Genomic DNA, 72,089 nt, shown 5'->3' on the forward strand with positions numbered 1-72,089 from the left:
CCATAGTTTGTGCCCTGAGGAAACAGAACTAAGAAAGTCTGCATCACAACAATTTTACAATAAAGTCAGTACTCCATTGCTGATACTGAAATCAGGTGCTGATATCACCCAACAGAAATTAAGCACTATCTGTATGTTGATGATATTGAGGGCTGCAGTTTGACTTCATTTTGTAAACTGATAATGAATTTATTGTTTACGTTCAAAGTAAAGTTGATTTTTATCTATTTGTCTATCCTGCTTAAAGAGTACACTAAAGATATTTTACTTTTTCCTTGAAATATATACGATAGCTCTTGATACACAACCCTTTCTGTAGGCTTTCTACAGAAGTTTCAAACTGCAGATTTTTTTTGCCTTGTTTGCTATAACCTTGACAAGGTGACCTGCTTAGTCGATGAAGGTAAGACTGCCGATGTGGTAGAGCCTTTGACATGATCCCCCACAACATCCTCGCAGAGAAGCTTACTGCCCACAGTTTGGATGGGCATACACTCCGCTGGGTGAAACACTGGCTGGATGGCTGGGCCCAGAGATTTGTGGTCAATGGAGTTAAATCCAGTAGGCAGCCGTTAACGAGCAGAGTCCTCCAGGGCTTGGTACTGGGGTTGCTTCTATTTAACATCTTTACTAACAATCTTGATGAGGGGATTGAGTGCAACCTCAGTAAGTTTGCTGACAACACCAAGCGGGGAGGGAAGTGTTGATCTGTCAGAGGGGAGAAAGGCACTACTGAGGGACATGGATAGACTGGATCAATGGGACAAGGCAAACTGTATGAGTTTCAATAGGCCAAGAGTTGGGTCCTGCATTTTGGTCACAACAACCCCAGACAATCCTTCAGGCTTGGGGAGGAGTGACTGGAAAGCTGCCTGATGGAAAGGGACCTTGGTGCACTGATGGACAGTCAGCTGAATATGAGCCAGCAGTGTGCCCAGGTGGCCAAGAAGGCCAACGGCATCCTGGCTTGTATCAGGAATGGTGTGGTGAGCAGGACTAGGGAAGTCATCCTGCCCCTGTACGTGGCACTGGTGAGCACTGTGTTCAGTTTTGGGCACCTCAGTACAGAAAGGACATTGAAGTGCTGGAGCAGGTCCAAGGAAAGGCAATAAGGCTTGCAAAGGGCTTGGAGAATATGCCCTATGAGGAGAGACAGAAGGAACCAGGGCTGTTTCTTCTGGAGAAGAGGAAGCTGAGGAAAGACCTTATTGCTCTCTTCCAATATCTGAAATGTGAATGCAGAAAGAGCATTCACTGGTGAGAGCTGACAGGACAAGGGAGAATGGCCTCAAGGTGTGAGGGGAGGTTTAGTTTGGATATGAGGAAAACCTTCTTTACAGAAAAGGTTGTTAAGCACTGGAATAGGCTCCCCAGGGAGGTGGTTGAGTCACCATCTCTGAATGTGTTTAAAACCTGTTTGGATGTGGTACTCAGGGACATCATTTAGCAGAGAGTTGTTAGATTTAGGGTAGTATGGTTAGGTTTTGATTTGTCTTGATGGACTTTAAGGTCTTTTCCAACTGGAGCAATTCTAAGATTCTACTCTGAAATACTAGGTAATTATATTTGGAGTGTCTATAGGTCTGGCTATTTTTGCGACTGAGATTGGAAAGAAAAATTAGAATTTGAATGGCATACTCATTCACCAGGAGAATTAAAAGAAGGAAACTTAAAAAATCCTGCAGGGTCAGTACAAAGGTATTTTGCGAGAGAAATTATCAAAAGGGTTATAGGGAGTACGCTGGTTTATAACATGGCTGACTGTAGAGATAAAAAAAAATGTACAGCAATATTTTAATATATCTGACTGGGAGCCATTTTTTTTTTAAACAAATATTAGTATATTGTATTTATAATGCACTTCTCTGAGAAGAAAGTCAACATCAGTAACAGCAGAGCCTGTTTCATAAATGGTTTGTTCTTGAGGAAACATCACAGTCACTCCCAAATTATTACCCAAAAAGAAGTCTTTGAAGCCATGATACTGTGAGTTGCTAAGACGTGTGTAGACAACAGAGGTGACAGCCTCACTTTTCAGACACAGCAGAGCCTTCTGCAGTAAAGTTTCTCCATAACACATTTTCAATATTCCGTTGTATATGAGAAATATGCTTTACTGGAACTGGACCACCCTCTGATCCCTGCGTAAACAACATTTACTTTGCCTTTTGTAGGCTTGAATCAAAAACAAGATAAACCAAACAAACAACACCAAAAACACCTAGATCTGTGCAAATGACTTCTTTATAATGCCAAGAGTAAAACCCCATAATCTTACATATGCCAAAGAGATCTCCAAGATCTAGTTCGATGAGTACATTTGCCAGTCACTAAATCAGACTGTCCAGGAACCCATCAAGCCTGGCCTGGAACGTCTCCAGGACTTAAGATCCACAACTTTTTTGGGCAACTTGTTCCAATGCCTCACCATCCTCTGCGTGAAGAATTTCTTCCTAACATCTAAATCTTCCCTCTCAGTTTAAATTCCACTCCCTCTTGTTCTATCATTGTCCATGTAAAAAGTCATACCCTCTACTGCTTGTAAGCTCCTTTCAAGTACTGGAAGGCTGCAATGAGATGTCCCTCCCCATTTAACTTCTCCAAGTTAAACAATCCCAACTCTCTCAGCCTTCCTCATAGAAGAAGTGCTCTAGTCCTCAGATAATCTTCACTGTCCTCTTCTGGATCCACTCCAGCAGCTCTGTGTCCTTCTTGTTCTGGAAGCCCCAGGCAGTACTCCAAATGGGGAATTACAAGAGCAGTGTAGACGGTGACAGCTTCTCCCTCTACCTGCTGACCTTCTTTTGATGCATCCCATGGCTTTCCAGGCTGCAAGAGCACACAGCTTATTCATATTCAGCATTTTGTTCTTCAGGGTCCCCAGGTCCTTCTTGGCAGAACTACTCTCAAGTAGATCTTCTTCCAGACTGTATTCATCCCTATAATTTTGCCAACCCCAGTTCAACACCTTGCAGTTGACTTTGTTAAATATTATTATGTTTTCATGTGCTCAGTTTTCAAGTCTGCCCAGATCCCTCCCGATGGCATCTCTTCCTTCTATTGTATTGACTGCACCATTCATATTTGTGCGATTTACAAACTTGGTGAGGTTATACTCAGTCTTATAGCCTAAATCATTGATAAAGATATTGAAAAGCTCCAATCTTAATGAACACCTGGAAGACACCACACTACTCATGACTGGCCTCCACTCAAATGTAGAGCCACTGACAACAACACTCTGGCTGTGACCATCCATTTAATTCTTCATCTGCTGAAGATTTCACCCTTCAGATCGATCATATCTCTTTAATTTAGAGGTAAGGATGTGGTGTGGGACTATGTCATAGGCCTTGTGCAAGTCTAGGTAGATGCTGTCACTCCATCATAGAAGGCTGCCAGATCAGTCAAGCACAAACCCTTGGTGAAGCTGTGCCGGCTGTCTCAGATCACCTCCTCATCTCACATGTACCTTCGCATCTACTCCAGAAGGATTCACTCCATGATCTTCCCAGGCACAGAAGTGAGGCACACTGGCCTGTAGTTCCCTGGATTTTCCTTTCTCAAAAATGGGAGTGATGTTTCCCTTTTTCCAGTCATGTGACAGCCATGACTTCTCAAACACAGTGGAGAGAGGCCTGGGAACCACAGCAGCCAGCTTATTCAGGACCTTCAACGAGCATAGTGCAAGTCTGTGGGGCTGGACATGTTCAGCCTCATGAAATAGTCTCAGATTTGTTCCTCTCTTACACTGGGAGGGATTTTGCTGCCCCAGTCCCTGCTTGGATGCTCGGGGACATACGATGCTTGGGCAGCCTGACAGGCAGCAAGGCAAAGAACTCATTAAGCACCTTACCTTCTCCACATATGAGGAGGCTGGTTTCTCCTTTTAATTTCTCAGATGTTGTACACTCTGTCCTTTGCCTGTCACCTGTGTACCTAATGTACAATTTTGACCAATGTACCTAAAGAAGTCCTTTTTGTTGTTTTTTACATCCCTTGCCAAGCTTTATTTTACCTACACCTTGGCTTTCCTGATCCCATCCCTGCATATCCTACAGCATCACTGTGTTCCTCCTAGGCCATCCATTCCTGCTTCCACTGGTTGTATTTTTCTTTCTTTTCCCTTAACCTTACCAGCACGTCCTTGCTCAGCCATACTGGTTTCCTGCCTTCACTGCCTGATTTCTTAATTTTGTGCCTTATTATCTTCCAACAATTCTTTAAACAGCCTGAAGTTCATTCATCTGAGTTCCAGTGTCCTAACTCCACTCTTTGCTAGGCCCACATTCCTCGAGATCACAAACTCAGCCAGGGCACAGTCACCCAGGCTGCCTCCAATCTTAACATCTTTAACCATCTCCTCCACATTTGTAATGCTATAATGGGATGATAAAGCACAGTGGCACTATCTTTGGCTACAGCAAATGAGAATGGGCCCAAGTGCAGCAGCCAGAGATGCAGAAATTTTAAAAAAAGGGCTGCTTACCTTTGGAAGATCTCAGGTAGGCAAGGACCTCTGGCAAAAGACACTCTCACCTCCACTGCCAGCCCCCAAATGAGGTCTGGGAAGGGGTGAATCCTGGCTCCACTCCTTCCAGTCTCTCAAGTGTACTGTTTGCACCTGAGCTCCCCTGGGTTGGCTCTGCCTTCCAACCAAGTGCTCAATCACTGTTTCAGGCCATGACTTAGCATTTCTGCTACAACACTGGTGAGCACCATGTCCAGCAATGCTTCATCTCTTGTTGAGGTGTCCAATATCTTAATAAGAAAGTTACCACTGATAGATTCCAGGAGTCTCCTGGATCACTTGCAGCTCACCTTGTCATTTTTCCAGCAGATATCCAGGTAGTTGAGATTCCCCATTGGGATAAGAGCCTGTCAATGCAACATGTCTTTTAACTGAAGCAACAAGGCCTCTTTGGCAGTCTCCCTTTCATCAGGTAGCCTCTATTAGACCCTGGCCACCAACTGTCTTTTGATTCTTCCTTCTCTGATTTTATCCCACAGACTCTCAGTCTGTTCCTGACTGTTCCTCAGAGGCAGCTTGTCACAGTCTATTCACTTCTTAACACAGAGGACAACTCCCCTGCAAATCATTCCACCGCGTTTTTGTGATAGCAAGATCATAGTTTTCCAAGTGCACCATTGTTTCTAACTCCTCTTACTTACTTCCTATGCTTCGTGAATTGGCACAGGGGTACTTCATCTGGACTTTCAGATGCACTGCCTTCCTAGAGGAGCTCTCCCAGGAAACTCTGGTACAAATCTAAGGTTTTTCCTCACTGCTATCTGAAGTGGTAGTGTTCCCTGGTTCTTGTTTGTCACTCAGCAGTTCACCCCTTCCCTCAGCAGCTGTAGTTTAAAACTCTGGTGTTAAGACCAGCCTGCTACCTACTACATTTTTGCCCGCTTTGGTCACTTGCATCCTGTCCCATGTCAACATTCCAGAATTGTTGAAGGTGCATCTGAGAGAGGTAGGCTGGGGTGGGGTAAGTTGGAGATGTAATGGCCCACAGAAGAGGAGAATCAGATCCATTCAAAATATACATGCAAGAACACTGTTGTTTATGCTTGTCCTACTTAAAGTCCTAAAGCATTAAAACTACTAATACATCATTAAAAGGTACTAGATCTTCTCAATTTTTAATCCTTACCTACATGTATCTGTGCCCCTTAATCCTTTACTTAATCCTTAATCTTTCTTAATCAGTAATAAAGTGAAGAAGATGGACAGCATTTTCCCCCCTATCTTCTCCTGCCCATTCTATGGCAGCATTTAACTGTGAAAAAAATAGATAATACAATTATTTTTTATAATTACTTGTTGTAATGTAATTTCAATATAAAAATTATAAACATGGCAGGCTATCCTGCTTGATATTAATGCATAAAGTACTAACTGTAAAGCTGACAAGATTTCTTCATAAATTGACTTTCTATTGGCTGTTCAGTTTTTTATAGTTATGGCCTGACAAAAGAAATCCATTGAACAACAGAGGTAAAGCCAACAACTAGCAGGTAAGCAGGAGTAAATGTTACTAGCTGACTTCGTTTTTTTTTAATTTCACCACAGTACTACATTCATTTAAAAACCTAAAGTCTTCTTCCAAAAGTAGATCTGTGTCATGAACTTGGAATTAGACTGTTTAAAGACTGAGGCTTCTACTGAGCATCAGTGTAGATGTACTAGTGTTGTTCAGGGAGAAAACATAAGATGCGTGATAACATTTCTTTTTCCTGGGACAATGATCTTTAACAAAATTAGTCAAAGCTACTAAGGAAGATGAAAAATGAAATCATAACATAAAAGGCATAAACCAACTGAAATGCCTAGATTTACCCAGAGAGATAGAAGATGTAAGAACTGATGGTTGGATTATACGTGTTTTTATCACCAGTCAATGAGATAGCAGTGAGGAGGAAAAGATTCATAAGTGTCATGTAAAAGGACTATTAAAACTCCTATCAAAACTCCTTCTAGCACCCCTTAGGTGATAAAACACAGAAAGAGGGTAGATTATCAAGGAGGCCATTTATTTTACCCAGTAGCTCGTAGAGCTGCCTAGGAGTTGAAGGGAAGCTTCTTGCACTCAGCTGCTCAGCACATTACAGAGTTCAGGTCCATAGAATGCCTGACAAGATACAGTATTTCCCTGAAATGGCTTGGTGCAGTGAGGCATCATGTTACCCTTTACTACTATAGATCATGCAATCTCACTGTAAACTTGGGCATCTGGGTAGCAAAACATTATTGCTTCACTTCATGCATTTGTAGCAGGAAAAGATAGTCGTATTTTAAAACATCTCTACGTTTTATGTGTGATAAAATGTGAACTTTGTTAACGGCAGCATCTAACTACACTGAAGTGACCCATGACTCCGAACTGCCAGTAAGTTTCCATGAAGAAACGTGTTTTTCCTTGAGAAGCTAGGCTCAGTTTTCTTCTGTATACAGATAATTTTGGGGTGGATGTTCACATGATAAAATCCAGCGTGGAGACCCTCATGTTGTTGAACAGAAGAGAGAACACAGCATTTTCCTGAAGACAAAGATAAAATCTCCATGTTGAGATTCTGTTAATTAAGGGTTAATGTCAACTTGGAAATGCTTTCTTTTCACGCTATCTATTCAGGGATGGTAGGAATTTATAAGACTTTTGATTTATTCCTGTTCTCCTGTATACCAATAAGTGATTCATTCTGTTTTAGTTAAACACAATTGTTTCAAATATAACTTTTAAAACAGATCTAATGTCTGGCCATAGACAATGAAGGCTAATGAAACTTCAGCACTGGGAGGAAGCAGAGAAAGGTGAAGCTAGCTAAATTCACACTCTGCAGTCTGCACAGGCTTGGTATAGAATGGCAATAAGCACCAGGAAAGCCAGAAAGCATCTGGCACTGTAAATCAATGAAAAGAATAACAAAGAAGCTGGTTCCAGCTCTAGGGAAAGTCTTGCAGTCTCACAGCTGTCACTAAACACTATATGTCACTATGAGCCACATCCCAGGAATCCAGTGCTTGTGGTGTGTCCATCTAAAGGAGAGTCAGGAACTCTTGCTCATATTTCATTAGTTTCTATACTTCTGGTATGCTTTTCTGTTGAATGCTTTGGATTTAATGTGAGAGGCAGAAACTGGCTTTCAAACATAACCAGCCCAGAGGCTGCTGCAAAATACAGAAGAGATTCAGAGGTTCAGAGGCCTGTTCCATCCATATCCTACACGAAGATCACAGAGAGCCAGGTTTCCTACCTGAGGTGTCTAGCTAGATTATTATTATAGCAAATCAGGAGAATCCAGCCTCCTTCTTCGGCTGCGAGAATAGCGATTAACTGCTGTACTCAGTGCTCATAAGCTGGTGTGTGACAGGCTATCCTGAATACATTCACAAGATAAGGTAACTTTATAGAGATTTTGCTGCCACCTCTCTCTTTCTGCACAGTAATTCAAGCAACAGTTAGGTACCCACCTAATCAGCAGAACACTTCTCAAATTGAGCAACTGGGCATCCTGAAGTGAGCAGGGACACTCGTCTTTTTTTTTTTTTTTTCTTTTCTTTTGAGGGGTAGGGAACAAGCAGTTGGTGAGAGTTGAGGAGGAGCTGCTAATGTTTTGGAAGCTGCTACTCATCAACAGATAGCTGGATGTGATAAGTTAAAAAAAATGCTACAGAGCACAAAAGGTTTACTCGGGAAACCAAGCACAAATATGTTGTTAAAGTTACCTGTTGTTTTCTTAGGCATGGTATTAAAATGCTCAATTTATGCTTTAGCAAACAGAGAACTCTGACAAAACATACCATAATTATCCCACATGACACGTAGTTTATTATAACAATATAATTTAATTTAAAAGTCATGAGATGGCTATTCAGACCCCATAAAGAATGGGAGCAGTTTAGCTGTGAGTCAAATTTTGCAATACTGAAGAGCCATGATTATCCCATGCAAATTTACACTTATTTATGTATTATAGCTTAATTTCTCTGTAGTCCCAACAAACAATAATTACAAAATAGGAACATCAGAATGAAAATGCATCATAATAAAATAGAAAAAAAATAGCATATATCCAGAAATTTAAGAATTGTAATTATGTGATGAATTAAAATTTGATACAAATGGTCAACATTTCTTGTTCCTATAAGGTGTTTGTATATTTTCAATCTAACAAGAAAGCCAGTTTTTCTAGCCAGTAATTATAATTTTCTGTTTCAATTCTAAATATTCACTGGAAATGTCTTAGCTTTAAATGTGAAGAGTTCAACACTCCTTTTTCCCATCCACCATCTGAAAACATTACAAATATGTCAACATTCTCAACAAACTTCAGATAAGCTAGCAAACATAATGATTTTTTGTTGTCCCCAACCCAATGAGAAATGAAGAGGAGGAAGAGCTGAATAAAAATAACTCACATATAGAAGTGGGTAGCTGGACACTGCTCAATGATAAATGTTGAAGGATGTATCCAATATATTAAGCTGAGCATCATCTTAAAATTTAATAGTGGTTTTCTACTAAAAGCTCCTCTCAGGAAATTCTAATTCTTGGTCATTTATATGCTTGTATTTCAGTGTAGAATATTCAGTGAGTTAAAACTGATAGAGTTATGCAGGTCTCTGAAGATAGTTTTAATACACATGGCAATAAAAGCCTGAATTATTTCCAGCACAGTGCATAATTCATGTTTTTAAATGAAAACAATGATTTGCTATCTTTATTCAAAGTACTCTCTATCCTTTTCTTGATGTTGACCATAATGAGACATCAGTGGATGCCAGGGTCAAATTCAGAAAGATGTAAGATGTAAGAAAATGACAAGGAACTCAAGCAGAGGTTTTCTTAAAGGATCTACATGATGACTCTGCTATAAAGGCAGCCTTTGTGAAATCTCAAGTCTACTGCCAACTCTTTGTAGATTTAGTTTAGCTGGAACAGGCTGCCCAGGGAGGTTGTCTCCTTCTCTGGAGATATTCAAGACCCGCCTGGACGCCTACCTGTGCGACCTGGTGTAGGGATCCTGCTTTGGCAGGGGGGTTGGACTCGATGATCGCTGGAGGTCCCTTCCAACCCCTACAATTCTGTGATTCTGTGATTCTGTGATTTGGAAAATATTCAGTGCTAAATTATAATTTGCAAAATCCCATTCTTACATTGTGTTTAAGTGCAATTAATGGTATAAAGATCTAATTTTCTCTTGGATGAAGTAAATCAGATTCTTAATTTAGTTTTTGAGTAGAAACTGAAAATTTCAAATGAACATTGAGACATGATCTGCTGCAAAAAGATATCTTACTCAATGAATAATATTAAAAGCAGGTGCAAGCACAGGAAACGTAACATGGAAGCATTGTCATGGTTGCTCTAGCTAGCGATCTGTGACCTTCATTTGCACTCCAGACCTTGTATTTACATTCACTGAAAAACCATTTACTCTTTACTTGCCTTCTGTTATATCTATAAAAGACAGTGAACTTAAATATGATTACTATAAATTGCACATATACTTCATATTTTATCTTTACATTTAGATTTACTTTTGACTTTATTGGATAACATTTAACTCACTAGGAAACAAATCCATTTTCGTTTGTGCTTTAAAAAGCTTCTTCTTTAATGCCTTATGATTCCTGGTGTCTTATTTATATTCGGGCATTAACTTGTATTTGTAAAAATGTGAATGTATTTATTCTAATGTAATGCAGTTCTGGCAATGCTGATTGATCCCTTGATGTGGTAATTTGAAAGTCCAGTCTCAGGTTATTTACCTTCTTGACCATGTTCTTCTTTTGTCCTACTAACAGATTTTCAGCAGATGTACATTATCCCATACTCCCTATTTCCAGGTTGGTGCTTGCTTGTTTGTTTGTATGTTTATTTTTCTGGAATACACAAACATAAGCACTCATTTTACATTGTTCATACACTCAGGACCACTGAATGTAGAAGTGGTGATTTGATGAATATTATTTGTTATTACACAACATATAGAATTTGATCTCTAAACTCAAGCTTTTTGCCCTCAGAGGATCAAATATTTGTAGTAGGCTTTGACTCTTGAATGATTACTGTTTTTCTATTATCTTCATCATCTTTGCTAAGTGTTATAATTTGGGTTCTACATTTTAACATCGAGTATTACAACAGGACAAAGTGATTCCTCCTCTCAGAGTGTAAATTAACTCAGGCATGACTGGCCACACATTTTCTTTCCATTAGCAGCTTTCTTAATATCATTAGTGATTTTAACAGCCAGCTTAGCTTCACTGTTAGACTGGTGCTGTCATTGTGATGCAGTGACATAGCTATTACTGTTTTTCTTGTGTAACTGAGTGGAAAGGGTAAGTATATTTCTAATATGTTTATTACACAAGTGAAAAAAAGTACCTTCAGATTAGCAACAGCATATGGCAAACATATGAAACAAGCTCAATACATTCAAGTCAATCTCTGTTTTTCTTCTTTGCCTCAGAACAATACAATCTGCAATTTCTACCGTTCAGCACAATACTATAGTAGCAAATTCAGTATTCACCTTCCCATGAGAAAAAATACAATTCACTTATTGACAAAATAAATAGCATAAATTTGTTACAGATATACTATGTCCCTCTGCCTGAAGAGACACAGTGTGCAATACAAAACTTATTCAAGCACTTCACTGCTTTTTATGAAGGTATTTAGGTGTGCATTTATCTCCCATGAAATGAGCAGAAAATAGTCTGTAGGAAAGTAGAAGCTAGCAGTGAAGCTCCTTCTTTCGTACTTTATACCACAAAACAAAATCCAAAAAACAAACAAGTAAATAAAGCTGTATATAGTCTTGTTCTTTGCATTACATTTTTCACATGAATTAGAGAAGCCTTCCAAGTCATATTTAGTCAACAGACAGAAAATTCTCATTTTCTGGTTGCAGATTTCTAGATTCCCTTCCCTTCCCTTCCCTTCCCTTCCCTTCCCTTCCCTTCCCTTCCCTTCCCTTCCCTTCCCTTCCCTTCCCTTCCCTTCCCTTCCCTTCCCTTCCCTTCCCTTCCCTTCCCTTCCCTTCCCTTCCCTTCCCTTCCCTTCCTTTTTTCTTTATTATAAATTACTACAAGAATCTTTCAGACAAAAAGTATCTCCTGTTCTCAGATCATGGAAAAAGTATAAGTTTTCCCAGAAATTGTTGGAGGTGTCCAACTAGTCTACAGCCTTTTCATCAGCTTGTTGTCACTGCCAGGTTGACAGCCTGAACAGATTGCAAACACATTCTTCCTAGCCCTGGAGATTAGAAATTAGTGCACAATCTGATCTGGCTGACATTTAGTGTGTTTCTATTTTTCTGTATGACTTTTTCTTGAGTAAAAGTACACCTTCCTCTGCTTATATATTTTATATGCTGCACAATTTCAAGACAAAGAAATCCGCTTTGTACTTTTTTTTTTTTTTTTTAATTCATATAAGCTGATAGCGTTTCAGGCTACTAGTAGTAGAGTGCTTTCTACTAGGTTATGGTCACTTTCTATTTGAAGGGTATATGTGCTTACTTTTAAGTAAATCTAGCAGTGTGAAAGTTAAATAAAAACCTTCTTTTTCACCTTGAATATATTCCCCTCCCACCCCCCTCCCCCCCCCCCCGGTGATTGCGTAAAGTGATTGTTTTGATCTGATTGTTTTGATCAAAGTGATCTTTGTACCCAGGACTGGTGTCTAAATGAAAGAAATGATATTTTCCTTACCAAGTAGAAACTGCTAGTATCTTTCATTGAAATCAGTATAGACAACATAGTTCTTCAGGCATTTGTCCCATTCCCAGTAGGGAAGTTATATATTCCTCTTTGTTCATATAATACAACAATAACAAAAACAAAAAGTAAATGTTGACAGTAGAGCTGATTATTGAAAGATGTCATCATCTAACCATGTTTATGCTGGAGTTTTTTTCAGTATTTACCTTAAAAATTCATGCATTTTAAGATAGCTAACAGATACTTTGCAACATATCAGCTTCACAATCATAATAATGCCTAGAATCGTTAACAATAGCCAGTGTGCAGTCTTTAGAGTACTTAGCATAGTCTGTAGGAATCTACATACAAATGTTGCCTAATATTAATGACATTTTAACATATATTGTAATGAATATACAAATTTTAAAAGACCAGTGAGGATATGAGTGAAACATGTCATTATTCCTGCCATACCATTTCCACGTTCTTTCTTCAGAATCTCATAAATCAGACCATCAATTCATGTTACTCTTGCTCATATTTTTTTTTTAACATTGTGGTGACATTCTTCCTAGCAAGAAGGATATCATATAGCATCCTCAGCCATCTTTGTACCCAGGATTGGTGCCTAAGTGAAAGGAATGATATTTTCCTTACCAAGTAGAAACTGTTCGTATCTTTCGTAGAAATCGGTATGGACAATGGGTAGTTCTCCTACTTCAGGCATTTGGAAGTAAAGTGTCTTCAGTTTTTCAACTGGTCACCAAGCTACTGACCAAACTTATGCCTCTGTGACTCTCTCTCCACCTGCCTCCTTGCTTACTCTTTCTCTCCCTCTCTGTTTTTGTGGGGTTTATATACAAACAAGTCTGCAACCTTGATGAAGGGTCTGCAACATCTGTGCTACGACAAAAAAATGAGAGGAATGGAACTGCTCAGCCTGGAGAGGAGAAGGTTTGTGAGAAATCTTACCAATGAATAGAAATTTGGGAAGGAAAGTTACACAAAGGATGGAACTAGGTTCATTTCAGTGGTTTCCAGAGCCAGCATAAGAGGCTGTGGAACACAAACTGGTACACAGAATTTCCCTTTGAGCATGAGAAATGCTTCTCTATTGGAAGAGTGATGGAGAATTGGCACAGGCTGCCCAGTGAGGTCTCCTTCTTGAGAATCTCCAAAAGTCTCCTGGATGTAGTCCTGGGCATCCTGCTGTGGATGTCTCTGCTGGAGCAGAGGCTGGGCCAGATGGGCACAGAGTTCCCCACCAAACTCAGCCATTCTCTAATATTGTGTGTGATACCATATGGATCATCTCTCTTAAGGCTGGAGTTAATAAGCTTTTGAATCTATTCTCTCCAACTGAAAGTGCTTGTATTTCCAGTGATATTCCTTATTCTTCCCACATACTTTTTCACAGCTATTCTGTTTAAAGGCTGTACAATGGCTATAAGATAATGTCATCATATGCTCCACCATTTGTATGAAAAGAACTTGAAGTTGCAAAGGCCAAATATCTGTGTACCCTTGTACCGTTAGTAGCCCTTTACAAATTTCTTAAATACCACATTTGTATCTAACCAACACCTGAATTTTATGAAACATTTACTTTCACTCTTTTGAATAACATTTATGCCATAAACATTAAAATTTTTGTCTTCTGAGTTACTGATCTCCCTTCTTTATTGATTTAGGACCTTCTCTTCATTTTTCTTGGCTGCAGGCTTTGGAGGAATACTTTTCTTGAGAGAAGTATTGAATACAATGCCATCTGTAGGATTTTTTCACCATAGTGAATACAGGTCTTCATCTACAATCTAGTTTTATCTTCTGTCCTATGTTTGTGTATTTCCTTTTCCTGCAATTCAAGTGTTGTTTGTTTGGTATTTTTTCTACTTCCATGTTTGTTTGGTGTGTTTTTTGTGTTCTTTCTGGAGGGTTATCTCTGTCATCTCAGCAGTAATCATTAGTTTTAAAAGCTTTTTTAGATTCTGGAAAAACTACTGTAGCCTGAGTGCTCACAGTCAGATTTCTGCACTCAGTTTTCTGGCCGGTTACTCTGTATGTCATTCTGTGTAGTCTGGCAATGTAAACCAGTGGATTATTTCTCTAGACTCTTCATTACACCATCTTTCTGAAGCCTTGAAACATCTACAAAAAAATCTACATGTCAAAACATTGCTAGAAACTGTAGTAACCATTATGATTCTTCATTAATAAAATGATGATGCCCCATTTAAATTTTCATTATTTTTTTTTAATTCCTTACTGCTATTTATTTAGTTTGGCATGAAAAAGAAATTATAATTAATTTCTAATTTGTCTTTATTTCATATACATCTGGTTAGAAGCAGGATTTTGACAGGTTGCTCACAAGTTATTATTTGTTTTTACAGAAATTTTTGTTGCTGTTTAAATTTCATGAGTTGTCAGAAGCCAGCTATATTTGGCTCCCTGACCAGTGCATAGAAAAAGTGAGTTTAAAAGTCCACTATGTTCCTCTTTGATGACTCTGCTGTACAAAAGAATTTCTGACTATTAATAAGCTTTTCTCCTTCTTACCTAGCAAAGTTATTCATGGAATATGGAACATCGTAGAAGATGAGTTTGTCTATTGACACATTCGATCTCCAGCCCCTCTCAGTTTTGTCACTTCATACTTTCTACCTTTCTCTCTTTTCCTGACAAATGGGGTTGGGATTTGAAACAGCAACATGTAGTAAGCAGTGCTTGAGTTACAAGACTGCTGGGCTGTGAGGAGTGCTGTGTGCTCCAGAAAGTGATGATACCAGCAATCTGGAGCTATGCATGTACAGGCAGGCAGATGAGGTCACAGTCCCATGTTACTCACAGTATGCCTGCGAGCACACCAAATGTGCTCTCACACTCGAGGTGTGAGCATCTGTTAAAACCAATTCACACTGTTGCAGCCAGGCAGCAGCATCAGAAGGCAGGCAGTAACTAGTTATGTCTGAGGTAGCAGTTTCCTGAAGAGCCTCTCTGCTGATTCCAACTGTGAGTGCTGCTCCTTCTGTTCCTCTCCATTTCAGATCAAGTTCAGACTCATTATCCTAAAATGATCAGCATTCTGTGCTACAAGGACGGTGATGGATAGGAGAGGTGGATGCCAACTTCTGCACCTCTCTGCCCTGGGAGGGGACACACAGAGGTACTGTTCTCAGTCAGGGGGTAGAAGGCAAGAAGCTGAGGTTGTCGTGTACCAGCCCAGGCTAGTGTTTGAAGGCATGAGTGGTCTTATGTCAGTGGCTAAAATAACTTTTCCAGCACTCCTGTAGAGGTAATGAGGGGCATTCATGCAGATCACTATTTGTCCTCATTTTGGCTTAAATAGGGTTAATTTTAAAAAAATTTTATTTCTATTTTTTAATTTTTCCCCTATGAGAGAGCTGGGGCTCTTCAGCCTAGAGAAGAGAAGTCTCTGGGGGAACTTATAGTGGCCTTCCAGTTCCTGAGGGGGACCTACAACAAAACTGGGGAGGAACTTTTACAAGGGCGGGTAACAGCAGGACAAGGGGAAATGATTTTAAACTGGAAGAGGGTAGGTTTAGACTAGGTATTAAGAAGAAATTCATCACTGTGAGAGTGGTGAGACACTGGAACAAGTTGCCCAGCAAGGCTGTGAATGCCCTCTCTCTGGAAGTATTGAAGGCTAGGCTGGATGGGGCTTTGAGCAGCCTGGTGTAGAGAAGGTGTTCCTGCCTACAGCAGCAGAGTTGGAGGTAGATAATCTTAAAGGTCACTTTCAATCCATACCATCCTATAATTCTGATATGATTCTATGAATCACCTGTGTTTTGGATTTAGAATGAGGTTAACACTGATAACACACCAGTGTTTTAGCTGTTGCTGATCAGAGCAAATTCTTATTTTCCTTGTGCTGCCCTGCCAGCAAGGAGCTGGAGAGAACAAGAAGCTGGGAGGAGACAGAACCAGGACAGCTGACCTAGACAGGCCAAAGGGATGTCCCATATCACGTGGTGTCATGCAAATACTCTAAAACTGAGGAGACCTGGATAGGTGAAGAGCAGAAACTACCACTGACTGGGGCACCTGGGCACTGGTAAGTGGATGGTGAAAAACTACATTAGTAAATAATAATAATAATAATAATAATTTCCTTTTCTTTTTTATCATGCCATCTTTATCCCAACCCATGAATTCTACTCTCTTCACTCTGAAATGACAGAAATGAGGAGGTCAGCCATGTACAGGCCCAGTTCCCACAGCGACCTGTGTAATGTCAGCTTTATGCTACTTGAGTGTTCTCTAACATATGGGCTTTAAACTTTGAAAATGTCTCAATACAAGTGCATTGTGGTCAGATAGACATGTCTTGAAAATGTATTGAAATAATTTTCAGTATTTCAGTTAAAATAATGTTTGAATGACACTTTAACATCATCTCATTTTCACTGATCTTAAAAGATCACAAAGTTTTCTCCTACATCCTTTGGTCAGCTGAAGATCCCAACAACAGAATTAAACTTTATGCTCTTTTTCTCAGCTTTGATATATGTCTCATTTGTCTTTGTGTGTGGTGAGTTCCCAGGGCTGAAAATAAGCATGACAAGAGACTGAGAATTTGATTATATAAGGGTTGGTATTGCCCACAAGGAACGGGGGGTAACTTCAGAGTATAAGAGCAAAAATATGGACAGAATGTTAAGTTTCCACTATTTTCTTGAACACTTTCAAAGATGGCGACTCTACCTTCTTTTAGCCTTTCTGTCCTCGTGGGCACACTGCTGGCTCATGTTTGGCCTCACACTGACCAACATCCCCAGGTGTATTTCTTCCACACTGTCTTCCAGCCACTCTGCCCCAAGCCTATAGTGGTGCCTGGGGTTGTTTTGGCCAAAGTATAGGACCCAAAACTTGGTCTTGTTGAACTTCATCTTAGTAGTCTCAGCCCAGTAATCCAGCCTGTCCAGATTCCCCAGAAGAGCGTTCCTATCCCCAGTCAGATCAGCACTTTCTTTCTACTTGGTGTCATCTGCAAGCTTGCTGGGGACACGCTCAATTCCCTCATCCAGGTCATCAATAAGGATATGAAACAGGACAGGTCCCAGTACCAAGCCCTGAGAAACTCCACTTGTGATCGGTTGTCAGCTGAATTTACCTCCATGCACCACCATTTTCTTGGCCCAGCCTTCTAGATAGTTCTTTACCTAGCAAAGAGGATACCCATCCAAGCCAAGGACTGCCAGCTTCCCCAAGAGAATACTGTGGGAAACAGCTTTGCTGAACTCTAGGTAGAGTATGTTAACAGACTTTCCTCATCCACTAGGCTGGTCACTTGATCACAGAAGGAGATCGGGTTGGTCAAGTTCTCTCAGCATCCTTGGTGGATCCCATCTGGCCCCATGAACTTGTGACAGGTCCGTTTGTCCAGGTGAAGAAGCAGGCTCTGTCTTCACCTGAGTTGTGTGGGGGTTATTCTGTTTCTCTTCCCAAGCATCCAGGTCAGGAGGTAGAGTATCCCAAGGATAACTGATCTGACTTGTAAAGACAGATGTAAAGAAGGCACTGAGAGTCTCAGCCTTTTCCTTATCCTCAGTGGACAGTTCTCTGCCATATGGAGTAAAGGCTGGAGATTCTCCTTACCTCACCTCTTACTTTTAATACATTTGTAAAAAAGTTTTTTTGTTCTTTTGTAGTACAGTGGCTAGGTTGAATTCAGGCTGTGTTTGCCTTCCTAAATTTCTCTCTGCGTATCCTAACAACTTCTTTGTACTCTCCCTGAGTTGCCCATCACTTTTACAACTATTACACAGACATACTATTACAAAATGCTTATATGCTCTCCCTCTTAGAACACAAAGGTATTTGGATGTAAGGTCTAACTGCAACTCAAGTATTTCCAGGCCATATTTGTCTGTATGAAATAGAATAGTAGTATGAAATAAAATAGTAGATTTTGTAGTAAATATATTTCTAGTGGAGGAAAATACCATGATGGTAATCCCTTGTCACAGCTGGTAGGGCCTGTTGCATGCATTAATTGATGGAATCCTGATGACTGAGCAAGGAAAGGATATATATTTATCTCTGTGCAATTTAAACACTAGACCAGTGGTGTCTGCTGACAAGGGAACAGACAGACTAATTTTACCTAAGCAATCACCACAGTTCCCCACTCTGTGGCTGATCTTGCTGCGCGTGTGACAATCGCATCTTCAGACATGAGACACAAATTGGGGTCCCACAGATTGCAAGAGGCCATGAGGCTCATTGAGTAGAAGAGATATTTCTGACAGTGTGGCAGGAGTATCAGGGGCTACACTAGTTTTTTTCTCAGCAAGAACTCAGTCTCACACAGAAGAGTTATCGTACTAGAAGCTTTTAATGAGCCTTTTATCCCGAGCTGGCTCTAGTTGGATGATTATTACATCTTTTAGGCTGCAAATAAAAAATAATAAAATGTATTTTGTCAGAAAATATAGGTTGATATATTCTATTCCGTTCTGGCAAAACATAAAAACCGCATCTAGGCAAAATGTGAAAAAAGGGTAGGCCTAATGAAGTCATAAAGTCCAGCTACAGGATATTTACTCTTCTTCACAGCTTAAAAGCATGAAAAGCAAATCTATGAAATGTCTCTAGGAAAGCCATCAATCCCTCAGAATATTATTTATTTATTTATTTTATCTTGCGGAATATATATTTCACTTCTGATTCTTCTCCTTAATTGCAGTATATATTGTAGATATTCTCAAGCAAGTATATCCATGTACACAGAATGAGCTAAATTCTGAAACTCTTAAGTAGGCAAATTTTAAATCATTCTTACAACTGACTGATTTCTTTTAGCTGGCTGGTAACCCTGCAGCATCTATCTCTTCTCATGTGACAAGATACCACAAACTCAGTCTAGTGCTTCTTAATTAAAGATGTTAAATTACTGCCATGCTTTCCTTGTCTGGTCGAGTCATTTGAACATGATGGAGGAATTAGCTTACTGAAATATCAGAAAGAGCAAGCAATATAATATGTGAATTCCTAAAAATATATGAGTAGAGATTTCACATTTGTTTTGGCTGTATTATCAGAATTTTATATTCAAGAACCAACTACATCCCTCATTAGCAGATTTCTAGGTTTTACTACACAGTAAAACCATCTTCACTCATACATAAGTATCTAATTCTCTAATGAGTTCTATATAGCTAGTTACATGATTTCCCAGCAGACCTTAATGAGGTGCTAATAGCCAAGAGATTATCTCTTCCAGCCATTCACATAGCAAAGGGCAAACAGTAGATGCACATGTGCCATGTAATAGGGTAGATGCATAGTTTTAAAAAGGATCATGATTATGAAAGAGGGAAATCCAGAGGGTTTCACAACCTGTCATGGATAAAGAGATATTGAAAGTGATAGTCAGACATATTGCAAAAGAATTTCTGTTTACCACTTTACTAATTATTTTCTCATATCTGGAGCTGAGAGTTTCTGTGCTGGCTGCAAAAAAGAAAAAAACAGAACTTAAGGTCTGTCTAATATGTGTCCCTGTGTCTTAGCTGTAACACTGGACAGCATCCTTCAAAGATACATGGCTTTAGAAGGTGCCTTAGGCTCTAGACAGAGACTGCTAAGCCATGGGTGATTCTGCTGAGGATCTGATGAGAGCTGCACCATGACAATTTTAAGAAGAAACATAAATTACTTCAATTTACTCTGAAACATTGTCCTGTTAACTACAGTGGTTCAGGAACATCTGCACAAACACCTCAGAAATCTGCCTGTAGAAAGAAGTGGAGACAATGGCTTCTCAGTAGAACCATGATAAGCCAGTCCTGTTTGAGAGTCAGAGCCATGAGAGAGCTCATTTTCTCCCCTCCTGATATTACCACAGTAACATAGTACATGTGAGGGGAATGCATATTACCCTATATTAAATTACTAAGTAGATAAATTGCATCAATTAACCTGAGTTATTATTTTCTATTTCATTAGAAATGTGTATTTTTATTATTGAGAGTGTCTGGTACATATCTATATAATGATTACAAGGGGCACAATTATTCTTTCATGCAATATTAACCATAACTGATATATCATAGAAATGCAGAGTTGATAGGAAGTCATAGTATAGTTTAGACAGGAGATTATGTCTAAGTTAATATATATAAAAAAATTCTCCAATATTCTGAAAGGTTCGGTGATGTTTAAACTTTAAAAATCAAACACAGATTAGAACGTATTAATGCCAGCCTGTTATTAATCAAAATTACCTGGTTCTGTCCCAAAAGGAGAAGCTGGAATATTTGTACTTATACAAAGCTGAAGGAATCACACATTTCTAAAAGCATCTCCACATTTAATGTAGTGGAATTAGCAAGTGCTGCTTCTGGCCTTTTTAAATCCCTTAATTCATTTGATTATCTCCCCTTGTACCTTGAGGACATTCTCTGCTGTTAAAATTAGAAACTGGAGTGCTCTGAGAAGAGGAGCCAATACCTTGCAACTGCATCTTGAAGGGATTGTGTGTTTGCTTATTTCGTGAAACATAATTTAGTTCTAAGCAATGCTTCATGCACTTTAGCTAATGGTTTTCACGAGTTCTAAATGACCTCTCTACATCTTCCGTGGCTTGTCCTTGTAGCCTCAAGGGGACAACGCTACACATCAGGGAAGAAACAGTTCAGAAAATTGTTCTGTTTCATCTGGTGTTTATTAAGTTTCTGAACACATATGAGAATAGCAAGGTATTTTTGCCCCAGATTGCACTGACCTTTGTGTTATATAGTTAGACCAACACAGATCCTGTGAAGGAGAGTACAGATCACGTGAGCAGTGTTAATAGACTGGGCTGAATGGCAGCAATGGCAAAGTAATGAACTGCATACATCATGCGCTCTGATGCCAGTTTCTTTTATTTCCATGAAGCTGCTTAATGAGATTTTTCATGCATAAAATTAATTTTTGCCCTATTCTATCAGCTTCCAGCACTAAAGGATTTACTTACAATTTTGTCAGATTTTATTTATATTTGCAATAAAAGGAACCAGAATCATAATGAATGCTTTCATTGATAAAGACAGGAAACACAAAAGAACTAAGGGAAACACAGAGACCACTTTCAGTTACATTTAGAAAGTGCTCATGAGATGCTACTCAAAGAATACATGGAAGTCCATCCAGACAGAGAAGTCATATTTCAAAGATAGAGATTTTGAATGCTGTCCAGTCATCCATGTCAAGATAAAACCAAAGCTATTAACAGCTAGCTCCATTCATTGCAGGCAAAAAATCACCTTTGTCAATCCCTTTAAAGTTTATGCTGCTCTCCTTAACACATGATAGGTGACTGCCTTGGGCAGTCAGGCCAGTTATTCACATATGCTGCCCCTTTCCTTCTGAAGAAGGAATTCAAAAGAATCTATCACTGTGCACCATCATTTTTGCAGGAAAACAGTGAAGACAACCGGAGAAGGAGCAGGATGTTGTGTTCTTTTCAATAATACATATAATGCATAAATAATTGTTTTTAGCCCTGGTAATATTTATAGTCAGAAAAATATTTTTTCTTTGCTAATCAAATTTGCATGAATTATTAGTGGTTAAAAAAAAAAAAAAAAAAAAGGAAGGAAGAAAACTAAACTACAGTTTTCATAATGAGTGTGCTATAGTTTGAGAGTCTCCATTTACAATGTCAGATGATACTTGTCAACAGTTTACGGGCTGGTTTGGCCTGGTTCCATGACTAGTGGGGCAGAGAGATTTCATGAATCCGCGCCTCTGGAAAAGGGAAACAAGGGACCTCAAGATAATTAAATACAGTGGCAACGATCTGAGGAGAAACAAACTAATTCACTAAATACGGTATTGGAATGCAAGATAATGCACTATAATAAAATATAATTAAAATTGAAGCTAATAAAACAAATATAATGAGAAAGAGTGTCTGAAAGGTGGATAGACCCCACCATAATGCTGAGGTGAGGTGCGCAGTCTGGTTGAGCAGAAGAGATGAGAGCCTGACGAAGAAGAGCACATCAGGTGACTTTGCCAGGGGTTATATCTCCTCTCTGACTGCAAAGCCCCCTGGGGTATGTAGTTCCTCTTCTCTTCCAGACAGGTGCCCAGAACTGGAGCATTAACACCTTAACTCCCAGTGCACTACATGATGTTATGATGTGGAATACTGATAACCAAAAATCATAAACCATGACAGTACTGATGGCAGATGATCAGGGGACTGCAGCACCTCCCCTACGAAGACAGGCTAAGGGAGCTGGGCTTGTTCAGCCTGGAGAAAAGAAGGCTACGGGGTGACCTCACTGCAACCTTTCAGTACCTAAAGGGAGCCTACAAACAGGGTAGATAACAGCAGGACAAGGGAAATGATTTTAAGTTGAGGGAGGGAAGATTTAGGTTGGAAGATCTTTACAGAGAGAGTGGTGAAGTGTTGGAACAGGCTGCCCAGAGAGGTTGTGGATCCCCTGTCCCTGGAAGTGTTCAAGACCAGGTTGGATGGGGCCGTGGGCAGCCTGGTCTAGCATTAAATGAGGAGGTTGGTGGCCCTGCATGTGGCAGGGGGTTGGAGATTCATGATCCTTGAGGTCCCTTCCAACCCAGGCCATTCTGTGATTCTGTGATTCTATGATTCTGTGCACAGGCTACAAACCAGAATGGCTTAATCAGAGGGCACAGCAGAAAAAGGGTAGTGTGCCCCTTCATACAATTAACATCTTTCCCCAGTAGGGCAGACATATCCATGCTAGTTTTATCAAAATAGCAGAAGTAACAGTAGCAGAGCTAAAGAAACAACACTGGCTTCAGACAGTTTTGTGAAAGGTAATGACCATGGGGCAGGAAATTCAGCTGTGTGTGGCAGCCTTACCAGTTTTCCCAGGCTTTGGCCAGGGAGGACATACTGGATACCCATTTAGTGATAGTTGTAACATTACACAGTTTCCTCTCCCATCCTCACAACTCTGTCTTGTGGAAGTTACTGTTAGGGAAAACAAAATGAAAGAAATTCATTAGGTATTCTTCCAAATTAGGGCACCAAATGACTTTGATCAAATAAATTAATCTTCATTTATTTCAGGCACAGGAAAAACACCCGCTTTGGTTGCAAGCCAGATGTCATAACTAGAAAGTTTATTTTAGGATCATTGGATACAATCTGAGGTGCTCAAGATGAAGCATAGGATGATAGGTTTGTTTTTTTTCCCCTTCCCCCTGCTAGTTGACATTTTAATATAATCACTGGAGGCAGTTTGTGAAAATGTGAACATATAAAACAATCTGAATGCTTTGAATTAGGTACAAAGAGTGGAGGAAGAGCAAGATCAAATTCCACCTGCCTGGCAAGTATAGGTAGTGCAATGGCACATACACAATATTGATGATCCTTCTGCTCACTCCTTTTTGTGGCCATATGTGTGATCACAAAAACCAGGGGACACTGACTATTGCTCATCCTTTTACTTTTGCCTGGGACTCATCAAATATCTGCAGCTTTATTTCTGCTTCTCTCACTAGAAGGAAGCAGATACATTTCTGAATAAATTCACTCAGAGCTGAAACAAACTAATACACAAGAGCATGCAAAACACCTGCTTTAAAAGGCTCATTTAGAGAAAATTACAGCAAATTATTTCAAAAAAGTATGAGATGATTTAAATGAATGAGATTTTCTGCCCTTATCTTTATAGCTAGAATGGAAACAATAAAAATAAACATTCTCCCAAGAATCCTATTTCTGTGCAAACATGTTCAACAGACAATCCTCATGAAACTGAATTACTTGGTAAACACATCTCCAGATTCACACTGAATGGTGATGTTTATAAAATGAATCATTAGGATCTTGAAGAATTCTGATGGGCTCCCCTGCTGGTCTTAATGGTTATATGCACACGAAGAGCAAGACAGATCAAATAATACTGAATTAGGTCAATGATGTAAAAATCTAATGACTACAAACAAATAAAATGATGCTGATACTATATAAAAGTTATCCTGTTAAGAATCAGAAAGAAATAAGTATTCCAAACACCTACTGGACATGATCCTGTAATTACAAATTTCCTAAGACAAGTAATTCCAATTTTTCCTCTAGACACATTTCCTTAGGAAAAAAAAAAAAAAGTTTGAAGTAGTATTTTTCTCTAAGTAATCCACCCTGAATTTCTGCTTCAATCACCTTCAACCTTCCAGAGGGATAGCTAGGTAATAAGTATTAACCCACTTTGCAGTCAAGACAAAACAGAACTCAACTGAAGATCACTATCCTCTGTCCCACTGAATAGGAAATCACATACATACATGACAGTACAGTGTAAAGTTTATTCTTTGACATTACTGAATCTACTCTCCCTAACAGTGAGCCACACTTTGGTAAACCGGACTCTGATCAATATAAATCAAAACCACCTCTCAGTGACAAATATGCCATCAAATAAATTACGTTCAATGAAATGACTTCAGTGTCACAAAGAGGCTGATGTGATTTGCAGTGAGCATAAAGGAAAACCATGAAAACAGATAACATCACAATAAAAATATTTCCAGCTTTGCACTGAGCATTTATTGTGTGATTGTAAAACCCTTTGATAAAACTTCATTATCAAGAACATCAAAATAGGAATGTGAGGTTTCTGAATATTGTTGTGAATATTGTACAAAGACAGTGATATCCGTCAGCATGAAAAGTGTCAGACATAGATCAGACAGATTATAAATAAGTAGGCTGTTCTGAAAGGTATGGTTCCCAATTATTTCCATATAAACTACGATAGATACAATGAGCACAATAAGACTATTTGATGGAGCAAATTCTTAGCTCCAAAGCACAATTTTTCAACACATGTTGCTATTCAGCATGCAGTAACAAATCTTACTTATTCATAACTTATGAACTGGAGGGAAAGAGACACTGAGCTAAGAATTTGGGGCATACAGATGTAAAATTTGATATAATCTCATTGTGCTTGGACTGTGTCCAAGCCAAACAGAATACACACAGCATGAAACATCAAGATATAAACTGCTTAAAAAAGCTGTTAACATAGGATGCATGGTAAACATCTGAGAGTATCATGCAGGCACAAGTCCAGCTATACAACGTTTGTCCACCACTTGCATGAAGAGAATACTTTGTTGTCAATATTAAAACCTTAGAGAAGGTAGGAAATTGCTTTCTGAAAAGGTTAATAAGATAATAGATTGTTCCAGAGAATCAGAGAGTTTCTGTTGATCAACTTCAAAGTCATTTGAAATGCAGAAAGATAACAAAGCTAGGAGTTGGGGTTCTTTTCTGTGTGTTTGTGCAAATATCTGGAAAAATTCTAGATACACTGGAACCAGTTGTAAAAGCAATTTGGGCATTTAGTATCCATTGGCATGAACATACACTGACACAGGCCTGACTACAGAGAACAGATCAAGTCACAGAAACACATTCATTTAATGAACTTTCTATAGCTAAAGATGACTAATACTAAAAGTTATTTGGAAATGGCCATATTTCTGAAATTGAACTATTTTATATACATCTAGGTTAAATTTCGACAGAAAGATCAATATTTCCTATGCATAGACAGAAACTTCAGCTCAACAATAGCTATTTCTATCTGCATAATGGCTGTATGAAATAAACACACTATATTTTGAGCTTTTATTGCATGCCTAAAAACATGAAGTTATGATTTTTACTTGCATAAAACCAAAATCTCACTGTTTCCCTAGACAGGAACAGAAAAATTTCTTTCAAAGTATGCACATTATAATGTTGCTGTACCATCTCTCCTATTCTTAGGAAGACTAACTATAATGATGCTGTATTTTCATAGCCAAGGACTGCACTAATTTAGAAATGTAAGATGTAAGAAACGCATGAACTAACAATGAAGAACCTATTTTAATACCTAAAGCCTCATTACCTTGACAAAATGTATACGGCAACATTATTATGATTGAGATAGGATTTTAATAGTACATTTTGAAGCAGAACTGAAACATTCTATGATTCTATTCCTGAAGACGACTAAAGACCAAGATAGATTTAAGCATTTTGTAACGAACAAATTTTGTTATATATTGCACCAAACAATGTAGATTCTACTACATGAAAATTCAATACCATTTTTATTATGCTGGTCCTTTGATTTATTGACTGAATCTTATGAAGAAATCAACAGACAGGTAAATAGTGTGAGGACAGTCAATAATCCTAGAAGAGGGGAAAGATAAGAGAGGGCTCCAAAAGTGATAAATCTTGAAAAAAACTTTAAGAGTGAGTACATTGCATTTCTTTTGTACTATCACAATCATTCATCTAAATAATAAAATAAGGGAAACAGAGGATGATTAATCACTGTGTTCAATAATCTATAAGGTTTTAAAATAGAAGTAAATTTATCACAGTAACACTGAAGGGAGTGAGGGAAAAATTTGGTTTATCATAGAATCATAGAATGGCTTAGCTTAGAGAGGACCCTAAGGATCATCCATTTCCAACACCCTGCCATGGGCAGTTACCAGCTACTAGATCAGGCTGCTCAGGGCCCCATCCAACCAGGCCTTAAATGCTTCCAGAGATGGGGCACCCACAGCTTACCTGAGCACCTTGTTCCAGAACTCACCATCCTTTGAGTAAAATATTTCTAACCTAAACCTCACCTTTTTTAGCTTCGAGCCATTCCCCCTTCTTCTATTACTATCAGATTGCATAAGTAGTCAGTCCTCTTTTAATTGTTTTAAAATCATCTCCTACTAATTTCAGTGGATGCCCCTTCATCAAATACAGTAGAAATCCCAGGGGACATCAGCATTCCTTAAGCACCTTTGATGATATGAAATAAAATAGTCAGTATCTCAAGTAACACCCTAGAGATGTTCAAGGCCAGATTGGAAGGGGCCTTGGACAACCTGTATTAAATGGGGAAGTTGGTGGCCCTGCATGTGGCAGGGGGGTTGGAGATTCACGACCCTTGAGGTCCCTTCCAACCCTGGCCATTCTGTTATTCTATGATTCTATGGTTCTGTAAGCGCTGAATTAATATATTATAAGAAACATTGAAGAGCTGAGAGTTTCAAATGAATCTCCAGTAATCTAGGTTCTAGATGAATACATCTGGAGGAAACAGCTGTCAGCAACTTCATCACTGATAACAACCTATCTTGTAGACCTGCAAAATATTTGGAGGGTTTTCTGGCTGAGCGTAGACCAGGAGTAGGAAGTTAGTCATCATGATTTAATTTATACTTATGCATCTCTTTTCAACTACAGTTTTTGATGTCTAAGTTTTTCAACTTACTAAAATAAATATATTCTTTGCTGCAATAAGTTTATGCAGGTGCCCATCACCACAGCTAGAATGCGAGTTTCAGCATATTAAGCTGTGCAAGTTCCCACTTAAAAACTGAAAGGATAAATCATGTCAATGTTATCATGTCTTAGATTGTAATGCTGAAGCCAATAAAGTAAAACACAGCAGTAACCATTTGTTGCCATAAGCAGAAACTCTACTGTATGCAACAAAAATTTATTGTAACAAATTTTTTTTTCCATTTTCACACTCAAGTGTGAATACTCTCAGCCTCACTGTAGAATCTTCAAAGTAAAGCTTGCCTCTTTTGAAACGAGTGCAGTGAAGTCTCAATGGAACTGAGGAGTTTTCATGCCACCCTTTTTTCTTCTTTTCCCCGTCTCTTAGTTCTTATAAATACTACAGAAATAGTATTGACTCACAGGAATACTAACCAAGATTTTGAAGCTCATATAGACTCAGAAGACTTGCTTGTTCTCAATGTATTATCTCTTAGAAATTTCACTTCACTCTAACTTTTATGATTTTTTTTCTCACTTTCTTATTAGCTGGCTTCCTTCTGTGTCCAATAATTCAATCTCTGAATTTTCTCATTTAGTTTTGCGTACAAGTTTGCAAATAATCAAAAACTAAACCTTATGAACATAGAGGCTGTCATGTTCCAGAGGAACAGCGCCAATGCTTATCTAGCCTTGAAGAGAAAGGGAGAATACAGGGAATATAAGCAAGAGTCAAGAATTCTAATACAATTCTGAAATCTAGAAAATTTACTTCCTTACAACTTTTTTCCTACATTACTGAAGAGTAATTCTGCCACTGAATCAAACTCATTCTTGAAAAAAAGGGTGTTTTTTGTTTGTTTGGTTGGTTTTTTGGGGGGAGGAGGGAGGGAGGGGTTTGTGTGTTTGTTTTTTGTTTTTGTTTTTTTGCATTAAGGATTAATATTTTAAAGAGAAAGTTCTGAACACACACACAGACACACACACTGGGGATATATTTTTCCCAAAAACTCAGCTAAAAGTCATGACACTTAGTACATGAGCAATTTTCTCGTTCAATTTAACAAGTTGAAGTTATATTGCTAAAGATTTAGATGTACTGGAGCAGGGAAATGGCAAACATCACCTTAAAGAATCACTCCTGCCACACCTTGCAGCCTATCTAAACAGAGGTGATGCTTAACAAACTATAGGATTATACAATCATAGAATCGTCACAAGGTTGGAAATGACCTATAAGATCATCTAGTCCAGCCATCTTTACACTACCACTGCTACCACAAGCTACTAAACCATATTTCACAGCTCCTCATCCAGACGCCTCTTGAACACTGCCAGGAACAGTGACTCCACCACCTCCCTGGGCAGCCATTCCACTGCCTGACCACTCTCTGAGAGAAAGTTTTTCCTCATGTCCAACCTAAACCTCCTCTGGTACAACTTGTGGCTATTTCCCCAGGTCCTGCTCGTTGCCTGGGAGAAGAGGCCAAACCCCTCTTCACCACAACCTCCCTTCAGGAAGTTGTAGAATGCAATGAGGTCTCCCTTGAGCCTCCTCTTCTCCAGACCGAACAATCCCAGCTCCCTCAGCCGCTCCTGATAGGACTTGTGCTCCAGACCCCTCACCAGTTTCGTTGCCCTTCTCTGGACACGCTCCAGGGCCTCAGTGTCTTTCTTGTAGTGAGGGGCCCAAAACTGAACACAGTACTTGAGGTGTGGCCTCACCAGTGCTGAGTACAGGGGATGATCACCTCCCTGCTCCTGCTGGCCACACTATTTCTAATGCAGGCCAGGATGCCGTTGGCCCTCTTGGCCACCTGGGCACACTGCTGGCTCATGTTCAGCCGAGCATCAACCAACACCCCCAGGTCCCTTCTGTAACATGAGATTTTAAAAAAGGAATAAAGAAAGGAGCAGGCCATAGACAGTATCTTTTATTTAGCTTAACCTACACTACAAAACAAACAAATAAATGAATAACTCTTCCCCCAAACAAACAGCCAATAACAAAGAAAAAAGAATTAGTCGATGTGAAACAGTCTAAATATCTATATACATATATTAATGAACCTTTATTTTAGCAGTGTTCTACAATGAAGAGTATTTTTCCTGTTCAAGCAAGAGCTTTCATTCCCATCCCAGACTCAACATGCAAGTGACAGAAAGTGAAGTGCCAACAAATTTGATCAGAATATGAGTGCTGCCTTCATATACCTTGTTCCAAGTGCCCTATCAGTAGGTAAAATGCACAGCAATAGCAAAGCGCAGATTTTCTGAAAATATCAAGTCCTGTAGAAGAAAACAGGCATCTTGCTACAGCAGTCATGAATGGCATTTCAAGAAATGGGACTCTAGTTCACAGTATTTATTAGTTTATTAAAGAATGTGTTCACATGCTTTGTTACAAATATTTTGGTTACAAATCTGTATGCTATATGCATACTGTCACTCCTTGCTATGTGTTCCACATGCTCTGGCCTTTCTCCTTCACAGTCTCTCCAGCCTGGTAAGCTTAAAGAGCTTTTGCTTACTCGAATTTTCACATTTTAGTTTGGTTAAATAATTCATTTTTTTAAGCACAGTCTTCTCAAGATGACAGTATACCAATTCTCTCTAAGCATTTAAGCATTGTGTTTCTGCCTGCACTGAATACTTCGCATACAGTTACTTTTCTGTTGCTTTCTTTCTTATGAGGCAAAAGTCAGACCAATAATTAGTTGCTATTTCCTCATAGTTATGTGTTTAAAGAACACTACCCTTGAACACAAAACTGGAACAAAACTAACTGCCTCACAACAATTTTAGACTTTTTTCAAACATCATAAAAGCGAGAAAGGATTGTCCCTTCATCAATGACACAAACATTACTTTTTTTCAGAGAAGTAATTTTGCTTTGTAATTCAAGCTCTTAGTATTCAGACCAGTTAATAACTCAAAATAAAAGCATAGTGTCATTGTTAGAGCTGGATACAAAACCTCTTGCTTTTTGTTTTCATTTCTTTTTCCAGTCTAGGTGAGTAATCTCCTTACATGGAAATCTATAGATAATATTGCATTACCTCAGCAAATAGCCACACTAGATAAAGCACCTGAATAACTCATCCAGGGTAGTCATACTAAATAGTACAATTTGGTTCAGATTTCAGTTCATTTCCATTAGTACAAACCATGCTTGCAGACAGGAAGTGACAATACTCCTAACAAAATAATGTGGTAACTTAAAGATACAAACATTTTTCAGTGAATGTCCTCTCCTTACCAGAGGATGTAAAACAAGAGGATGCATTCTTTCTACATATTTCCTGAACAAATATGAGTTTTAAAAACTGTCTTCAGTAAGTGCTCTCCAGATCAAGGTGACTGGCAATGTATTATTCCAGGATCAGGTACTCTAGCTGGGAAGGAACTACTTGAGTCACTGAAGTGTAATTTGCATATTTTCACTCTAACTTGGGACTAGTTAGAATAGAGGATATGAGTTCTTGTCTCAGTATCAAAGAGTATATTTTTAGTTCTTCCTCCAGAAAACATATTGGCACTGAATTTCTCTCACTTTACGTAGCACAGTCCTCTGCACTGAGAACAGGGATAATGGAGTAAAATGCTAGGATCTTTTTTTTTTTTTTCTGAATTCCTTCTGCCTAGATTTTCTTATTTAATATCAGTGCATCACTGATAGCTAAGGTTCCTCTTTCACAGTATATATGCTAAGTTTCTTCCCACAGAAGACCATGTCGTGAATGGTATTTTTCTTTCTTAATTTCCCCCACAGTTCTTTAATTTCCAGCTTAAGTGATGAGACACCCCAGAAGTATTTCACCCAGGGTTGTGTAGCACAGAAGTTAACCACAATAACTTGGCCATCTAATTACTTACGCTTTTTAAAAGAATTTAGCAGAGAACAATAGAAAATGAAATCTAAATGCAAAAAATCTCAGTGGCTAGAGGACAGTGGATTTGTTCTGGTATCTGCTGACAGTGTGAAAGAAAAAGCCTCCATAGAACTTATAGTTCTATGTGTTCTATAGTGTTCTTCATCACTGTCATCAAAGTTCTGTGAAGTTTCACACTCTTCAAACTATCATCAGCTTTAATTCTTTCTTTCATGTGCATCATTGCTTACAACTTATCATAGAATCATAGAATTGCTCAGGTTGGGAAAGACTATAGAGATGAACAAGTCTGATCACAACCTAATCATAGCAAATCAACCTGGATGTTTCAATTACACTCAGCATCACCAAATCTCAAAATACTTTCTAAGTATTAATCCAGAAGAGGGTGTTTGGGAGATGGTAACAATTTCTACAATCCTAATGAAATGGCTGCAAACATAGCACATATCTTTGTGGTTTAAAAGGTAAGAAATAAAAATGAGGTCCACCAAAATATGTTTAAAATTGATGCTTGAACTTGATTTGATGGTCCAGATGCTGTGTGAATTTTATAACAACAAAAACCATTCTAGTCTATATCTATGTTATGTTATGGGATAAGGCTGAGGTGCTTAATGCCTTTTTTGCCTCATTCTCTAGTAGTAAGACTTGTTACTCCCTGGGAACACAGCCCCTACACTGGTAGATAGGGATGGGGAACAGAATAGGCCCTGCATGATCCACAACAAGATGATTTTGGACCTGCTCCAAAAGCTGGATACTCAGAAGTCCATGGGGCTGGATGAATTGCATCCAAGAGTGCTGAGGAAGTTGGTGGGTGTGGTTGCCAAACCACCCTCCATCATTCTTCAGCAGTCCTGGCTAACTGGGAATGTCCAGGCAGACTGTAGACTGGCAAATGTGACGCCCATCTTCAAAAAGGGCAGAAAAGATGATCCTGGTAGCTACAGAGCTGTCAGTCTCACCTTGGTGCCAGAGAAGGTTTTGGAATGGATAATCTTGGGAGCCATCATGGACCAATCAACCAGTCAGCATGGGTTTATGAATGTTAGATCCTGTTTGACAAACCTGACTTCATTCTATGACAAGGTGACCCGCTTAGTGGATGAGGGTCAGGTTGTTGTGGTCTACCTGGACTTCAGTAAGGCCTTTGACACTGTCCCCCACAGCATCCTTGTGGAGAAGATGGCTGTCCATGGTTTGGATGGGCATACACTCTGCTGGGTGAAACACTGGCTGGATGGCTAGGCCCAAAGAGTTGTGGTCAGTGGAATTAAATCCAGTTGGCAGCCGGTCACGAGCAGAGTCCCCCAGGGCTTGGTACTGGGGCTGCTTCTATTTAACATCTTCAGTGCACCCTCAGTATGCTTGTAGATGACACCAAGTTGGGAGGGAGTGTTGATCTGCCAGAGGGGAGAAAGGCACTACTGAGGGACATGGATAGACTGGATTGATGGGACAAGGCAAACTGTATGAGTTTCAATAGGGCCAATTGTTGGGTCCTGCATTTTGGTCACAACAATGCCAGGCAACCCTGCGGGCTTGGGGAGGAGTGACTGGAAAGCTGCCTGATGGAAAGGGACCTTGGTGCACTGATGGACAGTCAGCTGAATACAAGCCAGAGTGTGCCCAGGTGGCTAAGAAGGCCAATGGCATCCTGGCTTGTATCAGGAATGGTGTGGTGAGCAGGACTAGGGAAGTCATTCTACCCCTATACGTGGCACTGGTGAGGCCCCATCTCAAGTACTGTGTTCAGTTTTGGGCACCTCAGTACAGCAAGGACATTGAAGTGCTGGAGCAGGTCCAAGGAAAGGCAACAAGGCTTGCAAAGGGCTTGGAGAATATGCCCTACAAGGAGAGACTGAAGGAACCGGGGCTGTTTCTTCTGGGGAAAAGGAGGCTGAGGGGAGACCTTATTGCTCTCTGCCAGTACCTGAAAGGTAAGTACAGCGAGAGCAGGATTGATCTCTTCTCACTGGTGACAGGACGAGGGGAAATGGCCCTGAGTTGCCCCAGGGTAAGTTTAGTTTGGATATGAGGAAAATCTTCTTTACAAAAAGGGTTGTTAAGCACCAGAATAGGCTCCCCAAGAAGGTGGTTGAGTCACCATCCCTGGATGTGTCTAAAGACCATTTGGATGTGGTGCTCAGGGACATGATTTAGCACAGGGTTGTTAGAGTTGGGGTGGTGTGGTTGGACTCAATGATCTTTGAGGTCTTTTCCAGTCCAGGTGATACTACAATTCTATGATTCTATTATTCTATGTTCTTACTAACTTTGAACAGCCAAGAAATCTGGCAAAAAACGTATTTAATTTTTAATCAATTCAGAATGCTGAAACACTCTTACTACTTTTCTTTCAACCTGGAAGATATTTACACTGGCGGTAACAATAATGATAAAGTACACATAAGTGGATTTTTTTTGTGTGCATGCTTTTCATTTTTATGTCTTTGATTAAAGGAGTAAATCTGAAAGTTTGGTACAGACTTGACTACAGTACAGACAAATGGCTTAAACCAACAGTTAAATATACTTGCATATTTATGAGACACTTTGTGCTATCTTGTCATTAACATTCATACATATACAAAACATGAAGAGGATAACATTAACATTCCAAATGATGCAGTGACTTCTATATGTACTGTCAAGCTTGAATGAACTTTTATTTAACCCTCTCAGTTGCATTACTAATGTGACTTGTAATTTTATTGTAATTGTGGTTAGATAAAGAACTATCTTGTTTATTAAAAAAGTTTTATTTGAAATGTTGGCATCCAAAATCTCAATGACCATCCCCATATACCTAATATAGTGAAAATGTTTTTTAAACACATTTGTTTGCATACTCTGTAACATTCCTGTAACATAAAGGAACCAAATGATATTGTATTTAACTGCTCTTAAAACATCAACAACTTTTTCTTTAAACTCAGTCTCATTTCTCAGGAAAGCTTTCATTCTCCCCTCATAGAAATGAAAGCCTTGTGAAAGATTGGTCTTTAAAAATGGAATAATTACTGAACTAACCCAAATGGAAAAAAAGAACATTCAGACTGTTATATATAACTTAATTTTATGTAATCAAAATTAAGTTAAATAAACATAGCTTCATCTTCTGATATTCTGATGCAATCCTCTGTCTAATTTAATATTTTGGGTGCTTTTAACAAGGCTGCAAGAAGTGCAAGAAGTCTTATTTTACTTTAGACTTCAATAAATGAGCTTGCCTCATGTACTCACTTTCTGCACACTTTTTCTTCAGTAAATAACAGTATTAACAGTAGTAACATATAGCCTGAGAAATGCATTGGGCAAAACAGAGAAAAGCTTTTCAGGCCTGCATAGGTTGCACTGGGGATCTTTCCAATAAGTGCTATTTCTCCAGGCAAGAACAACATGGGACTACCAGCTTACTACAGACAGCCATGTACACGAGAAGGTTTTGTGATTTAGAGTGATCTTCTCCTAAAGTCTGAGCTTAAAACTTCTCAAAGGTGTTTCTCACAGTTGAAACAGGTATTACAGCATGTTTATCCTGTGCAGAACTGGGAAAAGGCTCAATGACTTCTGAAATGGTCAGAAACAATGTGCAATTATCTGTGTGTTTGAACAGAATGAGGAGCAAACTGGAAGACCTAACAGTAAAACAAAGGATATCATGTTGAAACTGTGGCCTGGAAAAGTTTGTATGTGAGACTCAGCAATGCATTACAGCAAAAAATTCAAACTGTAGCACAGATTGAGGGCTTTGTATTCTTCTACCCATAGATACTGTACAGTAACTAGAACAGTTCTGAAGTCAAAAGTTAATTCTATTATAATAAAATCTGTCAGTGGAGTTGAATTAAATTCTAAGACAAGATCAACAGTAATATCTGACTAACCTCATCCACCACCAGAGATGGTAACTCCACCACCTCCCCGGGCAGGCCATCTCAGTGCCTGACCATTCTTTGAGAGAAAAGGTTTTTTCCTTATATCTAATCTAAATCTCCCCTGGTACAACCTGTGGCCTTTTCCTTGGGTCCTAAATAGAATCACAGAATCATATATACAAACAAACAATAATTAACATCCATTAAACACACATTCGCACTTACATACATAGATACATGCATACATATATATATATACATGGAATTACTGACTGCACTCCCCCAACATCAAATTCCCTTGTTGTACACACTGAACATCCCCATTACTCTGTATTACTAACCACATGTGGACCCATGTCATTAAGCAAAAAAGGTTTCACAGAGAGGTTTGCCCTTTCTAGAAGCTGGAAAAACCCAAATCACTTCTTCCAGCATGCCCTTTATGTGTAATACAGGGACCTTATCTCTCTCTACAGTATGTTGGAAGTTGTATTGGGCAGGACCATCTCTATTGGTTGAACCTCAATTGACCAACCAGGTGGCTTCTGCCAAATGCTTCTCCCAAAGCTTAAATGTTCCGCCACCCATTGTTTTCAACATAATTTTTAACAACAAATTGTATCAAACAATTTTACCAGAAGCTGGTGTATGATAAGGGATATGATAAATCCACTCAATGCCATGATCTCTGGCACAAGTATTTGCAAGAGAATTTTTGAAATGAGTCCCATCATCTGACTCAATTCTTTCTGGAGTGCCATGTTGCCAAAGGGCTTGTTTCTCGAGACCCAATATGGTGTTTCAGGTGGTAGCATGGGGTAATGCATATGTTTCAAGCCACCCACTGGTAGCCTCCACCATGGTAAACACATAACGCTTATCATCACAGGTTCGTGGCAAAGTGATACAATCAACCTGCCATGCCTCCCCATATTTATACTTTTGCCACTGCCATTCCTCCCAGAGAGGTTTTATCCTCTTGACTTGTTTAATTGCGGTATATGTTTCATAGTCATGGATAACTTGTGCAATATTGTTCACAGTCCACCCCTGGGTCTCTAGCCCACTTATACGTTGCATCTCCTCCTTGATGGCCAAATATTTCAAGGGCCCAATGAGCTAGAAATAATTCACCCTTGTGTCGCCAGTTCATATCTACTTGAACAACTTCAGTTTTAGCAACTAGATCTATCTGGTGGTTATTTTGTTGTTCTTCAGTAGCCCAATTCCTGGGCACATGAGAATCTACATGACACAACTTTACAACCATATTCTCTATTTGGGCAGTAGTGTCTCTCAACAGTCCAACAGCCCAAATAAATTTACCTCTTCACTGCCAGTTGTTTTGTTCCAATTGCTGTAGCCACCCCCATGAGGCATTTGCCACCATCCATGAGCCAGTATAAAGGATTTGTCACCTCCCCCATTCAGCAACACCTAAGGTCAGTTGGACAGCATTTACCCCTGCAAATTAGCTTGATTCTCCTTTTCCTTTGGAGGCCTCGGCAACGGATTGTGTAGAATTCCATACTGTAGCTTTTCATCTGTAGCTTTCAGCTTCTCCACAGTACAACTTGATCCATCTGAAAACAGGGCATATCTCTTTTCATTTTCTGATAATTCATTGTATGGCAGGGCTTCTTTAACATGTGTTACTTTTTCTCCTGGTGATGTTCCAAACTTTTTACTTTTGGGCCAGTCCATGATCATGTCTAAGGTTCCCGAATGACTGAGGTTTTCCATCTAAGTTCATTATGTAATCAATTCAATCAGTAGAATGATGGGTGGAGGGAAATCTTTAAATATCCAATTTAGCACCAGCGGTCGAAGTGCTAGAAGAGCTGTATTTCAGTATCAGTTACTTCAGAAGCAGCTCGAACTCCATCATACATGGCTAGTATCTTCTCCACAACTGGAGTGTAGTACTCTTCAGACCCCCTCTACACTCAACTCCAAAATCCAAGGCCAAAGACTCCAAATGGGCCTCTCTTTCCAGCAGCAGTGTAGAGGATTTTTTTTACACCACCTACCATCCATACTGGCCTTAGGGCCATGGCGCAGGCTTCTCCTGTTCAATTTGCTCAAAAGTCTGCTGCTGCTCAGGTTCTTCTTTTGCATCACTTGATGAAGGAAGATTACAGTAGGGCTATAATTTGGAACATGCACTCTCCAAAAACACACTACACCCTGAAAAGATTTTCTTTTTTACTATTGGGCAGAGTCATAGCAGTAATTTTGTTGACCACATCCATTGGGATATGAAGACATCCATCTTGGCATTTTGTATCTAGGAACTGAATTTCCTGTGGAGGTCCTTTCATTTTGCTTTGCTTAATAGAGAAAGACCGTCTTGCAGAAGGATTTGTCTTATTCTCTCTCCTTTATTGAAAGCTTCCTCTGCTGTATTGTCCCACACAATAATATCATCAATATAGTGCAGATGTTCAGGAGCACTGCCCAATTTCAATGAGGTTTGGATCAATCAGTGGCGAATAGTCAGTCTTCATTTCCACCCCTGGGGTAACCCCAGGTATACTGAACACCCCTCCAAGTGAAAGCAAACTGTGGCTTACATTCAGTGGCCAAAGGAGTGGAGAAAAAGATGTTATCAATGTCAGTGGTGTCATATCACTTGGCTGCTTCTGACTCTAATTCATACTGGAATTCTACCATGTCTGGTACAGCAGCAGTGGAGGGAGTGTGACTCCATTCAGACTGTGGTAGTCTATTGTCAGTCTTCACTCTCCACTGGCTTTATGCACTGGCCATATGGGGCTGTTAAAAGGTCAGTGAGTTTTGTTTATCATACTCTGACTCTCTAGTCAGTGAGTCAATTGATGAATGAGAAGCAAAGAATCTTGTTAGTGAAGTACCATATCTGTGCACTGTTTTTGTAGCAATTGGTACCTGTTGCTCTTCCACCTGTTAGAACCCCAAAACAGATGGATTTTAACATCTGCTTAACACCTTTTGTGTCTAAAGCAGTTGTTCCAAAGGCCCATCAATACTCCTTTGTATCCTTAGAATACCCTCTTTGAGCTAATTGATACCAAGTATGCATGGAGCTTTTGGGCTCACAAAAGGATGTCACAAAAGGATGCTTTTGCAGTCTTTGCCAGTGAGGCTTATTTCAGCCTCCAACACAGCCAACTCTTGGGAACCCCTAGTCACTCCAGAAATATGAATTGATTTTGTCCTTTCATGACCCAAGGAAGGAATGAGAACACTCTGCGTGCCAATGTCTACCAGTGCCATATATTTCTGCAGGTCTGATGTGACAGAATCCTCACAGTCCAGTACACTCTATTATCCCTTTCCCTGTGCTGGCTGTCAGCAGGACTCCTCTAATGGTTAGCTTTATTGTTTTTCTCCTGGGAATCATGATCAAGGTCTTTTCGGCTTTTGCTGTGTCCCACAGCAACTGAAGCGATTAACTTCATGGAGAAGTTTGCCTTTGTGTTTTTTTTTTGCCTGTTCTCATTGTGCTGTTTATGCCACTTCTTCATATTTTCTCCATGTTCACATAGGTAACTCCACAAGGCAATACATGACATAGAATTACTATTGCCACTTGGTTGAGCAGTAGGACATCTGCTTTTAATAGGTGAGATACTGGATGATACAAGTAGGAAGCAGATCAACTTGATCAGCCCCTTCCAGTAGTCGGTTTTGATGATTCTGATCGTATCATGTGTCTCTGACGCCACCATGGGTTCATCAAGTTCATCACAATGAAGCAAAGTCAACGGTTCCTCCATCATATCTTCCTGTTTACTCTCCATTCTATCCTGTCTTTCAGTTACTTTTGAAATGGCTGGAATATAAACTTGTAGAGCAGATAAATGTTTTTCAAAGTTATGAAATCTAATAATCATGCATAGTTTCATGACACTGGGGATGCCTATCTCTCTAAAATCTCTCCCAAGTCCCTCCACACTCCCTTCCATTCAGTATTGTCTGGCTTTGGGGAAGGCTCCCTCAAAATATTATAAAAACAGATACTGAGTGAAATGATGAGGAGTACATTGAGGGAGACAGACAACATGATTATTGAGTGAGCACTCAAAAAACATATAAGGGATTCAAGGGAGAAACTGGGAGCCTGTTTAAAAATCACACATTCTGTAAAATTAATAAATCCCTCTGGGATGTAGCTTTCAATGTTCAAACCATACCAAATTGTATACAGACACCAAATACATGTTCCCACCAGTGTTTTTAATGTATTATATATACATACATTTCTACAGAGTAGAGTGGCAGACTTAATAAGGGCCCAATACATTCAAAGTCTTAAAATGGGGAACGTGATGGAAAGTAAACTTGCAAAAGTTTTAGAAGAGAAAGAATATCAATTATTTCTTCTCCTTAAAAAAACAAGTTGATACAGAGGTCCCAGAAGGTTGGCAGAAGCCCCAACTTCAAGGTCTTATTTGCAGGCTTGCAATGCAGATAAAAGCTAAGCTTTCTAACAAAACTCTCTGAGGATACAGAGAGTTTCATTCTAAAAGTGTGTTTTTCATGGACAATACCACCAGAAAATTGTCATGGTTCTGGCCTGGTTTGTCCTAGTTTGGTGGCTAAAGGGAAGGAGTGACCCACAAACCCACACCCTGGAAAGGGGAGAAGGAAAAAGGTAGGGAGATAGGCCTGAAAACAAAAATAGTGGCAATGAGCTAAGGGAGAAAAAGAATTTACTAAATATGATAGTGGAATGGGAGATAACACAATATAATACAACATGATTGGAATTGAAGCTGATAAAACAAAGAAAATGAGAGTGTCTAAAACCAAAGGCTTTACTCTAAGGTTGAAGATGAGACAGCTAGGGAGCACACACCGCAGAGATGAGCAGAAATAAAGAAGGGCAGACCTGTGACACCCAATCAGTTTTATCTTTCCCTCTAATGGAAAGTGGAAACAGAACAGTGAAGTTTCCTGGGATCTGTAGATCATTCTTCCTATTCTGAGAACCAGATACCCAGAACTATCAACAATCCACACAAACAGAGCATTAATTCTTCAATTTCCAGTGCAGTTCATGATGCTACGATGTGGAATACCAGTAACAAAAATCATAAATCCATGACACTCACCTATATTATAAGTAACAAATGCTATTATAATACAAGTAAATGAGAATAAATACTTTAAAGCTGAAATTACATTATATGATGCTTTCACACCAAGGAATGACATTACTTTGAATAGAAATCCTTGCTATAGTTTTAAAATATAGTACTATAATCTTGCTTTTTAAAATAACCATTCACAGTTAGCATTACAATTAGCATTACAAAAGCACAGTAATAACAGTAAAGCAGCGTAGTATCAGATAAAATTTCATTATTTACCTTTATTGTCATGCAGAGGAATAGCAAAGCATATGATACACGAAATGGTTCTAAAAATGCAAATCTACGCAATCCCAATTTGCTGCAAATGGCAGCTCTAATTTTATCCACTTACATAAATACATTAACATAATAAGATGTCATGTGATACAAGACAGAGTGGGCTCTTCGCTAGCAGAGACCAGGACAATCATGTTGACTCATACCTGCTTAAAGCTGACATTTGCTATTCTTTTCATCACATTGTTCCAAAACTATCTCTCCTGTCTCCACCTCTACTTGACACGTGCCTAGCAACATATATGATCAAAGAAAACGAAATATGATGTTCAGATACCTGCTTGAATAATATTGCTAATCAGAAGAGGATGTGAGAAAATGTTATGGAAAAAAATGTTTTGAGCGCAAGAGAGACTTTTTATCATTCCCCAGGTCTATGAGGAATAAATTACACAGGCAGCTCAAAGAGTTAGCACATACAACTTAGGGATCCTCACCACATTTCCACAGGACAGATCTACAAGACAAGCAGTGTCTTAGGCCTGAAATATCAGTAAAAGCGGCAGAAAAGTTCTACATTTGACCTTATATATAATATACTTTATAATAATATACTTGACCTTTATAATAATATACTGATAACAGTATGCAGCAGATTATCCTAGGACAATCTGTTATCACTTCCTAGCCCTTTAAAGGGGAACATGAGATTCCAAATTTCAGCATCTGAGACTGAATTTTTAATCAGACAAGAGAAAGTATGGGGAAAGTTAGGTGATACTTCTACGGATCCTGAAGTATGTTATTCAGGTTCACTGGAACTCCTATCAGGGTAAAGATAAGCAGTCAGATAGATAGAGGTATAACAAGTTAGCCTGCAGGAAAATTTCACTCACTTTGCAAAAGGCTTCTTAAAAAAAAATGTTGGATACTACAAACTAAGGTTTGCAAACTAGATACCTTTTATTTTGTGTTTATGAAAGGAAGTACTATCACTTTAATTGGTGAAAGACTATCACAATGTTTATTTGCTAAATAAAAACTGAGCTAGAAGCTTAAGCTATTGCTCTCACCATCTGGAGTTTTCCATTTCCAGCTGATTACAGTCAAATCAAGTTACTGTATGCAACTTTATTGTCTCAAAACCAAACACATAGAATTGCAGAATCACCAAATCATTAAGGTTGGAAAAGACTACTAAGATCATCTAGTCTAACCATTAAACCAACATCAATTTGTCTACTAACCATGTCCCTAAGTGCTGAAGTTGGACTTCAATATCCCATCAAAATAGCTAGCTACAGTTATCCAGATGTCAATCTAATATCACCTAGTAAATTGCCATTTACAGACTTCCTCAGTTTTATACACTATAGGATGGCATTAAATTATCAGCAACATAACTAATGAGGAAAGAACCTGAAATACCCTCCTGGTGAAAGCTGAAAAACCGTGTTCCCCACATGGAAGACTGGGGAGACAGATATGGTAGTATGAAGAACATTACTACTAAGCTTGGAATAAGCACAAGTATTCTAGCAGTGTAAAGTCTATTGCATCCATGTTGAATGTTCTAGTAAGTCTACACTAACTCAATTTTTATAAAGGCTAAGAAACTGAGAAGAAGGCTGGTATCAATCAACTCCTTCAAATACAAGCAGTAATTGAAAGATTAGGTAATAGAATTAAATTAAATGTTACTCAAATTGAGTGAAATTAAATACTACTCAAATAAAAGAGATAACTTACATTAAAAAATTAAGTTGAATTGCTAAATATTGGAATAAATACACAATCAACAATGTATGAAATGAAAGGTTTGTTAGCTCTACTAACCATGAACAATGTTCAAACAGTACGAGTGAAGTCCTAATATATCTCCTAATATAAAGGAAGAAAACTGCAAAAAATCATATTTCATATTTTCAGATTTAAGTATCTCTTCAAAGAATTCCTCTATTAAATGGTTCAGTGTTCTAAGATTTTTAAAAAGATAACTCCTTTGATATCAGGAAAATTATAATGACTTTGAGGTTAAACTCCACAAAGAGAAGACCTAAAACTAGATTGTCTAAGATGTTACTTGGTATTCCACCTCTAGATTCTATACATTACAGTCCAACTCTGCTGTCATTTTCAGATGTCTTAGGGATTGTGAACACACTATCTGATGTTTTTCTTCAAGTGTCAGTTATCTGTGATAGTCCAGAAAATCATGAAATGCACCTGAAGCACCATGCTAAGGATCTGTTTAGAGAAGCCTTTCTTCTCAAGAACTGAAGCATGACTATCTATTCAAGGAAGTGCATATTGCTGTGAATGAGTCTCTGAGAAATCAGAAGTCATGGTCTGAAGCAGCATGTATTAAGTGCCGCTGTCTTCTTTCATACTGGTGTGATTTTCTCTGTCATATTTGTGCATCTGTTTCAACTGATCCTACAGAGCCTTAGTAACTGAAATAACCATAAATGCAGCAGACATTCATTCCTCAATGGCACTGAAAAGCAGTGGTATTGGCAACAGCATCTTATTCTATCTAGTAATAAAAATGCACCTGAAATCATTAAAAGAAAGAAAATTACCACGGGAGGAAAGCAAGTAAACACAAAGTAAATAATATTTTTCTTTGAAATAGAAAAGACTCTGTAGTTTCAATTTCTTTCATATTGTCTTCATATCTGACTTTTTTTGTTCCTTCCTTCTCTCCAATTAAGAAAATATGGAGGCATTCTGATACATAGGCAAAGGTAACAGGTAAGATCCCTCAGATATGTGATAAAGCCTTGGAAATGATCTCTTATTCTGAAAAATACATTTTATAGCTTTTAGAGAAACTTCATAACTGGATAGGATGAGACATCACGGCAGGGAATAAACACATCCTCAGTGCTTACTGACATGAGAAAAAATGCACTTGTTCTTTAAAATAATTTATCCAGCATCTCTGAATTTGTTTTCTGTCTACCACAAAATTAAAGAAATTGCTAGCATAACCTTAAACAATTTTTTGCAAAGAGATTTAAGATTAGTTTTCAAGATGATAAGCTATTTAGAAGTGATAACCAATCCCTGGCACTCTCTGCCTCCTATCTTTTTTCTTCAGTAGAAAAAGATCCTCTTTTTTTTTTCTTTCCTTCTAGTCCTCAGTAGTATCCAGGGTATACATGTACAGTATGTACATGTACAGTACATTAAAAGTTGTTCCTGTGAATTACTGAGCACCCTGACCAAAACAAAACATTTATATTATGAAACCATAGTTCTCTGCATTTTGTATTTACTGTATTATCTGGAACAATGGAATATGTCTCCCAAGTTTCTCTCTCTGATAGATAGCCTATAAAGGTCACAAAAGCTAAAGTCAAATTTAATGGCATAGAGAAACATCTCAACTGCTGAGTGACTACTAGCTGACTATAATAGCATCAAATTATTATCAGACCATGAAGTTCCAATTTGGAGCAAATAAATAAGCTTCAAATTAGATTATTTTTACTGTATGAAATAAACCAGTTTAATTTGATACTGAGGTAAAGAAGCTGGTCTTTTTCTAAGTCTGCTGTTTAAGGCAGGAAAGTACAAGGAAAGTATCTAGCTCCTATGTCATTCCAATAACTAAATCTGCTGTATCAAGCCAAGTGTGAATTGTGTCAACCTGCTATATCAGATAGCATAAGCATAAACATTAAACCATGAAATTACTCAGGCCTTAACTTATAGTAATTATTCCCTTGAGATCTGTTTTGATACGAAATTTTAACTTTCCTAAATGACAGAGGGACTTTTTTTTAGTGTAAAGTTGGAATAATACTGGGGAAGATGAAATGATCTCATAAACTGATGTGCAACAGGACACAGCTGTCAACCTTCTCCAGCCAGTTATACCTAATTATACTATAATGGCAATATGCCCTTTCTGTGGATGTGAATGACAACACGAAATCTAAGAACATCAAGAATTTTGACTCTGCATATTGTACAGGAAACCCAAAATCTATGAATCAAAATATATTACTGGTATGCATAAATGACATAATGAATTTGTTAAGGTGTCTTGATCAATTTTCAACATGATGAAATAGTAGATGCACTTTGGCATTAAGTATTTCAGTAGGATATACCAGCTTGGCCAGAGCACAGCAGTAATAGGACATTCATGCTTTTGGCATCTGAACTGTTGTCTTAGGATAGAAGAAAATCTTGTTTCTAGACAAACTAGCTCATTCACAAACAGCACAAGAGTCTCCTTGTAGTCTAACTATAGGATGATAACATAAGTTCTTATAGTTGAATGATATCTGCTTTTCTTAGAACACTGCAAAACTCTGAAGTTCAACTGTGTAGAGGATAGAGGGGATGAAATTCAAACGAATTTTTTCAATTTCTTATCATCAACAGCAAAATTGAGATGGTTGTGAGAGTTAATGTCACAAGGATGTTTTTAACAGCACAGAAAAGTTATTTTCATTTGCTGCATGTTGGCAATCATAGTGTGCATGCACACCTGATTTAAAAGAATTGTAAAGGCAGAATAGCTGCATGCTTCACAAATAACACACTGAACTATGGTTCTGGGGTAGAAATAACCTGGCACGAAGAAGAGGGATAATAATTCCTCTTAGAATAAATCTTTAAATACTATAGTAAAAGAAATATAAAATGGAGACAGAGATAGATTGTATATCCTAAAAATCTTCATACCATGTTGAACGCTTACGTAAGGAATTGGACAACAAAGTTGACCCAAGTTATGGAACTTACTCTGCTTTGCTGAGTGTGCTTAACTTCTTTTTACTCAAGTTCCCGAAGAAGAAGAGACAATATTGCATTTTGCTGAGGATATCACAGTGATATCCTCAGGACAGTGGGGCAGGATGGCCGGGGAAACTGCTGCTCACAAGGCCCTGTGCTGGAACATCTCCTGAAGGATGGGCCCTGTTGTAAAGAGCCATGTTGGAGCAGCATCCATGAGAAGCTTACGCAGGATCTGTTTGGGAAGGACAGCATCCTGTGGGAGCACTGGGACCATGAAGGAACTGCAGAGTCAAAGTGTTATGGTCTGACCACAAACCTCCATTCCTTGTTCCCTTGTATCACATGGGAGGAAGAGACACAAGAGGTTGGATGGGAAAAAAAGACACTTTTAGTTTTGTTTTTGATCTCAGTGTTCTAGTCTGTTAGTAATACACCACAAATTATATTATATTCCCTAACAACCACTCCCTAGTCTGTTTTGCCTATGGTCATTATTGGTGATCAATCTCCCCATCTTTTTCTCAGTCCTCATGCTCTTTTTCATTGTATTTTTTCCCCCTCTTTATTTGAGGTTGTGGGAAGAGATGTGCATGGAGAGTGAGAATGTGATGTGGTGAAGTTCAGATAGCCATCAGGGGGAAACCATCATGGAGTGCTAGACTGTTTTTCCAGACTGGCCTCTCATGTGTTATATGTATGTCTGCAGCATGCTCCAACATTTTTCTCTACATTTTTCTTCTCATTAAAGAAATAAATCTAAAGAATATTCTAGACAAGAACAGGAAAACGTGTAAAATCAATGTAATCATGGGACAGCCTGAGAATACCTTTGGAATAATATCACAATCTTTTTGATAGTGACGGCAAGCAGAGACCTTCAACTCCCTACTAGTTTAATAGTGAGTTTGTTCCAAATCTAAAATCTGGTCAGTTTGCTGACACATGACTCATCTGGAAGCAAACTTGAGGTTATTTCTTCATGCTATGTCAGCAGTCTCACCAGTTCAGTATCTTATTTCCACATGTGATAATAGAATCTTAGAACTGTTTGAATTGGAAGGGACCTTTAAAAGTCATCTTGTCCAATTCCCCTGCAATGAACAGGGACACCAACAGTTAGATCAGGTCACTCAAAGCCCTGTCCAGCCTGACCTTGGATGTCTCCAGGGATGGGTCTTCTACTGCATCTCTGGGCAACCTGTTCCAGGTCTTATTACCCTCAACATAAAAAAAAAAACCTTTTCATTTATATCCACTTTAGATCTCCCCTCTTTTAGTTCAAAATTATTTCACCCTATCCAACCGCAATAGGCTCTGCTAAAGAGTCTCTCCTCTTTCTTCCTATAGCCTCCCTTTAGAAACTGAAAGGCCACTACCAAGTCTACCCAGGGCCTTCTCTTCCCCAGTCTTAACCGCCCCTGACCTCTTGGCCTGTCCTTGTAGGAGAGATGTTCCACCCCTTGGATCATTTCTGGGGCCCTCCTCTGGATGTGCTCCAACAGGTCTATGTTCCTCCTGCACTGAGAACTCCACATCTGGATGCAGTACTCCAGGTGCGGTCTCATCAGAGCAAAACAGAGGGGCAGGATCATCTCCCTCAAGTTGCTGATCGCACCTTTTTTTGATGCAGCCCAACATAATGTTAGCTTTCTGGGCTTCAAGGGCACACTGCTAGCTCATGTCTAGCTTGCCATATACCAGTACCCCCAAGTCCTTTCTAGCAAGGTTGTGGTCCATCCTTAATTTGCCAGTTTGCATTGATACTGGAGGTTTATTGAATCTCATGAGGTTCTTCTGGGCCCACTGCTCTATACTGATAACTGCCAATGCTTCATTATGCTCAAATTTCCTAACAATTTAGTGCTAGAGAAGTCAGATTCTTGTTGCTTGAAAAGAGCATCAAAGGAACTGCTATACAGAGAGGATGGACAGAAGTTCTTTGAAACTGTTTTCATTGCTCCAGACTGGCTGTCTGACTGGAATGAAAGTTTACATCTACTCATTTTCAAGCAGTCACTAGCTGTAAAGTCAGTTTGGTTTTCAGACAGGCAAGTCATAACTTGTAATTTCCTAGATGCATCCAGAGAGGAAAGTTTTCAAATGGGATGTTTCTGCTCTCAGAGCACAAGTTCTCTCCATAAGAACTGTGAAACATAAAGTATACATAGAGAGAGTTCCGTAGCTCCGGCTCTCTTCTGAAATCAGGAGGCTTAATATTTACTATAATGTATTTATGTATCTTATAGCAAGGTATATGTATCTTTGAGTAAAACATTTTCCTAGCAAGGATTGAGGTCTTTGGACTGCACTTAATATCTGGCATTTTTATTAAGAGACTGATGTATAGCAGAGAGCTCTACTACCATTCTTGACAGAAACACAGTATTGGACACATTTGCGTATAAAGATGTTAGTGATCATTGTCTTAGAAATGCATGGTAATAAAATAACAAAACAAAGCAATTCTGTCAGTGTCTTCTGGGGAAAATACAATATCAGATCGTGTGTGATGATATAAGGCACAAAGCAGAAAGGCTAGTGATTGTAATCACCAAAGGTTTAAAAGGTTTACTGTTCCACAGAAGGGTGTTACTGCTTAGAGTGCTGCTGCAAATACAAAATTGAATTTTTAAGGAAAAATAATTTTTATGGGTACAAATTTGCTGATAGCCATTCAGAAATCTCAAAGGGTATATAGTTCTCTGAAACTATGTCATTGCAAGGGGAAAGGGAAAATGACCTAATAAAGTCTGTTTCATCTCTAACTTCTATCATCCTGCAGAAAGAACTATTTGCCTATCTAAGACAAGCAATTGTTTTCCATGTCTAGATAATATTTTACAACATAGACACACATTAAATGCATTTAGCACAAATATTCAGCTGGAAACTTCAGAATATCCCTGTTTCTCCTTCTTCTTCTGGATGCTAAGAAATACAACTTTTTAGAGGTGGCTGGTTGTTTTTTGTTGTTGTTGTTTTGTTGTTTTGTTTTTTGTTTGTTTGTTTGCTTTTGCCTTCAGAATTTCTCAGTCTGAGACAAGTTTTCAAAACCTTTTCAGAGGAGAAATTTTTCTAGATCCCATTATTATGTTTCCATTCTCTTTCAAGTGCTAAGCAATGAATATTGCTTTATAGCATATTTTCAACATCAGTAAACATTAATCACAAAAGGAAAACACTAGCAAATCATGAATGAGCACTGATTAGTGTATTCAAAGGTATTGATTATATAATCTCATTTTTCTTAAGAAAAAAATATTATTTCTTTAAATAAAATAGAAAATTTCCCCACATCCTTACCTCTTTTTGGAATCAGTTAAATGTTGTTTTTTGTTGTTGTTTTGTTTTGTTTTGTTGTCTTTTTCTGTTTTAATACTTGAAATGTCTTATAGTAAAAGTCTAAACAAACCAGCATATTTAATATAAAGAAAACGTTTTTTGTTTTTGTTTTGTTTTTACTGCAAGTATTGTTACAGTGAGTAGACTGTGCATCAGCTATGAAATAAAGACATTTTTATTCACTAGATTAATTGGCAGTTGTGAGCAAAGAATTAGTCACAGAATCATAGAATAGATTGGGTTGGAAGGGACCTTTAAGATCATGTAATTCCAGCCCTTTATCAGGGACTCCCTCTAGATCAGGTTGTTCAAATCTCCATCCAGCCTGGCTTGAATGCTTCCAGGAGGGGGCATCCACAATCTCACTGGGCAACCTGTTCCAGTGTCTCACCACCCTTGCAGTAAGGTATTTCTTCCTAATATCTAGTCTAAATCTACCCCTGCCAGTTTAAAACCATTTCCCCTTGTTCTATTGCTACCTGCCTTTACAAAAAGTCCCTCCCCAATTTTCCTGTAGGACCCCTTCAGGTTCTGGAAGGCTGCTATAAGGTCTCCTCAGAGCGTTCTCTTCTCCAAGCTGAAGAGTCGCAGCTCTCTCAGCCCTCTGATCACCTTTGTGGCCTTCCTCTGGATCTGTTCCAACAATTCTATTCCTTCTTGTGTTGGGGGCCCCAGAACTGCAAGCAGAACTCCATGCAGGGTGTCACAAGAGCAGAATAGAAGGACAATCTGTCCTCCCTCCACCTGCTGGTCAGATTTCTCTTGATGCAAGGATGTGGTTGACCTTCTGGGCTGCAAACACACATTGTGGGCTCACGTTGAATCTTTCATCAATTGACACACCTGAATCTTTCTCATCAGGGCTGCTCTCAAGCCATTCTTTGCCCAACCTCTATCTGTGCTTGGGATTGCCCCAGTCCAGGTGCAGGACATTGCAGGTGGCCTTGTTGAACACCATGAGATTGGCATGGGCCCACCTCTTAAGCCTGTCCACGTCCCTCTGGATAGCATGTGTTCCCTCTAGCATATCAACTTCAAAACTCAGCTTGGTGTTGTCTGCAAACTTGCTGAGGGTGCACTTGATCCCACTGTACATGTCACCTACAAAGACACTAAGCAGCACCAGTCCCAACACAGATGCCAGTTGTTACAGGTCTTCACTTGAACACTGAGCTATTGATCACAACTCTCTGAGTGCGACCATCCAGCCAATTCCTTATGCAGCAAGTATTTCATCCATCAAATCCATTTTTTTCCAATTTGGTGACCAGGATGTCATGTGGGACATTGTCAAACGCTTTTTACAGGTCCAGGTAGATGTCAACAGTTGCTCTTCCTTTATCCACTGATACTATAACTTCATCATATAGGGCTGTCAAGGCATGACTTGCCCTTGGTGAAGCCACATTGGTTACCAGCAATCACCTCATCTTTATTTTCCATGTGCCTTCATGCATTTTCATGTAGGTACTTCAGGAGGATCTGCTCCATAATCTTGTCAGGCAGAGGTGAGACTGACTGACCTGTTTTCTTTCCTGTATGGATCTTGTTTGTTTCCTTACTAAAATGGGGATTCTGTTTCCCCTTTTCCATTAACTTCACCAGGCTGCCATGATCTTTCAAATATGACCATAGGAGGTAGAAACACTGCAATATATATTTTAGTCTGCAACTAGATTACTCACTTAAGGCTAACAAAGAAAGAAATCTTAGCTGAGAGTAGCAAAATTGTGAATATGAGGAGTGGAAGGCACTGACTGTAACACTGTTACACTGTAATTTTGATAAACCATGCTGTTTTTCCCAGTAGACCGCCATTCTCTGAGTTCAGACCATTTTAGCAACTGAGGCCTTAAGGTACATTTCTCTACTATTGATTCATCTGTACTAATTGTGCTTATGGCAGTGTTGCTTACATCAGTCTGGGATCTCCCCTTTCTTTCATTTGGCATGCTTGAAAATGCCTCCTGGCATTGCTGCCTGGCATATCTTTTCTGAAGCTGAGTTCTCCTTTTCGCTTCCTAAATGGACTACCGCTGTGAAAACAGACAGCTCTTTTCTCTCTCTTGCTTTCATGCAGTGCTCAGAAGGCAGTCATACAATATGACAGATCTAGTTTTATCTTCTGCTGAGTGACAACATCAGATACATAATTAAATCTACTTTTTCCACAGGGAAAGAATTCCTTTTTTTTTTTTTTTCCCCCTACATAAAGACAATTAACTGTAATCTAAAATCATAATAGGAAAAGAAAATGTTTTTCCTTCAGTAAAGATGAACTCCAAACATGCAAGCACTGGGTAATGCAGTGTGAGTGGGTGTAAATTTTGCTCAATATTCCAAGAACATCTTTCTTCAGTATAGCAGGGGAAACAGAATGGCAGAATTCCATACTAACAAGCTGCTTGAAAGGGGTAAGAAAGAGATACCACTACAGACACATAGGTAAAGACAGTCACACACCTGTCTACAAGGGAGGCTCCCCTAAGCTTATTTCCTTTTATGTCTGTCTCTCTATTTCAAGTTATTTCTATTTCTGTTATTCATGTTTTCATTTTAATCTTTTTATGCATTAGTTGAGTAATAAGAATTTTTAAAGGGCAGTCTAATATTGGTAGCAGAACATGTGTTGAAACCTTCCAAAGTAAAACACTCAGTAGAGGAGTAAAATGACATAGCATTCTTAAAACAATTTATGATAAAAGAAAATGTTTTGGTAGCAAGAAAAGAGGAAAATCTCTGCTAGTTAAAACAAAATGTAAAGGATTTAAGAGCACAACAACAGATGAGATACGGTGTAGGAGAGAAATACATTTGACTTTCTGTAGTAAAATTAGATTATTCTAGTATATAAGGTAAGCACAGAGCACTGGGTAAAGTGCTGTGGTGAGGAAGTGGTGAGGGACTTAGCGCATAAGAATCAGTATCAGTATCAGGTCTATTACACAAGGCTGCACAAGCAAAAATAATCATGTCCAAAATCACATATTCATGTTGTTATCATGCATCATGCTGATACTTAGATGGCAGAGCACAGAATGGGCGTATATTATCACAGATTCCCATAGATATTTCATGAGAGACAGTCTCCGGTATGTATATATATACACATATATAGGTATATATATATATTATATACAGATACAAAAATACAGTATAGTCTCTTACATAAACATTCTGGAAGTCTCCTTGGAAGCCTCTGGGGAGCTTGAGAATCACATTCAAATAGCTTGTTATGTGAATTAGATTACCTGTCTCTGCAGGTGATCTACCCACGCCATGTAAATACATAATGATCTTACTCTCATAGACTGAAAGCATATGAATATGCTTGAAAAGACTTCAGACAAGTGTTTAAGTGTTCACTAAACTCACAGGAAACTGAACAGTTTATGATTTGCATATCACTGGTAACTAGCTTTTTATAACCCACTTATCCATCTCTTCTTTTAGAACTACAGATGCTTCTTCTCATTTAGCTCAAAACATTTTGTATGACATTTTTTAGATGATATGCCAAACAAAGAATCAAAGCCTACAAAAGGTACTCATAAAAGCACATTTCCCTCTGAGATTGAATGCAGTAATTTACATTCAGCATAACATGAAAATATCTCCAAGGTCAAAAAGAGCTGTTTGTGCTTCCACATTTTAAGATAGCTTGAAGTAAAGACTGTTGGACATTGCACGAGGGAGTGGCACAGTGTCAGCTACAAACACAAAGACAGGTAGAAAGTAGTAGAAAGTACTCGGGGCACATGGATTTGGTTTTTTGCTCCCCAAGAAAAGCAATGTACTTGGGAATGTTTGAGGATAAGAACAATATACATTGGAATTAATTATAAACTTGCAAAGTTTAATTATAGGAAAATTTATGTCATAATAAATAAAAGTAGAATAAAAGGATAAATAAAAATAAAAGGAATGCTTACTCTGACTTAAAGGATAATTCATGAAAAAGCATGATTTGTGCATAGTTGTCAAAGAGGCAAGACCCATTACTTGTGTATGGCATGAATATATCTATGGAAAAAGAATCAATGTAAAAAAAAAATTCTGGCTTACATTTCCAGAATCTGATGATTCTGGGTTTCTCTGAAGTCCTGCACCTCATGTCCAGTATTCTTCTCCTTGCTTTACTTCTACTTCAGCATTTGCATTCTGCAGGCTACTCACTCCAACCTTGTTTTAGCATTTTTTTCTAATCCATTTATTTATGTTTTCTGTCAGCGCAGAAGGATGATCTGAATGATTCTGTAGTGCTCAGCACACAAGGAAATGTTCCTGATTTCACTGACTTCGTGACTCAGAAACCTGCCCAAGAGGTTTAGGAGAAGACAGCAGTGAGGCTTTGCTACTGTGCCATACCAGAGCTCTGATTGGATACTGAATTTCTTCACAAGTCTTCAGAATGCCATATTCATTCAAGCTGAGTATCTACCCCTGTGGATTAAAAAAGATAAAATAAAACAGTGCTTGGTCAAAAATTTCTCTTATGTGGTAGTTTAGTCAGAGCTGATATTTTGATATTAGGATTTCCAGATGTCCTTTCCAACCTCTGTGAGTAGGTGTACCCACTACATGTTATCCACACAGTTAAGCTCTTCCTTGCCTTAGGAGACAGGCAAGGTTTTTTCAATGAGAAAAATTTTGAAATCCCAGAAAGCTGTACATATCCTGACTTCTTCAGCCAGCTTCCTGCAAACTAAGCATCATGATCATTATTACCAAACTTATGGCATATTTTAGCATTTTAAAGATTATATATGTATGTCATTTTAAACAATACTATAATGAGACCAACTGTTACATGACTTTCACTGATATAAAGACAGCAAAATGGAAGACTGTGAGTCAAAAATTCTTCTTGGCTTAAGCCATTAGGAACACATCATAGCCAGCAGACTAAAAGAATTATTTTGGATGAAAATCTGGTAGTACGATAGATTTAACACTGAAAGGAGAATCAGACTTGAAGTCTTGAAAACTTTTACAAAAGAAACCTTGCCAAGAGAGATCTGGGGAATTATGCTCTCCCTAAAGGTAGGACATGTGTTTTTTTGCACTTTCTTTCCTCATTCCCAGAATTTTTTTTGAAGTCTGCAAAAGAATTTCAAGCAACCAGTAACGTAATTCATTAAGAATGGCTATTCTCTCACTCTCACTAACACCTCAAACAGCTAAAACAAGGGATCTGAGTATGTATGTATCAGTGGATTACGTAAGAACTCAAGTAAGTGGGAATTGGTGTGCTACTGCAGCTAACTGTTCATTCAAAACACATTTTTCTTTATATGGATAAGTTATAGCAGAACCAATGCTTTGTTTGTTTGTTGTTTGTTTCTTTTGTTGACTAGTATGAGCAAATATGCTTACTTTCTTTTGTTTTCCCCCAAATCGACCGTTTTCCTGACATACACTGCAGAAATAACAAAATATTGGCCTTTAAGGGAAAAGTGAAAAAGTGAGTTATATTTATAAGAAAAATTCTCTACAGACTTACCTTGGACTGAGTAGTTACAGATTTGTCATCATCCTCAGGATGAGTCTTTTCTAACAACTCAGTGAACTGGGAGAAGCAATCATTGGGAACCTGTTCCAAATTTTTTTCAGAGCCCCTAAAGTCAACAAGCTGAAAAAAAGTATACAATTTTCAAAGATTTTATGTTGCAAGTGGCAATGCTATCATGACTAGCACAGCTAAAAATGAGAGCTACTTGTTTATAGGTTGTGATCTTTTGCCACACTGTGCCATTGTCACAATCTCCCAACTTCCAGGGCTTCTTCTAAAAGAGATCAAACACAAGATCCATTTAAAAGCAAAACAGAATAAATCTAACCCAGCAATAAAAAGGGTTTTATGTTATTAATTTGATACACAGTCTTCCCTGTGGTTATTCTTCTTCAAGTGTGGTTGTTAAAATAGAACGCATATGCTCACTGCAAATCTTCATCTTAGCTCTGTAAAACTGCTTTAACCTGTCCACCAGGTTAAGCAGCTTCCTTCATAAATGAACAAGCTGTGCCAGAATTCACTCTTCTCATGTTTCCCTATTTCAAAGTGCCTCTCAGTTCCTACATCCCATAATTTCCTTCTATATGCTCTCTCCTAACCCTCCACTGCTCTACTTTCATGTTACTGTTCTTTTTTTGTTAGAACGCACTTCATCACATGCTCATCCCATACTTGTTTCCCCTGTAAAAACATAATGTCTAGGGACATTTTCACATGCTTTGCTTTAAAATCTGGGAATCTGGGGATTTCTGAGCCCAGGAATGCTTCTGATAGACATAACAGTTATGAAACTGTACTGCAACAGCCACTTTATGGAAGATAGTTCAGGTTGTCATTGGTGATTAGATAAAAGGTAAAAATCTGCTATCCTTGAAGAAAAGTTATGTGAAAAAAATAATTGAAAGAAAAAGATTAAAAATATTTCTATTTTTGAAAGATTTACAAGTTTTGGCTCAGAACTTTATAACTTAAATTTTTTTCAGGGGACCCTCTGTCAGTTTCTTTCTACCACTACTAAAAGAGACACAGAAATTATTAATCTGTTTCAAATGCCACGGACTTTTTTTAATCTAATTTTTTAGCTTAGCAGATTTTCGAGAGAACGATATCTCAAAGAACAGAAGCCTAGAAATATTAAGAGTTTTCCGCAGGTTGGTGTCCTGCTGGCTCCAAGCAAGTGTTTCTCTTCTGTAGTTTTATTGACAACAAGGTAAATTATCAATGCAACCTCTCAGCCAAAATGCAAACTTTCACTGTTCAAATAAGAATAAGAGATATTGTGAGATGGGCCTATCCACCACATCAGATAGTGAATATAGGTGATAAGTCTCCTTTTAAAGAAAGAGTGAAAAACTGGGTGTTTAGTGTGTGCTTCTGTAACTAATTGGCTTGATTTTCAAAATTCATACATATCATACCTTCAAAGGAAGGAGACAGTAAGAAACTGGAAATTGTATAGCTCTCTTTTAAAGTCTTGTCTTTTTGATCTTTATAATTGTAAAGTTCATTTTTTGAAAACTTCACAGTTATATACTGCCCATAATACAGTAAGAAGTCTGTTCAATTAGAGTCAGAAAAAGAAGAGAGATCTAAAGGAAGGACATTCAAAAGATGTTTCTCATTTTGCAAGCAGGTCACCAGATTAAAAATGCTAGAAACGTTTATCAGAGTTGTATATCCATCACTTCTGGATTACAGCTAGTCAGACTGAGCAGATGGCACAGTGAGTGAAAACCAGCTCAGAACATGTTGTTCTGTATACCAGAGGCATTAAGGTCACAGTCATTCAGCACTGCACTGTATCTTCAGCTGTGTCAATTAGACACAAGATAACTTTACAATAATGGGACTGTTCACCTTCTGATATCACTTTGTTTGGAGTAAAGCTGAGTATCTCTACTTGGAAGACGTATGCTACACTTTTGTGAAAGACTTTCACAAGGAGCAAAGGAAGTTCTCCAGTCTTTGACTTGTGCACAGAGCATATGACACTGGATGAAGCAAGTGAAAATGGACTGCCTATTAGACATGAATTCTTGTGTCTCTGGGTAAGTCTTGGATGACAGAAAACTGTATGAACTACAGTGGTTTTTCAGAAATTCAGTGGAAACTAAGAGAGAAAAGCAAGTTTCATATCAAGGAGAAAAATGTCAAGGAGAAATAGAAAACACACATAGGCGCATACACAAACATGATCTGTAAGACTCTTTGATGAGTTAAAAAACCTTCACTTCTTGTTGAAAGTGTGGTTCGAATTCAAAACAAAAGAAACTCATGAACAGCAGCACTAGGTGTGCTTGTATCATAGTATTGGTTTTTATATTAATAACTTTAAAACTTTTTAAAAAGCCCAGCTTGTGGGAGGCAGCACAATTTTCCCAGTCACTACTGTCAAGGACAGGTGATATTTCTGATGCATTTTCTGTTGTGCAGCCCCAGGAACCATCCTTTCTTCCTGTGTGGAAATTTAAGGCAAACTTTATATTAGCAAAAAGCATCAGACCAATAGCTGTATGGAAGACAATACCCAGGTCATGCTTGGCTTGCACACTGGTTGTGCCGACCATCACACACCACCTGTCAGTCAGATGTCTGTGGAAGGAAGCAGTACCACTTTCATAGCCAGAGCACAAGCTAGAGGCTGCAATTTAAAAGCAAACAAATATGCCTGAAATAAGGCCCACCTTAAATAAAGTGTGCCTCTTACCTCTAGAACAAATCACTTTCCACTATTTAAATATTTAGATCCCAACAGAATGGTCTGGAAATGTCTAACACATTATCTGCTACCAAAATTATTACAGCCATGTCATATAATTTCTGCACACACGCAGATAGCACAGTACACTGTGAAGAAACACAAGCATTAGTTTTGTTGTAATACATTTCCATTATTCACTCCTGCTACATTTGTTACAAAATAGTGACAACAAAAATAACTATCCCTTATGTAGAATTTCCATTTTATTATTAGGCAACTAATAATAATTCTGTGTTCATTTCCATAATGTACAGATCAGTCTACAGAAATAAGTGTAGTTATGAATTTTAAGAGAAACCCATCACTGCACAAAAGACATTGACAACAACAAACAAGCCCTTTATAGTAGTGAGGAACACAGCAAAATAAATGCTTCCTGTAGCTGGGGAAAATTCTGGGGATTTTGTTTTGTTTTGTTTTGCTTCTCTTTTTTAAGGTCACCTCCCCTAAAGAATTGTCAATGGAAGAAAAAGAACTATTGCTGTTTTCCTCTCCCGCAGGCTCTGCTGGGGAAAAAGCAACCCCGGCTGTTCTGCAGGTGCCCTTCCGCCAAAGACTGCGGAGGGGAACACTGGTCAGCCCACTCCATTCTTCACCAGCAAGCTCAATGCAGGTTTTAGCACAACAGGCTAATGGGATTCAATGGGCTACAGCCTCAGTTTAATGCCTGTACTGAGTCTAAAAACTGAGCTTACGGTGCCTCCTAATAAAGAGTGCTGCTGCCTTCTCAACATCACCTACACTAGAGCTGTCCAATGGCAGAAGCACGTGTCTGCACCACAGCCCTGTCCCTGACTCTCTTTAACCCTGCAGAGAGCTCCCTTTGCTGCGTATATAGCTTTTGAAAGTGCTCAGAGAGAAGGGCAGACTCCTAAACTCTTCTCCTGAAGCTTCTCTGATGGCGTCCTGGCCTGCCTGGCTGCACAGCTGACCAAACATGGATGGATCTTGTGTCATGCCACTGTTCATGGGCTAGCAGTGAACCTGGGGCTGGGCAGCTTGCCACCATAGTGCCTTTAACAGTCAGTCTGCTCTGAAAGCAGACCTGAAAACTGTTAAAACATGTTAAATGACATACATACGTCAAATGATGCTTAGAGATGTAGACAAAATTATTTTTCATTATAATTCAGATTACACTCTTGTTTGTTTGTTGTTGTTGTTGTTGTTGCTGGTTGGTGGTTTGTTGTTGTTGTTGTTGTTTGTTTGTTTGTTTTCTGGCAAGAATGCAACCCTGTTTTAGAACTCTATGTTGCAGTATATTTTACATGGAATATAAATGTAGCATATATACATATATATAATATATATACATATATATATATAAGGTATATATGAAATAACCATATGGTATATGGAAACTAATATGGAGGACTTACACCGAAAAACAAACAAATAAATAAATAAAAATCACACCTCTCCTGATAGAAGCAGCCAGTCTGTATTTCCTGTTGCATAGGTGACTATATATATACTGCATAGGTGGCATGATCCAGATGAATCTCTGCATACATTAATATGCTTTCAATCTTTCTGTGTAACATCTCAGCCATCGCTGCATGTCATCCAGACTATTTTACTGCCTTGGAGGCATGCAGCACACAAATTACTGAGTGACTGCAGTGCTACTTGCTGAAACACTAGACTGCTGCTGACTTAACTGTGTCAAGCAGACAGCACCATTTCCTCTGAATTCCTTTAGGGGGTTCTCCCAACAAAGGGAAATGGTTTTGAAGTTTTGCTCTTACCTGCTTGCTGCCAAGGAAGCTCATAATAAAGCCCATGCTGTTAACCCCTGCTGTAGCTGGAGTCTGCAAGCTGTGAGCCAATTGTGCTTAAAAGCTGGATGAACTCTGCAGAATAAGCTAAATATGCTCAGGTATATGCAAACCTTCAATAAATTCTTGATTTAAAGGCTTTATAAACTACACTAAATCTTTCACCGCACAAGACAGCTGAGAATGATTTCTCCCTCAAAATCACTGTATTCAGCATGTATGCATTCAGAGCTTCAGCTTCTGAGAAAGCAACATGGCTAATTTTTAAACGGACGTGTCTATACAGGCTAGTACCCTCACATTCTGGCACACATGCTCCTCTTTCTTTACTGTATCGCTGAGCAGCTGTGGCTTCTGCCACAGTGTGACAGAATGCAATGGAGGCAGCTGATACCCAAACACAAAGGCTCATGTTTCCAAAGGAAATTCTGCTACAAACCCTCATGGGAGTTTTGCAGCCAGTTGTCTAAATAGCCTCATAAAGATGTTTTCCACTCTTTTTTTTTTTTTTTTTTTTTTTTTTAATGCTCTGCAGATGCTTTCACATTTATATAAAAACATCTGATTGTGATTTAGTATTGTTTTGGAAATAAGACTTTATTTATTACTTTTTTTTTTTTTTTTTTTTTTTTTTTTTTTTTTTCAAATGTAAATTGAAAAAGGTGTTTTGTAAATGTAGAGTATCCAACCTAAAGTCTTGCCTGGCTCAAAAAAGAACAGTGAACTATGACCTATAATATAACTCATGTTGCTTGTCTGCTCTACATCTCTCTGATTTAGAGCTGCTTGCTTGGAAATAGAGAACAAACTGAAAAAAAAAAAAATAAAAATAAAAAACACTAAAGCATGGAAAATATTGTCTGAATTCTTCACTACAGCTATTCTGTCAACAGCAGTTTTCCTTTCCTCTTTTCACCCATATGATCTGCTGTCATTTCTCACAGTACATGTCTAATTCACTCAAATTATATCCTCCAGAAAAATCCGGTCAAGGATTTTCCAACTGAACGGTTTTTCACTAAAAATCATCGAAACACTGAACGCAGAAGGTTTCACAGAAGCATTTCAATTTCAATAAATTTCCACAGGACACCTGCTGGCTCTGCCACGTCAGCCACGGAGCTGAGGGATGGTCTGGGCCTGTAGGCCACCAGTGAGTGTTCACCTCCTCTCCCAGTTGGCGGCTCCCAGGCATCCTGCCTCCCAGAGCCAAGAGCCCCACTGCCTCTCGGCGAAGTGTTCAGTGCAGATGCCTGGCTTTTCAGGGGGGAGAAAGGAGATGGCAGCTCTGTCTCAGCTGTCCTCACAGGGCTTGCTACCTGCCCCTGCGTGCTCTGACAGGAATTTGGCTGTTACACATCCTTCAGGGCCTCACACTCAGCCAAGGCTCTGCTGGCTCTGGAGTGTGCTTTGCAGTGCAGGGGTTTCCCTGGGCATTTTTTATTGCGTTGCTCAGCCTTTTTGTCTGAAAAAGTAAACCATAACAGTTCCTTCCTGTGACAAATTTCCATTTGTATATTATTCCACTCTGAGTCAGCATTAAAGCTTTCTTACAGCAAGAGAATTTCTCTTGTGAGGGAAATCCTAATCTTTGAAATGCAGTCCTCCACAGATACTGCAAACTGCTCAATTAGAAATCTGGCATTCAGGGAAAACAACATTTTACCATGACCACAACTATGTCCAGTTAGGCACACCACAGAGTCAATAGTGTGAACCCCTTAATCATTCTAAAGGCATATTGGTGTGGGTACAATAGTTATGAAATGTCTTTCTCCTGCATAGCAAAGCTGCATGCTAATGTAAGAAACCCACTGATCTGGCAGAGGAGACATTTGTGTCTGCAGCCAGTTGTCTGTACATTCAGATTAGGAACCTGGATGTACAAAGAAATCAGCTAATACATAATTCCTCAATTTGTTCATACAAATGCTATTTCCATAAAACAAATATGGAGAGCTAAATCACTATGCAGGATACACTGTATCCCAGTAAAATAGTTCAATAACATCCATAAGCTATGAGTCTTGCTTTTAGTGTTGATCAGAATTTAGGAAACATAAGTTGTCTTTTAATTTTCTTGAAGCCACTTGCTTGCATGCACACAGGCACTTACACATATACATATTTGACAGGTATGCTAATTTTAGGAAATCGGGACATGTTCTTGCCATCTGTTTTTTTTTTTTTTACACTAAGTGAATTCTTATTTTGTTATTATGGCAGAGTTGGCACTGACTGAATCAAAGCTTGTTCACAGGAAATAAGCAATGAGCTTATTTTGCCTTTCTAGTGGCAAAAAATGCCACTCAGCCCAATTTGGTTTAAAATTAAAATAATCCCCAAAATTCGTTTCTCATATTCTGAGAAAAGTCTCAAATAAATAGTAAATACCAGAATTGTTTTATTTTTGAATCACCTCTATCCTTAAACGCACATGCTGAGTAATCTAGGCAAGTTCTTCTTGCGTGTGACCAAACAGCAATAAATTTTAAATGTAAAACTATACTTTAGAAGATTTTTAATATAGTTCTACTAATAGCTGTTTCACAGACACAGTATAGCATGTCTCTGGTATGCATAGGTAAGCACTGCTCTGAGTACAGTATGAATAATGGAGGTATAGTCAGATCTTTCTAACAGATATCTGATCATGTATGGCAGCTATTGTTTCCATAGATGACTATAACAACTGGACCAGACAGCAGTCTCAGTGGATATTAAAAGTGACAGTTTTTTATTTTATTTTATTTTTTCTTTTAGGTGGATAAACTGCCGAGTACATACCACCACGTGTTTAGGAAATCAAAGGGACAGCACGGAAGCAAGAAAGCAAGCTGCTGCTATTACCCTTTCTTGGTTGTCTGACAGCCAGAAAGCTTTTCGTTCTTTCTCTCATAGAAGCTCCCCTTTCTTCTCTTGAGATAACATGCTCTTCTAAGACCTTTAAAAGACTCCTCATAGGTTTTGTGCTGTTTCTTTTTCCTCCAACAGGAATTTTATCTTAGGGTCTGATGTGCTATTAAGACATTTAATTTCACTACTCATGTTTTAACATGAGGACTTGGATTAATTTATCATAGCAGAATTTCATCTACTTGTTCCTCTAATTGTAAGGATAGGAGAAGCAAAAAGAAAAAAATTAACTTAGTATGATTTTCTTGGATAAATTCAGTGCCCAGCCACAAAATAATACCAAAATATGATAATTCAGTTCCTTTTTCCATTGTATTTGAAGCTTTAGAATTCAGTTACCCTAGAGAACTAAGGAATCTAAAAAATATAGGAACAATATATACTGATCTAGTTCAGATTGTTGTTTCCAGCTGAAGCCAACAGGTGTTTAGATAACAGAAGAGTCATGAATCAGTTGTCCTAAACTCTAGCAAATCACAATTACGTCCTTTGTTAATTAGAAGTATGCAGCTACATTAAAAATTCCAGATGAATTTCTCTCAGAAAAACTTGTCAGGGTTTCTCTTGCGCCCATGTAATATTTTCAGTCTTGAACATCCTGTAGAAATACTTTCCATAGATTAGTTACACACACAGTGAAGGACCGCCCTTCTGCCTGTTCATCATCTAGTACTTGATGTATCATCAACGTGTTGGTGTTTTAGTAGAAGGGATTATGAACAAAAGAATAAAAGGAACTTGGTAAACCATAATGCATCTCTGTTTACCTTTATTCCATCTATGATTTAACAAGCTTATTTTAAAACATCCTTTCTGTTTTCCAGGACATGGGAAGACCCTTTACTCAATTTTTGTCATTGCTCAGAGAGTCAGTTCTATACACTTAGGAGTTCTGCAGTCTATCTTCGTATCTCCTCTAATTTATTACATCACTTCTTAGAAGAAAAAGCAAATACTAAGAAGAATGTTAAAGTGCAGATGCACTATGGCATTGGCAGCTGCTGTAACAAGGATCTTCCTATCCTTTCCCTACTGTTTGCCATTTTCTGCTTATCACATGAAAATGTTATCTGCCATTTAATTACCCAGTCCCCCCCACGTCATCACTGTCACCCTTTGTATTTACTGCATTGTTTAGTGTCTACTAAATCCTTCCAGCTCATTTTGTGGTTGTTTATGAACAGAGTAGCCCCAGTGCACATAATGTGGGACTCTGCTGTTAACTTTCCTCTTTTCAGACTATTGACCATTTATTTTAGCCCTTTGTCCCATGACAGATGAATTTCTCTAAGATCCTTTGAGAAAGGACTACCTCCTAGAAATCCAAGTAAATCATATCAACTACATATCCCTTGTTTATGAGCTTAAAATCTTCTTCAAAGCACTACAATAGTTGTAGAAGGCAAAATCTGCTTAACCATTCCTTAATGACTACCATCTATTCATAAGAACAACAATTCAATTTTCAGAGGAATGTCTAGCAATATTTTTGGAATAACAGTTGTCCTCTCCTGGAACTTCCTTCAACAACTATCACTGCATTAACAATCTCATAATTCTATGACACTGAGACATCTTTGATCAAGTGGGAACATGCCACAGTTCGCTTGCTCAGCTGTTTGACTTTTGTGTTACTCTATCTTTCAGTAAATCTTTATGTTTTATTGCTACTTTTTTTTTTTTTTTTTCTGTACTGTCTTGTCTATCTATTCAGTTTGAAAAAAATTAATTCCCTGATACACACCCCAATAAGAGGGTTTTTATGTACCATGGGGAAAAAAAAAAAAAAAAAACACTTTCAAGAAGAATCAGAGATCTAAAACACTTGTTTTACTTTCTTAGCTTTACCTTTTTCTTTTCCTCTTACATTTTATCTGCATTTAGCCATACAAAATGTCTGGCTTGTTTACTGTTCCCTATGTGCTCATAAAAATATTTATTTTATAATTTTTGTGGGCTTTTTTCCTTCTCCCATTTATCCATCCTTATATTCTTTAGGCTTTCAGGGTTTGGCAGTGATGTTATTCTGCCTGCCCCACAACCTAGATTTAGGTTCCTGATAAAATCACTTGAATTCAAGTGTCAAAGCTGTTCTGCTAGCAAAATCTTTTTACCACTGGAAACCCAAAAAGCCACAGAAACAGTAAGTCACATTAGCTAATCTTGATGAAAGTGTCATCCTACATTGCATTTTGAAAGGTTTTCCCATCAGTACTACTGATATGATTGTGCATGTACTTTCCTGGTGGTACAGATTTCGTGTGAGCAAAGTCAAACTGCATTGGCCTGCCAGTAACTGTGCTCCAGAGATGAATATGAGCAGATTTCCCAATACCAAGGCACTGCTTTTGAAAATTTCAGCCTACAATGTCTTCTATAATTTTTTGTCAGATCAGAGGCCTAAGCAGGGATTATGTATTTAATTCCTCTCCAGTCTGAAATTCCTTAAACAATGGTTTGATTAAAATCTTCCCAATTTACCTGTCATATGGTGTCTTCTCTGCTGACATGCCAATTAACCTAAACCAAGGGGTATGTAACTGCTCTAGGACATGCCTGTTTAGTCACTGGTGTATAGCTAATATGTTTGCTACTAGCCAGAAACACATCAGCCACTTCACAGCCTGCTCCCAGTTGTGCTGCCAGAAGCCTGCTCTTTCAAAAACTCATAAAAGCCTTTTGTAGTGGAGAAGAGATGGTCTGCTTCACCAACTTTCCTTATATAACTTCACACTTCAGCTGCTTTACAACACATGGGCTGGATCCCAAATGTATGACAGCAAATTTCAAATGACAATAACAGAACAGGAAAGCCCATCCAATGTTGTAGGTTTGTCAAGCTGCTCAAACAAAACACGAAAGGCTTCTTAGGGGCCTGACATATCAGCCATCATCAGTTTATGACTCTTACCAAATCTATCAAAATTTTGTATTTCCCTGTCTGGCAGATCTGTGTACCTGGAAAAGCATAGAATCATCTGTCTGTCAAATCCAGTAGTGCTCACTGGTTTCTGTGAAAATTACAGCTGTTTGTAGTCCTTGTATGCTGAATGCTGATCACTACTCGGTATTCAAATAAGTCCCAGAAAACGTGGTTTGTCTCTCCTGACTCCTGTTATTGTGCATGTTTCCAATACTCAAACTATTAATCTACATTACTGAGCTATAGACTGAGTCTGCTGAAAATAACACTTCATTCTTACCCATCATATTTCCAAGTTTCAGATGTGATGAAAAAAATCTTAAATCATTCATTTCTAATCGTTTTCTCTCAGTATTTCTTTAAACCAAGTGATGCAGTTGAGAGCAGAATTCAAATGTTCTGACTGCTTCCATACACAAGCTTACTCTCAAAATTCTTTCAGCTTCAGTTTGTCAGTGTATAGAATAAAAGTGGAGTTAAAGATTTTAGGAACTGGTCTTTCATTTGCTGAGAGAAAGGGGAAGAAAAGACAGGAAATAATCTCTAAGTGGAGATCCACTCCATCGCACTTGCCCTGGAGTTAACATTTCCATTCTTTTTGGTGCAAGAGCAGAAACAGGAGAGTTACTCATTTTCTCCTTTTAATAACATTTGCTTTAAGAAATTTAATTGCACAATATTGAGCTATTCTCCTCTTAGCCATCTCTCAGCTGTTTGAAACAACATAAGGAACTACCAAACACAATACATAGCAAGTTACTAAAGCTGCTCTTTTCTCCTTAAAAATTATAGGCCAAAATCAAAACAGTCATAGAATCATAGAATCGTAGAATCATAGAATGGCCCTGGTTGAGAAGAACCACGATGATCATCTCGTTCCAACCTTCTGCTACGTGCAGGGTCACAAGCCACTAGATCAGGCTGTCCAGAGCCACATCCAGCCTGGCCTTGAATGCCTCCAGGGATGGGGCATCCACAGCCTCCTTGGGCAACCTGTTCCAGTGCCTCACCACCCTCTGGGTGAAAAACTTCCTCCTAATATCTAACCTAAATCTCCCCTGTCTCAGTTTAAAACCATTCCCCCTTGTCCTATCACACTCCAGCCTTGTAAACAGCTGTTCCCCCTCCTGTTTATACGCTCCCTGCAAGTACTGGAAGGCCACAATGAAGTCTCCCTGGAGCCTCTACATCCAATCCACCTCTTTTCATCTTTTTTCCAATTGGAGGAAGAGGAAATCATAGAATCGCAGAATCATGTAATCTGCATGTATCCTCAGTTGTAAGGGGCCCATTAGGGTCATTGAGTCCAGCTCCTGGCTCCACACAGGGTAAACTAAGAATTAAACCATATGTCTAAGAGAGCTGTTCAAACAATTCTTTAATACTTGCAGGCCATGACCGTATGTCTAAGAGAGTTGTTCAAACAGTTCTTTAATACTGGCAGGCCATGACCACTTTCATGGGGAGCCTGTTCTGTTGTCTAACCACTCACACAATGAAGAATTTTTTCCTAATAACCAACATGAACTTCCACTGATGCTGTTTTAAATCATTCCCTCTCATTGGTTACCAAAGAGAAGAAATCAGCACCTCTCTCTCTGTACCCAGTCACAAGAATCACCCATTACATCTTCTCTGAGTTAACAAAGCAAGTATACTCAGCTGTTTCCCATGCATCTTACTCTCTGTTCCTTTTACAATTTTTTTAAACTCCTTTTATATCCTTATTTTTATATCCTTATATTGTATTGCCCAGACAGCATCCAGTGCTGGGCGTGAGACTGCACAGCACAGGGAAGAACAGGACAGCACCTTCCCTCACCCAACTGGCAGTGCTGGGCCTGATGCACTACACTATACTGTTCACCTTTTTTGTTGGCAATAGTACTCCAGTCATTTTTTCTCCAGTCTGCAGGATTACACCATCCCAGTTGCAGAAACTGGCTTTCGCACTGATCAATTTTCATCTTGTTCATCTAATTCAGCAAAATCTCTTTGCAAGGACTCTCTGACCTCAAGGGATTCAACAGCTTCTCTATTTTAGTATTGTCTGCAAACTTACTTACTGTGCACTTAATTACTGTGTCCAGGTTATTGATAAAAACACAGAAGAGAATAGATCATAAATGGAGCCCTGGGGAGTGCCATGAGTGACTGGCTGCCAGCGTGATGTAACCCCATTTATTTGCTACTACTACAACCATTTACTACTTTTGACACTGACCCATCAGCTAATTGTTCACCTTTTGTATTATAGACCAATATATAGTGCATATATTTATACATGCTGTTCTATGTACTGGACGTTTTTTCCAGAATAACACTGTGAGACAACATCAAAACTTTGCTAAAATCAAAAGATAGCACACCCACTGCTTTCCTTTTCATCCACTAGGTGGCTAACCTTGTCGTGAAAAGACAGAAAGCGTGATTTCCTTTCCTGAAACTTTGATGGCTTTCACTGCTGACTGCATTGTCTTTCAACTGTTTTTCAGTAAATTCTATAACAATCTTCTCCATAATATTACTTGGCTCTAAAGTGCAACTGACAGCCCTATAATTAGAAGGGTCTTCTGTTTTTGAAAACTGGAATAGCATTTTTCAGCTTCCAGTTGACTTGAACTTCTCCATTTCCAATACTGTTGATAAATAACTGAGAGACTTCTTGTGATAACGTTAACCAACTTTTTCAGTATCTTAGGATAAATGTCATTGGACCCCATAGAATTATGGGCTTTCAGATTCATCACCAAATCATGTGTAAGTTTAACAGAAAATGGGAGTTAATCACTCACTCAATATTGTTCCTCCAACTCAGGCTCTGGATGTCCCATGACACATCACTGGTGTTTAAGACAGAGGCAAAGGAGGCATTAAATGTCTCTGTTTAATGTCTCTGCTGTAAGGTGACCCATCTCATCAAGTAATGGATTAATGATTTCATTACTCCATCCTTTGCTGTTAACATAAAATACTCCTTTTTCATCTACCACAGTACTACACAGCAGTGAAATTTCAACACTTGCTGAGATCTGACCACACAATTTTTTTCCCTGGAATGGCAAAAAGCATCTCTGCAGTCCTTCTGTGCAGTCTCATTTTGTCTCAAAGCACATATATTTCTTTTTCCAGAGGTCGGGTTCCTATTCTGACAAGCTGGCATTATACACTGCTTGCTTGACTTTGGAGACATTAGAATTGCCTACTCCTTTGTTCTTAAAAGAGGTCTCAAGAAACAACAGGCACTTATAGATCTCAATATTTACAGACCTTAATAGAGCCCCTGCTCTCAAAAACAAATTTCCAGAAGTCCTGAGCAGCCTAAAATGTGCTCTCTCAAAAGCCAAGGGTGACAAGTTTTCTCATATCACCGAGATTTAGTCATTTCATGATTATTTTGGGCAAGGCAGCTACCAGTCTTACTTTGTCTATGGCACCATCTCTATTTACAAACAACAGGTTAAGGAGGACACATTTCCTCATCATCTCCCATAGTACATGTAGCAAAATGTTATCTTCAGAGTGCTTCTGGAATTTCCTGGACAGCCTTGTGTCTGCTATATAACTAACTAAAGGCAAACTTCAGTAACTCAGGATTTTTTTTCTATCTGCAACTGAACAACCATTAAAATACACTTCTTTCTAAATTGCAGGCTGCCCATCTATAACAAAACATAAGTGCTAGTTACACAGCTAAGTTTCTCAGCGAACTGCTGTATGTGTTTGTTCCTGAGTGTCAACACGGTGACAAGAAACAGGGAAAACACAGTACTGAGGAGACATTTTAATATGACCACCAAAAAGACCTTGAATCCCTTATGTGAAACACAGAGTTGCAGCAAGGATGGGATGTGTTTAAAGGCTGTGAGGCGTAGCATCACACAGTAGTTTCACTGATAAAACATTTATGAAATTATTATACACACAACATGATATGAAAGTGCAGCATGTGGGCTTACATATGCCAAGCTTCTTCAAAATAACCTGAAATGAATCTCAATTCGATGTTACGTAAGGAGTAAAAAAAAAAAAATTAAATTATGTTCTCTGGGTCAGAGATGAGTAAAGTCCTCCAGTTCATTCGTTTGAATCAAAGTACACAAAACAAAAGAAAGACAGTCTTGTAAAATAATAACATAATTATTTTTCTAGAAGAAAAACGTCTGCAACTTACAAAGATTTTACTTTCTCAAATAGCATGTTGACTTGCCATTACAGTCAGATATCCCTGGTAATAGTTGCAGTCACTAATTTCATTTTAAAATATTAAAATTTTGCTCTCATCAAACTGTATGGAAAATTTACATTTTTATGCATCAAAATCTCAAATATTTTATTTGTAGCAAATTCAATATTCACTTTGGCCATCATAATAGCACCAAGATTTCTACTCAGTTAGCAAAAGTGAATGCTCCTTCAATCATTAATTGATATTTGACATTTATTAACTGTTTAATTGCATTTAAATTGTGTGATTATATAAGATGTTAAAGTATTTAACAGTAATAGACTTGCAAATAATTGATTTTCTGAAATTGTTAGCTATCAAGTCCTTAATCAACTGAATCAACCACAGTTGGCAAGGGGAATTAGCCAGCTTCCTAGCACAGCCTCACCTCATTGCATGACCTCAAGAAGACAGTTGTAAGGTGACTGTGTGGTTTAAGGAAATCCATTTACCCATTCTGCTATTGCTTTCAAAAATGAAAACACTAAGGAATGTTTAACCACAGGGGCCTCTCACTTTTCATACTGACAGCTCTGTGGCCCTCAGTGTAGCAGACTCTGCAGAGGCACAGAAGAAATCTTTAAAGGTTCAGCTACTGTATTGGACCATTAAGCCTCTGAGGTACCAAGGAGAACACAGAAGGATTGTCAGTGTCAGGTCTGAGGCAGAAAATAGGCTTTGAAATATAAGAAGAGATAAAAAGAAAAGCCTGTACAGGTATGTCATCCTGGTCAGATAAAAATGCTAGCAGAATGGATGATAAAGCTAGATTTGAAAAGCTGCTGTCTCTGGGAGAAACCCAATTCATTTATTTCAACTGAAAACCTGTTATTATTTTGTTGCAGCTGAAGGTCTTAAGAGCCCACTAACAAGCTCAGCAATACATATAAGAAACACGGAGAAGTAGCAGACTGAACAAGCTCTCCGGATGCTGGTTTTATGTACATTTCACCTACTATATATCAAAGAGAAGATGACACATCTAACCCAAGATACTTATCAAAAAAAGGCAAATTTTAATTTGTCCTAAATGTGCCACAGAGAATATGTAGTCACAAATAAATATGTGATGAAGTGATTTGAAGTTTATTACATGCTTGAAGTTGTTCCTGGGGAATATTAGTAATAGAAATGTAGTTTTGAAATGACAAAATGTGACAATTTTATCAAAGGAAAACAGTATAACCAGACACATCACTACAGATCCTGAATTCAGCTTGGCTCTCCACTCAGAATTTCATCAGTTGGAACTTCGCTATGTATGACATGAAGATTTAATGTCTTTAGTTTTGTGACCTTTTGATTTATCTGGGATAATTGTACATAAATATTCAGAGTTCCAAATCCACAATAAGCATCAGTTTTTCCCAGTTTATAGACTGGCATATTTTGGGCTGGCTATCTCTGCCAGGAAGATTTATGTTGGCAACAACAAATGAGAGCAAAAAAAAAATAAGGAAAATTACAGTGAAAGGCTTTTCTTTATCTTGCAAACCTCATAACTCTAATCAAAATAATTTTAGATAATAGTCCTGAGGAGATGTGACGAAGATTTGTATGCTTGGGAGAAAAGGCAAGCCCAATCAAAAGATATAGATTGCATGTTACTTTGCTTGAAGCATTGTAAATGGAGTTTGGTGTTAATTTAAGTGGGATGAAAGGACTTACCCTGCATGGAATGCTGTCTAAGACTAAGAAATGGTTTTATGATAATTCTTACCCTGCAGAAAAACATTGCATCAAAAGTGATTACAATTCAATCTGAACTTTCTGTAGAAGTATGGAGCATACATCTTCAGGGTCAATATATGGGGAAAGAAGGGAGAAAGAATGAAAAAAACAAAAAACAAACAAACAAAAAAAAGTTAGACAATTAGCCCCTTTTGTTATGGAGCAACAATACTTCTTGGCCTAATGCCACTTCATACACACAGGGAGGAGATGGGCCCATGATCTTCTATATTCTGTCACTCCCTCCTCCCATCTTCTGCTTGCCACATGAGGCTTTCAAATCCAAGTCATTACCCACCTCCATTCATCTGTTGCTCATCACACTGCTACAAGCTAAAACCCCAATCTGTGTTCCAGCCTTCTGAATGTTCTTACTTCTGCTCTAGGTGCCCTTATGCCATGCACTCTCTTACCTTTCACACCAAGGCATTTCTCACCTAAGGCACCTTTTCTCTCGTGCGGTTCTCACTGCTTTGCTTTTCTTCCTGCAGAGCTCAACTAGAAGCTCAGACTGGGTGGTTGGCTTTTTTTCCCCTGGTGTTCCAATACAGCAGAGCCACTCAAGGAGCTGTGAACTTAGTTAGACGCTGGGAGAGGGATCGCTGATTAGCTCATTAGTGTCAACTGTTTCTGTAACTAGCGAGTCAAGAACTTACCTCCTAATATGCAGCAGATACTAGCTGCCACTGGGCAGATCCTTCTGAACTGTTTTATTTCAATTCAATTTTGTCTTCAGTGGATTTAGTTTGGCTTTGTTTCTGGTGAGGAATATTTATAGAACATTGTGTTGGAAATAATGAAAATTACGAGGACAATTTTTCACTTAATGTAACTGTTCAGCTCTCAGACATTCCTTACCCTTTGTTGTTTATTTGTTTGTTGTTTAGTGGGGAGTGTCTGGTAAAGTATGTGGGAGAACGCATTTAAACAATGATCTAATACAGTCTTTTGCTGAGTATTTAAAGTCTGTAAAATACAAGCACTTAGCACATGTTGAGTACTGCATTTTGGAAATATTTTTATAAGCTTCAATGGCTAATCTTCCAACAACTCTCCAATCTAAATTGAACTATTCCTGTCTCACAAATGGAATAGTTGGGTACTCAGACTATTAAATATTGCAGTTAATGTAACTGACTCTCATTCTATTTCATAAGTTAAACTTTTTTCTTGTTGTAACTGTTGTGTTAAGTATATCAGATGTATATACAATTATCTGTTCTGAATGATGTTGAACATGTTCTGTTGAAGTCTATTCACCAAAAAAAGCTATTACTAACCTGGAATAATTCTCTCTTTTTCTCTTTGTTGACCTACAAATCCAAACTCCTAGATTGGAACAGAGAAGAGCAAAAGAAAAAAACTGTTTGAAAAAATCATGTGAATTTACCAACAATGGCCATTTTCTAATAAAAGCTACTGTATTTCAAGTCACCTCCGATCTGATTTTTTTTTATTAGTAGTATTTTTATTTTATTGCTGGTTTATTTT

The 72,089-nt window shown here is 38.5% G+C and overlaps 1 long non-coding RNA gene across 1 annotated transcript; it reads left to right on the forward strand.

Annotated features, from left to right (window-relative positions):
- The first annotated feature begins 15,222 nt into the window (after positions 1-15,222).
- Positions 15,223-53,316, forward strand: LOC149912670 (uncharacterized). Its single transcript, XR_016462295.1, has 3 exons — positions 15,223-15,383; positions 16,125-16,295; positions 52,982-53,316. It is a non-coding gene; the product is annotated as an uncharacterized LOC149912670 (long non-coding RNA).
- The last annotated feature ends 18,773 nt before the right edge of the window (positions 53,317-72,089 follow it).

This window comes from Phasianus colchicus, chromosome Z (genome assembly GCF_987193195.1).
Source record: "Phasianus colchicus chromosome Z, bPhaCol1.hap1.1, whole genome shotgun sequence".
In the NCBI taxonomy this organism is placed as follows: domain Eukaryota; kingdom Metazoa; phylum Chordata; class Aves; order Galliformes; family Phasianidae; genus Phasianus; species Phasianus colchicus.